Genomic DNA, 72,089 nt, shown 5'->3' on the forward strand with positions numbered 1-72,089 from the left:
TGCAGCCCCTCTGCCAGCATCAGAATGTTAAGGAGGTGCCTTCCCCAGCTGTTATTTCCACCCCACCTTCCAAGACTTCATCAGTTGGGATGTCCTCTAGCACTTCTGCCATCCAATTGTATAAAACGAGGAAGGATAAAGCTCCACTCATTGAATCTCAGGTGAGAAGAAGCTATAGAATTCAACAATTGAATCATGGTTACAGAAAGAAAACCTGCATGGACAGAAACTGTTTGCCTTGCAATATTAATCCTCCATCTTTACCCAGCAAAGTGGTTAAAAATCTGTCAATTGCATTTTGCAAGGTTCCTGAGAAGGACTGCCCAGATGATGCTCTCCACCAAGCTAAGAAGAAAAAAGGAGGCAAGGACAAAGAGAGAAGGAGAAGAGCAAGAAGGGTCCAAAGAAGGGGGGAGCGTCCAGCCCTGCATGAAGATTTATTAGGGGCCCTCTCTAGTTTCCTTTTGAGCTATGATTGTAATGGTTATGTCCTACCAAGTGACTTTATGTAAGCCCAAGTTCTGGGGAGATGTTGATCTGGCACTTTTAGTTCTGTTGCAGACTGAGATCTTTAAGTTATGCAAGATTGTTCAGATCTATCATTCTAAGTTATCAGTGCATTTCTCTCATGAATAAGCAGTAGAAAATTTTGAACTGGAATATTAGAGGCATCAATGATAAAGATACGTGGTTAGCTATCGGAAATAAAATTGATGAGACAGACTGTGACTTGCTTTGCATCCAAGAAACAAAGAGGGAAACGTTTGATAGCAGATATCTTAAGCAGTTTTGCCCAAAACGTCTGAATAAGTTTGATTACCAACCATCTGTAGGTGCTTCAGGAGGGCTGCTAGTGGTCTGGAATGATTCCATTTTCTCAGGAGAAACTATATCCAAAAATTCCTTCTCCATTTCCGTTAGATTCACTTCTAAACTATCCTCAGATACCTGGACCTTATCAAACATCTATGGCCCTTGTTTTTCTACTGACAGGGTTATTTTCATGGACTGGTTTTCTAATATTCAGATACCTGATGACTGTAACTGGTTGATGCTTGGGCACTTCAATAATATTCGATATCCTTCAAACAGAAATAGAAAAGGGGGTAATATCAATGATATGCTCTTATTTAATGAATCAATCAGCAATTTGGGCCTTCTAGAAATTCCCTTGAAGGGTAGAGCTTTTACTTGGAGCAACATGCAGGCAGCCCCTTTACTTGAAAAACTTGATTGGGTTTTCTCTTCAGAAGCTTGGACTTCCAATTTCCCAAACACTATGGTGTTGCCTTTATCAAAGCCTATTTCTGACCATGTCCCATGCATCATTAAGATTGGCACCATGATTCCAAAATCAAAAAAATTCAGGTTTGAAAACTACTGGATGCAGATTGATAGTTTCAAGGATACTGTGAAAAACATTTGGCAACAAGAAGTCAAAGAAACTGATAGTGCAAAGAGAATCACTGCAAAGCTAAAAAGATTGAGGAAGGGATTGAAGATTTGGGCCAAAGAACTGTCTCAACTGTCAAAACTTATTCAAGCCTATAATGAGCTCATTCTGCTTTATGATACTATTGAAGATTTTAGATCTTTATCCACTATTGGATGGAATGTCAGAGAAATTATTAAGCAACATCTTCTAAACTTGTTGGAAATGCAAAGAGCTTAAAGGAAACAAAGAGCAACAATTAGATGGATTTTGCAAGGGGAAGAAGTAAATACAAAATATCTGAAAGTAAAGGCTACCATCAACTACAGGAGAAACTATATTGCTAGTTTACAGGATGAAGCTGGCAACATGCAAGATGATCATCAGGTTAAAGCTACAATTCTATCGAGAGCTTTGAAATAGAGACTCAATACCTCTGTGCCTACTTTTAACCTTCTCAGCTTGGACTCTCTTATTATAAAGGCGGCTGAGCTAATTGAGCTTGACAAGCCTTTTACCAAAGAGGAAATGGATGCAGTAGTCAAAGATCTCCCTTCTGACAAGGCACCAGGGCCAGATGGCTTCAACACTGATTTCATTAAGCATTGTTGGGATATCATTGCTCCAGATTTCTACAAGCTGATTGAAGATTTTTATAATGGCAAATTAAACTTGCAAAGTATCAACTCCTCTTTTATTATTCTGTTGCCAAAAAAGGAAGCTCATGTGCATGCTAATGATTTCAGACCAATCTCTTTGCTCAACTGCTTCATCAAAATCATCACAAAACTTCTGGCTAACAGATTGCAGGCTGTCATCCTAAAGTTGGTTCATCAAAATCAATATGGGTTTCTTAAGAAGAGATCAATTCAGGATTGTTTGGCCTAGTCATATGAATTCATTCACCAATGCCATCAGTCAGGACAGGAATTAATTATTCTCAAATTAGGCTTTGAGAAAGCTTTTGATATGATGAGCATGAAGCCATCAGGAACCTTCTCATTGCTAGAGGTTTTGGACCTAGGTGGATTATGTGGATGGATATAATTCTCTCTTCTGGATTATCTTCAGTGCTGCTAAATGGTGTACCTGGTAAACAGTTTCTCTGTAAAAGAGGGGTCAGGCAAGGTGATCCCCTTTCACCTTTACTGTTTGTCATAGTTGATGATCTGCTCCAATCAATTCTAAATGAAGCAATGAAGAATGGGCCGATCTATGCTCCCCTGCATGCTAATATTGATCAGGATTTCCCTATAATTCAGTATGTAGATGATACAGTCCTTGTCATGCAAGCTAATGCTGCTCAATTGCACCAACTCAAAAACTTGCTCATGTACTTCAGTACCTTCACTGGCCTGAGGGTCAATTATGAAAAATCAGTGATTGTTCCCATAAACACCGCAAATGATAAAATGCTGGAATTGGCTAACATTATGGGCTGCAAAGTTGGATCTTTACCCTTCACATATTTGGGTTTACCTCTCTGTCTCTCCAAGCCTAAGATTGAGGATTTTATGCCCATTATGCAAAGAATTGAAAGAAGGCTTGATGGTTGTTACAGCCTGCCAATTTTCTTCATGTGTACACTAGCACTACCTTCTGGTGTCATGGAGCAGATTAAAAAATATCTCAAGCATTTCTTTTGGAGGAAATATGGAATGGAAGATAGAGGTACTGCCTTGATTGCTTGGGACAAAGTTTGCCACCCTAAAGAAAAAGGAGGTCTTGGAGTTTTGGATATTGCCAGTCACAACAAATGTTTACTTATGAAGCATGTCCACAAATTCTTAAATCAACAGGACATTCTTTGGGTCAAATTGATTTGGGAAGCTTATTATCCAGACATAATGCTTACCACAAATCCACAAGGATCTTTTTGGTGGAAAAGTATTCTAAAGTTAGTGCCTGAGTTTAGACAGGCAGTTGTCCCCAAACTAGGCTCTGGTAACACTGCTAGATTTTGGATTGACAACTGGAATCAGGGCATATTGAAAGACAGATTTCCACAACTGTTCTCTTTCAGCAGGCAAGAACAAATTTCAGTCCAGAAAATCAAAGACTTGGAGGATGTATCTAAACATTTCTTTACTCCACTATCCATTCAAGCACACCAGCAATTCCAAGAACTCTCTGCTCTCATGTAAGCTACCCACCTGAATAATTCACTAGACAAATGGTGTTTCCCATGGAACAAACATAATGATGGATTTTCTGCTAGCCAAATGTATGGCCATCTGCAAGGAAAAGAGGTAGCCTCTCCACTGTTTAAGAGTATTTGGAAAAGTGCTGCTATGTTAAGATATAAGATTTTTCTGTGGCTGCTACTGCATGACAGAGTAAATGTCAGAAATCTTCTCTCTAGAAAACACTTTCATTTTCCCAAGTACAATTGTGAGCTTTGTAACTGTTCTTGTGAGGAAACCAGCCTTCATCTTCTCTGAGACTGCCCATTTACTCTGCAATGCTGGGATTCAATTGTTCCTTTCAAAGTCAGAGGCATCAATGCTTTTGATGAGATAAATTTGTTGCTAATCCATTTACCCAAACAGTTTGCAATGAGCATCATCACCATGGGTTGCTGGCACATTTGGATGCAGAGAAACTCCAAAATTTTCAAAGCTCAAAACCCATCAGTTCAAGCATGGAGAAATTTTCTCAGAGATGACCTAAAATTGATTCTTTTGAGAATCAAAGAGAAGCACAGAGAGGCTTTCAGAGGATGGATTACAGATAATCTAACTTAATCTTTCATGGATTTTCCTAGAGCTGGTATTGGTTAGAGGGCATGACTCTGTATTTTCTTTTCTTTGTTGTACATAACGTTGTTTAAATTTTGAATGAAAATTACCGTAGAACGATTGTTCTACGGTCTTTGGTTCAAAAAAGGGAACAAAATAGAGATAAAGAACTTAACATAATTTGGACTCATCAGATGACCGGTACCCTCACATCTGGGGAGGATATGGGGTCGCCCGAATGCGTTCGCCACATCAAACCGGGCCACGCTGCTCCCACATATACCCCACTCCGGACGAATCCTAGACCCTGGTAAAAGGATGCCCGAATCGGAGGTGCGAACCACACGCTGCAAGAGATGAGTTCCTTCCGCAGGCCGTGCGTGCCCACGCTCGCATCGATAATTCCGTGAGGCGCCTTCGCCGCAAAACACGAAGGTGCCCGGGCTCGGCATTGAGGAGTCTAAGCGTGTGTCGGCGGAGAGGGTGGCGGATGACACGAAAGCGGCCAGGCTTGCGAAGGATGAGACCCATGCCGCTCGTCGTCTCGTGGGCTTCATCTCGACCTTCTCTGACAGCGGCCTAGCGAGCACCAACGACGAGATGCCTGGCCAGCCGCCAACACCTATGTGGAGGATTACTATCGCCGATCCAGTGACTGCAAGGGGAAGGAACCAGCGAGAAAATGGTGAAGTCCGGCGCATCCCCCATCCGCATAGTTAATGTTTATATAGTTTCGTTTGTTCGAAGTCCGGTTGATAAACATTTTGTGTCCGGTGTTTTGATGTGTCCGGGTGTAGAAGATGCAAAGAATGGTGGACAGTGGCAGTCGAAATGGTGAATAGTGAGGATTGGAGGAGAGCGGCGTTTCGGTGCCCGGGTGCATCTGCACCCGGTTAAAAAAAATTCATAAATTTTTTAGAAAAATTCAAAAAATTCCAAAAAAAATTAGGGTGGTAGACAATTTGATGCGTGAGGTACGCTCCAATTTTCAAAACATTTGGACTTCTATGTAGCTCTCAGCAAAAAAGACAAATCAGACCAGAACAGTATATGAACAGTACACATTTTTACAGACCTTCGATTTGTCTTTTTTGCTGAGAGCTACACAGAAGTCCAAATGTTTTGAAAATTGGAGCGTATCTCACGCATCAAATTGTCTACCACCCTATTTTTTTGAATTTTTTTAAATTTTTATAATATTTATTTGGATTTTTTTTCGTGAGCGCAGGTGCAGATGAGCTCGGGCTCAGATTCGAATTTTTGGGATTGGAGTCGGAACTCCCTGCGGCCTCCCTTGTGTTATTATACTGTAGATAGAAGATGAAAATAGGCTGTCTCATTTTTGTGAGTATGCACGGAAATGGGAGGGGTGCGCGGAGCCGACTAACCGGCGGACAAGGACGCGACCAAGCTGGGGACCCATCCATCCATCCATCACCTTCCCCTTCATCCGCCAGCGCTGCCACTGCCACTGCCATGCATGTCAGCGTAACGAACCTCATCACTCATCATGGCACTGCACTGCACTGCGCGCCGCTCCTGCCATCACATCGCATCGCATCACATCGCCTCGCGTCGCGTCGCGTCGTGTCGTGTCGCGTCGCGTCGCATTGTATTGTGTGCCAGCCATTGGTGGCTGACTCTCTCTGCCTCTGCCGCTGCCTCTGCGTATGTATGCATGTATGGGCTTCCGTCGCTCTGTTGCTGCTGCTGCTGATGGTGATGTCGTTCCTGGTGGAGCTCTGCCTGATGAAACATAAAGCGATGGAGATGGAGATAAATGAGCTGCTGCTGCTGCCGCCGCTGGTGGCTGCCTACGTACGTACGTACAGTACGTACCCTGCCTACGCCCACATGAATCTTCTGCTCGTCTCCACCGCTACTGCGCCGCAGGGGCATATCACACATGCTTTGCAGTTTGCGCAGGCCTAGCTTTTTTTTTTCTCATCATCTGCCCCAATGTGATCGCATGCAGTGGACGCGAATGGCCTTCGCTTCACCCTCTATGTATGTGTATGAGTGTATCTGTCCTTGTGCCATGGCGATGGAGAAAAGCTGGCTGGCTGGCTGGCTGGCTGCGCCACCATGTATGCATGCACCTACGTACTACGTACCTTGCTCTGGCCTGGCCGTCCATCGCATTCATGGCCACTCTTGATGCATGTGGTTGCTGCACTAGTGCATCGTGGGTATTAGCAACATTCGACTTTCATCCACTGCATCTGCATGCAATGGGCATAGCAGGATGCAAGAGAGGCCCTCATGCATGCCACCTAGATTCGTAACTCACTGATGGCCTGTTTGAAATGCGGCAGCTTCCTTCCCAAGAGGAGAGGCCACCACAAACTCGGATGCTTCTTCCTTCTCATCATCATCTTCTTCTTTCTCATGTGTGTATCCTTAGGCCTTAGCACAAGACGGGGAATACTTGTGGTGACGGATATGATTGTCGTGTAGAGGATCTCAATCTGCTGCTGCATACGGTTATGCATGCCACAGACGTTGCATCCCGGCCGGCCGGTGCTGGTGCAGCGTCTCATGTGCTGGGCATGTGATAGATGATGCCTGCCTCGTACATTCATCATAGCCTGTGCCCTCTGGCCTGCTACTGCTAGCTAGCCATCCTACTATCGAGGCCGCTAAGCTTGTCATCCTACCATGAGGCTAGCTGCTAAGGGCGATCATTCCATTAACGATTTGCCTCACTTCAATTCATTATTCACTATTCCCTTCCTAAAGAAATATAAAAGCATTTAGATCTTTTATATTATCTTGTCATCCTACCATGAGGCTAGCTGCTAAGGGTGAAAAGTTTAATACCACCTTGCTAGTTGAGAAGTGTTAAGACCTCTTTATAAGGGTTGCTCTACCATTTGCAATTGGGAGCTTGGGAAGAGGAGTGATACATGCACGCTCCTCCTCCCCCTCCTCCGCCTAGCCATGACGCACGCGCGTGTGCCGCTGCTTGCGGGAATGAGCCAAAGCTTATTTTTACCGGTCAGGAACGAATTAATTAATTTGGGAGAACTGCAATAAGGTTTTTGAAGAGCGTCTTGACGCGACTGCTCCCAATCCGTCCCCATCTCCGTCTGCCTCTGCTTTCATTACTCCCCTGCATCGACACCATGGTCGACGCCGCCGCCGCCAAGAAGAAGGCCACGGACGACGCCGAGGCTGCCGCCGCCGCCGCCGCGTTGGCCTGGCCAACCGAAGGGTATGATCTGTTCATCTCTCGTTTACTCGTACTTGTGCTAGTCGTATATGTGCTGCTCATAGATGGTTTGCTTCTATGTTCCATGCGTACTAGTATGCTTAGGTATCGCTATGAGATGCTATGCTTACCGTTTATTCGTGGATTAGTTTAATCAGAAAAGTGCTAATATTTCCAACAGTGAGTAATGGCAGTAGCAGGGCTTATAGCAGCTTAACCGCCAGTATGAAGCACCAGCTTAGTCATGTGTAGTGTAGTGTAGTAGTGTAAAGCAGCGGTGTGGCTGCTGCTCAAGATGAAGAGGGAGGCAGGCAAACACACTGGCCTACCTGCCTCTCCTTTATTGTTCTTGGGATCTTACTCTCTGCCACCTTGCCACCACCATACACAGGCTTGGTGTTTCGGCAGCTGCAACCTTGCCTTTTTCGTAGTGCCCACCAGATTTCCACCAGATGTGCTGTCCTTTCTCCTTTCCCCTCACTCACTCTCTCTCTCTCTCTCTCTCTCTCTGACTGGTGTGCAGCCAGTACGTACAACACTCACTCACTCTCGTAGCTAGCTGATGAACCTGCATGCAGCCAGTGCTGCTGCTAGGTGCTTCAGGTAAGATTCTCATGTCATCACTGAGCCAATATGGATTCAAGGGCAGCTAGCTTGCTACTCATCAGCGAGTGTGCATAAGCTACAAGTAATTAAGAGTCACCAACTATAGTAGGAGTGCACCACCACCGGTGTTACAGCACTGACCTCTAATTAGTTCTTTAACTGATTAACCCAGTGTAGGTAGACATGTATAGATATCACCCTCTGCCGGCCTCCGGTGGCAACAATTCCGTTCATTGGAAACCTGAAACACAGAAACCTAGTCAAGCAAGATATGTTTGCTTTCCATGTTACTTTCTCATACCCTCTCTCACAAGCTGCGCGCGGATCGACCTGGATATATACAAATATATATGAAAAATATCTCCTCGCGCCGCGCTTTTGGGGCTAACCCGGTGATTGTATTTGCTGTCAATCCGCTCTCCGATGAACCTCTGGCCAAGTAAACAACAGGCTCTTCCTCTAAAGGAGAGCAAGTGTGCTGGATGTCGTGACACAAAACCAGATGCTATCTATCTCAAATATATGTATATAGTATGGTATGGATGCTTCTCATTCCATAGGATTGCAGCTGAGGTTTCTGTTAAAATCATGGGGGAACAGACCATTTGCCGCGCTTTTCGGGGCAGATCGGCACGAATCGAGGGTGGCTCAATGCAGCAGCAGGGGGCATTTCAAAGAGAAACGTAAAGTAAGTTATAGCAGCACAGATGGCCGAGGGAGCCATGCCTGAAATCCAGTAAACAAAGCAGCAAAAAGAAAAAAAAAAACGGAGCTAGCTAAGCTAGCCCTGTGATGGATGAGAGGTAGCTTGAGCTGCAAACGTGGAATTATAGGATTCACTTGGGAGATTGCGCCATCAGTACACTAGTGGGGGGATCATAATCAAGTGGTTAGTTGCTCATGTGGCCTATTAATTGGATCTTGGATGTCTCTCACGTCGAGCTGGAAACCATGAGGGCGGGGTGCAAGTTTGTGTCATGCTCGCTTGGCGCCATGTGCCAAGGGCCACTTTCTTAATCATTCCGTTCCGCGCGCAACGGAACGGGGACGCCGTAATGGAGGCAGCTTGAATCATTGAAAGAACTTGAATTTAGAAGGAAAGATTTCATGGTCGCATTGCATGCATGATCATGTGCTTCGAATCTTACTGGTTGCTAATAGGGGGCATGGCCTATGTGTTTGGCTAGCTCAGTCCTGGCAAAAATAAGTGTATCATACTGCCGATTGTACAATTATTAGCTCGCCGAGATCGCGAGGGCCGATCTGGGAGAAGCTAGCCACGGATGTATGTTGTTCTGGGGATGTATGCGAGCTTCTTTTCGGGATCTTGATTTCCTCAAGCGCGGTAGTGCAAATTGTAGATGTTGATGGAACGCGATATGGTCGTGCTGCTCGCTCAATACTTTTTTCGATTATATATCGCACAGTGGCACTTGCAGTTCCTTCCAGGAAGCAATGGAAAAGGGCAGTGGATCTCGTTCCTGATGCTGCACCAGGAAGCTTCTTAGCTGCCATCTCGTGGCGTTCTCTCATGAACAAGCAAAGAACGTCTGAGACAGCTGTTTGATCTCGAGATTTGATCAGGATGGAGAGAAAGATATAGCGGCAACTTGGATGCTCGATTCTCGAGGCATGGGTAATTCTAAATCATTCCGAAAGTACGGTGCAGGCTGACACAGAGATTATACTTGATCAAGAACACGCAGAGCTAATGTAATGGAGATAGTAAAACAAGCTGTCAGAACATGTCGTGGTAAGTACAGCTGCGGTACTCATCTCTAAGACTCTGATGTTGGTTACCAGCTTGGTGATCTCAGATTTTTAAATAATGGTTGACTTCTCTGTTCTTCAGTTGAGCTTGAGAACATAATCTGCATTTCCTTTCTTCATGTTTTACAGATGAGCACTGGATTAAGTTTTATGCTAATGCGAGGCTCCAAACCAGTAAGTCAATGTGCAGAGAGAGGTTTACATTCATTTTATAAAGCTGACCTCTCTTGGTGTTTATCTCGTGCGAGCACAGCATTGAGATTTAAGGTGATCGGCGTCAGGAGGTACCGCAGGATTGAGGTGATTCGTGTCTACCTTGAGTTTTATGGAAAGTGGGTTCAGCCCGGCTTTTGCCCACCATAGCTAGCACGGCCGAAAAATATCTGTCATTCTCTGCTGCATTTCCAGCTCCACGTAGCAATAATCTTATTCTTAAGCAGTGAATTAATTATAGGAGCTTCATAAGTGCAGAATCAAAGTTGAAGCTGTGGGCTCAACCTCCGATATCTGTCGGTTAAGCGCCCATTTAATACGGCGATCGCTGTTAGAGTGCTAATCATTCCCAGAGTTGACCTTGGGAAGATCCCGGTTCCCGATGATGCCATGGGCTGGTTTTTGAGTGATCCAGAATCCTTCTCCCGCGGCCTGATCATGCATTTGCCAGTTCATTGTCTGGCCCTGGTGTGCTGACTAAGCATGCATATCAATCCTCTCTGCAGCATTCTGGTGCCTCTATCTCATGTTGCTTGCAAGTGAATCATTTTCTTCTTCTTCAGGCGCCACCTGGTTGGTGTGCTGTGCTATGTGTCTGCATCCTTGGTTCTGCATCTGCAACAGCGGGACCTTTCTTCTCTCTGCAGATGATTGCAGTGCAAGTTAGGGCTGAAATATACTATATAACTAAGACATCAATCTCCTTAATTGCACATGTTGCCATCCCATCCCCCCTATTGTCAGTACTAAAATCTTGTCGAGTCAAACTCTGCCTCCTTCCCTCCAGCGCCATGCCATGATCTGAGACTGAGACTGCAGAAGGAAACTGAGACCGCAAAAAAGAAGAAACTGAGACCGCAGAAATGCGGCTCCTCTCCTCTTTTTAATCTGCGCATAAATTCAGTTCATCCTGGATATATCATAGTAGTAAACTCTGCCGATTATAGATAGGTATCATCCCGTTTTCTGAATTCTGCACAGGCCTAGTCAGTCGATGCAGCGTGACTCGTTCACTCGCCAGAGTTTGTCTGACGATGTTATTTTACTTGTGGCATCATTCATTCATTGATTAATGCCTGTTTGTACATGTCATGTCTTTGGCCGACGCAGCACAATGCACTGCATGGCAGCTGTGTGTGTGAGCATCAGCAAGCAATTTATAACTGGGATACCGGTGAGCTGCCTCATGGACGGAATATCAGCACCATCTTCTTCCGTGTCTGTGTTGTGCGCCCTGATCTGCCGTGGTTGAACTAGGGGAAGGCCATGATGCTCATGGAATATAGAATTGCAGGGGGGTTGCGATGGTGTTGGGTCTTCAAGGAGCATCAGGATCAGAGGGGTGGATAAAACTAATGGCCCTCTGGAGTAGGACAAAATGGTGGTGCCTGCCTGCTCGCGAGGCGCCAAGGCGAGCCCCTGCCTCCTACCAGCCATCCCTTGCCTGCCATCAAGGGGCTAGCCGATCAGATGAGCTGCTGCCATCTCCTTGCATCTGAAAGCACCATTCCATCCATCCATCCGTCTCCTCTGCTTGCTTACTGTGAACAATAATGCAGGCCGTGCCTTTGCCTTGTTGTTTCATCTCGCAGCCTCATCTTCCCTTAGCCCTTGTTCGGTTGCGTGCGAATCCGAGTGGATTGAAGGGGTTTGAGGGGGATTTAAACCTCTTGTAAGTCAAAATACAAATCAATCCTTGCCAATCCCCTTCAATCCTCTTGGGGAGAGGATTAACCGAACAAGCCCTTAGAAAAATCTCACTGGGACGCGAGCAATGATGCGGCTTATCATGCCTCTGTCATTGGTAGGAGGGGGCTGTCCCCTAAAGCAAGGGACTAGGGCTATGCATGCATGCTAGAGAACGAATTGTACCCTTTCAGATTACTGTTGCCCAGTAGTAGAACAGAAAGTTGATACATCCGAAATCCGCACAGGCCTAAACTGCTCTTTTTCTCGCATCTTTTAAGGCCATGGTTGCGAGCAAAGCGCGTGATTAGGCGGCCGATAATGGTCGTCGGCCGTACCACGCAGCATGTGTTGTTTATCCGGTCGAGGGCGTGGTCATTGTGCATTGGCTCGTGAAACCATTTGTAGTATTTTGTTGCATGGGAGGGAGGGAGAATATACACCCAGGGAGAAGCGGCTGCAGTAACTTTTGCATCAAGGTAACAACACGAGAAAGAATCTCTCTCCGTCTCCCACATGCCCTTCCAGGGGACCAGAATTTACACACATGACAAACAGGGAGCGCACCCCATGATCCATCGTCTCACAGCGCAGGATGCGAATTATTGGAGACGCCCCAAAAAGCAAAGATGCGGCACCACTCCCTTCCCTTCCCTCGCAAGGATTTGCGCAGCGAGCATTAACTGAACGAGTCGGCTTTTGCGTTGCACAATTCTGCGTCTGGATCCACAGGCCCAGGATCATCGCCTGCTTGCTGAAGCCGGTGAGAAGCGAGCGGCCAATGCCATCATCGCCATTGCGGCGGGCTTGTGGTGCTGGGGTGGTGGCAATGTGCGCAGCGAGGCCTCTGCGCCCTGCTTATTATCTTCAATGATTGATGGATGGGTGCTTCCATTGGACCAGTGGTTTGGAATGCCAGGGAAGAAGACGGCGTTTCCTTTGGCGCACCATGTGTAAGATGATGATGATGATGATGGACTTGGGCCTGGGGCTGCTGGCAAATATGGGCAGGCACCCCTCCTACCCTTGGGACCGTCCGTCCGTCTTTCTGGCAGCCTATCCCGAATCCAGACTAGTCTACGCATGTCGCCACCCCTGTACAGCTTATGGCATGTACAATGGTTCTATCTTAAGACTGCCACGTAGGATAAATAATGAGGTGAAGGAGAGAGAAATCATAAGAGAAGGTTTGTCTTATCTTATTTAAGAGAAGACAAGAGATGATCTCTTAACATAATTTGTCTTATCATGTTTTTAGGAACAACTAATTATTGAAGATAAGGCTAAGAGATGACCCATTGTAGACATGTTTTTTTGTCATCTCTAATTACATGCAAAACTTAAGATAAGATTATCTTATCAACCATTGTACATGCCCTTAGTTTGCTCATCATCATGCAATGGCATATATCACATTTTCCTTCACATTTGGATTTACTTACTGACCATTCCAACGGTAATTTGAAAGAGAACATTACCGCGTTGATTTACTTCTGATTTTTTTTGCGTGGCAATTTACTACTGATTTTACGCGCACGGATAGACCATAGTAGTACTCCAAAAAGTAGCTCAAAAGACTATTTACATGCAATGTGAAGGGACATCTAACATTTTCATTATGAACTTAAAATGGATATTAGTTAGGAGGTGTTTGATTACCGAGATTGTAACGTAATCTGATTACAGCGGGATCAGTTAACGCCAAATCGTGTTTGTTTCACCATGGCTGTAATTAGATACAGTGTAATCAGGTCTCATCGCTATACAAAACTGATCACACCCCAAATCGGGTGTATCGGGACCCGTCTTCTGTTCCCGCAGCCGCACAAGCCGCTCAAAGGGTGCTAGAGAAAAACAGCAGCGGCATGCTTCGCCGGCGTCCGTCGTTGACCGAGATCCAAGCAGCTAGCGGCACGCATGCTTTGGGTCAGACGGCGATCGGCGGCGCGCGAGATCCGGCGGTCGGCTGCGCGCGAGATCCAGCGGGTGGCGGCCGGCTGCGTGCGAGATCCGGCGGCCGGCGGCGTGCTAGATTAACTGAGCAGACGGCGAGGTCGCAGCAGCTAGCGGCACGGGAGGAGCAAGCGGCTGAAACAGAGGAGGATAGCTGGCGAGCAACAGCGGCAGTCTTGAGTCGGGGAGAGAGACACGCTGGGGAAGAACCGAAGAAGAGGATGAGCGACGTTATCCAATTACGTTACCTAGGCAAATCAAACAAATTGAGAAATAAATCGTTATACCTCCTAAAACGCTGCGGTTTGATTACGTTGCCATTTACGTTACCATTTTTGTTGTCAAACACCTCCTTAGTTCCACCTTCGCCCCATCCTACCGACAATATTGTACTACTGTAATGTGACGACCCAAACCCTAGGAAAGGGGATCTGCCGCACAGGAGGAAGGAATGGGATGAGGAGAGGAGCAAGAGGGGAGAGGTAGACGAAGCAGGTGAGAATGAATTCAGAGATATCTCATTTTTTTCTCCTCTCTGTTCAGCCCGACAGGGTTAAGTACACCACGCTAGTTCCAGGCCACATGCGGTCCAACACAACCCAGGCCTACGGCCCACTTGCTCTCTCCTACTACTTGTCCACCGATACCTTTGTATCAGGTGTGACAATTTTTCCCCCTTGAGCGGCAGCGTCTTCTTCCTCCCAGCATGGCACCATGGGGTAGCGATGGCGAAGAACGTTGTAATCTTCTCAGGTGGCAGACTCTGGAGATAGCGAGGACCATTGGACGCGGACTTGGACGACGGTGTTGTTGCCTTTCTTGACCATGCGGCGGTCGAGGGTGACGATCGGCTGGAGCAGAGCGCCGGTGAGGTCTGGCACGTGAGGAAGGTCGGAGAACACCGGCGAGTAGTCAGGTGTATAAGGCTTGAGCTGGGAGACGTGGAAGACCGGATGAATGCGATTGTCCTCTGGCAGCTTGAGCTTGTATGCCGTGGCACCAATCCGCTGCACAGTGTCGAACGGGCCGAAGAACTTGTACGCGAGCTTGGGGCAGGGGCGGTTGGCCACCGCCGACTGCACATATGGCTGAAGCTTCAGTAAGACCTGCTCGCCCACCATAAATGTGCGCTCTGTTCTGTTCTTATCAGCCTTTTGCTTGAACCTGTTTTGTGCACGAGCGAGTTGAGCGCGCAGTGTTGTTGTGGGTTGCCCAATCCAGATCATCACCCCCTTCTGCTGGTAGCTTGGCTGTAATAGAGGGCAGTCCTCCTAGATTTGGTTCGTGGCCATAGAGGGCGTGGAACGGAGATGTGCCCAACGAAGAGTGATGAGTGGTGTTATACCAGAATTCCGCCGTCGGTAGCCACTTGCGCCTTTCATTGGGTGTGTCGTGGACTGCACATCTCAAGTACATCTCCAAGCATTGGTTGACACGCTCGCTTTGACCATTCGTTTGTGGGTGGTACGCCGTTGAGTAGCTGAGCTTGGTGCCGGCTGCATCCAAAAGTGCACGCCACATGCTGCTGGTGAAGATGGGATCACGATCAGAAACGATCGAGTGAGGCACGCCGTGCAGCTTGATCACGTTGTCCCAGAAGGCGCGGGCGACGGTGGCCGCCGTGAAGGGGTGGCGAAGCGACACGAAGTGCGCATACTTGGTGAAGCGGTCGACGACAACCATGAAGACTTGGTAGCTCTCCGACGCCGGCAGGCCTTCCACGAAATCCATCGTGAGATCGTGCCAGGGCTCCTTGGGCACAGGTAGCGGCTGCAGCAAGCCATGGGTCTTCAGGTGCTCGTGCTTCGCATGCTGACACACGTCGCACTGGTGGACGAAGTCGTCCACGACTTGTTTGAGGCCGCGCCAGGCAAAGTGCTTCTTCACTCTTTGGTAGGTGGCGGTGACTCCAGAATGGCCACCCACAACACTAGCGTGGAGTGCACTGATCAGCTTGGTTTGGAGGGCGGTGTTTGCTCCAATCCATAGCTTGTCGTGGAAGCGAATGACTCCTTGACGAAGCTCATAGCCCTGCTCGTCAGGACTGCAGATGGCGAGCCGTTGAAGTAGGTCTTGAGCATCGGCGTCGGTCTCGTAGGAATTGGCTACCTCCTATAGCCATTGTGGTTGGTAGGTCGACAAAGCATCGAGGGAGAGCAAGTGCCCAACGCGAGAGAGGGCGTCCGCTGCACCATTGTCGATGCCGCGGCGGTACTTGAATGAGAATTGCAGTCCCACCAACTTGGACATGGCCTTGCGCTGAAGCTCGATGTCCAGTGGCTGTTCGCCGAGACTGCACAAGCTCTCGTGGCCTGTGACGATGACGAAGGGAACACGTTGGAGGTAGGCGCGCCACTTGTCGATTGCCATGATCACGATGAGGAACTCCTTCTCGTATATGGAGAGCCGCTGATTGTGAACCCTCGACGCCTTGCTAAGGTACGCGACCGGATGTCCATCTTGAACCAGTACTGCGCCAACTCCTGTGTCGCACGCATCCGTCTCGATGGTGAAGGTGCGTGAGCAATCTGGCAGGGCCAGCACCGGCGTGTTCGCCATGGCTTCCTTGAGCAGGTTGAAGGCTGCTTGAACTTGCACGGACCAAACGAAACCCTTCTTGGTGAGGAGCTGGGTGATGGGCTTGGCGATGATGCTGTAGCGAGGGACGAATTTCCGGTAATACCCGGTGAGTCTGAGAAAGCCACGCAGCTCGGTGGCGTTGGTAGGAGTTGGCCAGTCGCGCATTGCACTGGTTTTGCTGTCATCCATCGCCACACCTTCCTTGGAAATAACATGGCCCAAATACTCGATGCGAGGTTGGGCGAAGGAACACTTGGACTCCTTGGCGTACAGTTGATTCTTGCGCAGAATGCCGAACACCGTGCGGAGATGGTCGACGTGTTCCTGCAACGACTCACTGAAGACCAAGATGTCATCCATAAACGAAATGACGAACTTACTATTTTCATCCTTGAAGATATAGTTCATCACACATTGGAACGTTGGTGGTCCGTTGGTGACTCCAAAAGACATGACACGGAACTGGAAATGCCCATGGTGGGTTTTGAAAACCGTTTTCTCCTCGTCACCTTCACGCATACGAATCTGATGGTAACCGGCACGAAGATCGATCTTGGAGAAGAATGCTGCTCCGGCAAGTTCATCGAGTAGTTCGTCAATGACTGGAAGGGGAAATTTGTTCTTGATGGTGACTGTGTTCAAACGTCTGTAATTGACGCAGAATCGCCATGTTCCGTCCTTCTTCTTCACGAGAAGGACAGGGGCTGCAAACGGGCTCATGCTGTGGGTGATCAACCCAGTGTGCAACATCTCCACAACTTGGCGCTCAATTTCGTCTTTCTGTAACGGAGAGTAGCGGTAAGGGTGACAATTGACCGGTGCTGTTCCTGGCTCGAGTGTGATTGTGTGATCATACTGCCGGTGTGGGGGTAGCTCTGTAGGCTGAGCAAATACATCACGAAAATCTGTCAGCATGCATTGAATGACAGGAGGAATTGGTTCTTCTGTCAGGTGTGGCGATTGAGTCTGAATTTCCAGCAGTGCAGCGCCCCAAATCTCATTTGCTTCTTCCATCTGCCAGAGGGATGCGGCGTCCAGTGCAGCGATTCTTGGATGTTCGTCCGAACGGACACCTGTCAAGTGTACCGCGACGCCCTCCCGGTTGAATTGCATCGTCTTCTTCTGCCAATCACACTGCATTGGGTTGTGTTGGGCGAGCCAATCCACTCCCAGTACAGCGTCATACACCCCAAGTCGAGTACACGCATGTCTGTGCGGAATTCCTGTTCTTGTGTCTTCCATTGCACTTCCGGCACAAGTTTGGTGCAGTGTAGTCGCTGTCCATTAGCGACATGAACTGTCAATGGTTGAATATCAGTGGTGATAGCCCCCATGCGAGCCGCGAACGAAGAGTTGACGAAGCTACTGGTGCTTCCCGAGTCCACCAAGAGTAACATGGTCAGATTGCCTACTGTAGCGCGCACGCGGATTGTCTCGGCTGCTTCTGTTCCTTCCACGGCATGGGCTGACAGAATACAGCATGCTGGATCTTCAGTCATAGGTGAATCCAATAGCTCTAGTGCTCGGACTGCATCGTCCGAGAGCACTTCCCCATAATCCCCAACCTCGATGGTGAGGAGCTGGGCAGAGCGCTTGCACTGATGCTCGCGGGAGTACTTCTCCCCACAACGGAAACAGAGCCCGTGCTGACGCCTGTAATCGCGTAACTGACGCTCTCTGCCGAAATCATCGGTGGTCGGCTTGGGTGCAGCATTTGGGCGCGGTGCGGGCGCTGCAGGCAGTGGAGGTGGAGGCGGTGGTGGTCGACCGGGCTGTGGTGCTGTATAAGGCAGAGGAGCTGGCCTGCTTGGGGGTACATGCCGCGGGCGTGCACGTTGATGTTCCAGTTCATCTTCTTGAATTCGGGCAAAAAACTGTTGCTCTGGTGATACTTGTCGGTGCTTGGATGCACACGGCTGCACGCAGTTCATCCTTGAGGCCCAACAAAAATTGTGTGATAAAGAACTTGGGACTGAGTGTTGCATCCAAGGCGAGTAAATTGTACATATAAACCTCAAATTGCTGTCGGTACTCCACCACACTGCCCGTCTGTCGCAACTGCAGAAGGTTGTGCATCATGGACTCAAATTCCTCTGGTCCGAACTCCTCCTCAAGTGCTCTTCTGAACATCTCCCAATTGAGAACCGGATTTTGTTGGCGGAACGCGCGGAGCCACAGCGCGGCGTGTCCTTCCACATAGAGTGCTGCCGTGGCTACCCAACTGTTTTGTGGCACTCAGTACAGCTTGAAATACGCCAGACAATGATCGAGCCAGACACGCGGGCACTCACTGTCGAAGCGTTGGAAATTGTGTTTCGGCGGCTTGGTGAAGGAATCCTCTTGAGGTTGTTGCTGGTGATAGCGGCCAGTTTGCCACTGGTGCTGGTCGGGGCAGTTGAGGAGCGGTGGCCCGTCGTTCGCCAGCCGCGCGAATTGTTGATTGCCAGCAAACGGTTGTGGAATAGGCAGTGCGCTTAGGGAAGGTGCGGTATGCGGGGCTGGTGGAGGGAGCACGTGCTCCTGGGGCCCTTCCTTGGTCGCCGGCGCGTGGAGCACTGTAGCAGACGGGTTGTGGTCGGCCGAACTTGGGGAAGGAGATGTCGAGGCCGAGGGAGAGGTAACCTTGTGGATGTCGTCCACATCGGCCTGGGTGAGGCCGATCTGCTTCGAGAGACTCTTTGATTCCTGAGAGACTTGGCTGTTGAAGGCGGCCTGCACCTCGGTGCGCTTCCCCGCCTCCGCCTTCTCCTCGTCAAAGCGCTTGAGCAGCTTCTCCGTGAGGGCCGTGAGGTTGGACGTCTGGTTCTCCATGGCGGCCATGAGGTGCCGCGTCCGCGCAGAAGCCTTGGACGGCACTGTTGCTCCTACTCCGAGCAAATCAAAGCCTGCACAGAATTTTGTGCGAATTCACTGAAGCGAATCTGCACCTGATGCAGTGGATGTTACCGATTTACCAAGAGGATATGGGGCGGCGGCGCGGGTCGGCAGTGCAGGAAAAAAATTAGTGGCCTCTGATACCAATTGTGACGACCCAAACCCTAGGAAAGGGGATCAGCCGCATAGGAGGAAGGAACGGGATGAGGAGAGGAGCAAGAGGGGAGAAGTAGACGAAGCAGGTGAGAATGAATTCAGAGATATCTCATTTTTCTCCTATCTGTTCAGCCCGACAGGGTTAAGTACACCACGCTAGTTCCAGGTCACATGCGGCCCAACACAACCCAGGCCTACAGCCCACTTGCTCTCTCCTACTACTTGTCCACCGATACCTCTGTATCAGGTGTGACATGTAAACTAAATAAAATCATCTATTTTTGTTACCTTCTCTCGTGGACCACGTTAGTAAATAACGATGCACATTTCACTTTCATCAGGGTGCCTTTTGGCTCATATCAAGTGCAATATCTGTAAAAAAGACATCAGTATATGTTTTCAAGATGGAAGGAAAGATTTGATTCCATATAGTATCACCACTATGTTGGAAAATTGATAAATAGGACAAAAAAGTTATGGAAAATGACACTACAACCATTAGATGTATTAGCAGATGTCAGTCATTATGGGAAAATGACACTACAATTTTTTTTCCGTCATTATGGTTATCTCAACTCAAGCACGACAAAATAATAAGGGAAATGTATTTCGTAAGGACCCAATTTCCCCTTCTATCTATATTAAATAAAAGGGCAAGACACAACTCTTGATTACCTAGGACATCGACCTTGACCATGCAACCAGTCAACAACATCCCGACGTTTCCCCGCAAAAAAACATCAATGGAACGTTGGACTACAACGACTCGACACCATGTCTCCACCTCTTGTTTAGCACAGTGAAGCCTTAAACATGCTCTATTTAGCAAAGCCGATGGAGGCACTACAATTGATTGAGGATGGGAACAAAATAAGGAAGGGTGTAAGTGCGCGGTGGAGGAGGGAGTATTGCTGAAATCCTAATGTTGATGGGGCCAACTATAGGAAAAATTGAAAATAAATCTACTATACGGGCGGGCCCTGGCCCTAGCTAACCACCCCTACCGCCGCCCTATAAGTGTGTTTGCTGCCCCTTTGTGTTTTGGAGTACTAACAACAAAAGTGGTTAAGGTGCTAATGTATTTGCGAGTATACACAAGTGAAAGTCTTTGAAGTTTTGGTTTAACCAATTATAGTGACGCCTAAAGATGATTTTTACCTGAACCCTCCCTAAAGATGTTAAGGAAACATGAATACATTGGTGCAAGGCGAATAATTGGAGCGTGAAGACTTAGTTCTTTACTAGTTCTTTTTATGTTTTTTCGTTCTTAGGGCGTCCAGGTGGTACAAAGGCAGTATTTTTTTGAAGTGTGCTCCATACTGTTAAGGGGTGTTGATGACCCATAAGTATATGAGGTCAACCGTAGTCCTTTCGGTAAGTAAGAGTGTCGAACCCAACGAGGAGCAGAAGAAAATGACAATCGGTTTTCAGCAAGGCATTCTCTGCAAGCACTGAAATTATCGGTAACAGATAGTTTGGTAACAAAGTAATTCGTAACAAGTGTAACAAAGGTGCTGCAAGGTGGAGAAGTGCATGAATGAACCCGGGTACATATGAACCCACTTTGGAAAACACATTTTGCAATGTCAAAAAATTCTGAAAAAAGGAGCACGCGGACATCTCCATATTCTATGTGTGTGCAGAAAGTTTCACGGGAAAACAACTTTTTTTGTAGCCTGTGCAAAAAAGACAAAATCTTGTGCCGTGAAATGCTATTTAGAAGCAGTAAAATTTGTCCTTTTTACTGAGACAAAACAAAAATACTTTTTTACACAAAACTTTGTGCCGTGGACATACCTTTTCCAACATGGATGCATATTTTTTTAAGAATTTTTGAACATTACAAAATGCATAAAAAGTACATTTTTAAAAAGCGGGTGCAGATGCCCTCGTGTGCATATCGCCCACTCTCCTGCAAGGTGGCCCTATCTTTTTTATAGAAAAGGACAAGCCTGGATGAACTCTTATATATAGCAAAACGCTTTCGAGGACACATGAGAATTATCATCAAGTTAGTTTTCATCATGCTCATATGATTCGCGTTTGCTACTTTGATAATTTGGTATGTGGGTGGACCGGTGCTTGGGTGTTGTCCTTACTTGGACAAGCCTCCCACTTATGATTAACCCCTCTTGCAAGCATCCACAACTACAAAAGAAGAATTAAGATAAATCTAACCATATCATTAAACATGTGGATCCAAATGAGCCCCTTACGAAGCAACACATAAACTAGAGTTTAACCTTCTGTCACTCTAGCAACCCATCATCTACTTGCTACTTCCCAATGCCTTCCACTAGGCCCAAATCATGGTGAAGTGTCATCTAATTGACGTTCACATAACACCACTAGAGGAAATACAACATACATCTCATCAAAATATCGAATGAATACCAAATTCACACGATTACTTATAACAAGACTTCTCCCATGTCCTCAGGAACAAAAGTACCTACTCACAAAGCATGTTCACGTTCATGATCAGAGGGGTATTGAATATCATTCTGAACATATGATTTTCCACCGAATAAACCAACTAGCATCAACTACAAGGTTTAATCAACACTACTAGCAACCCATAGGTATCAATTAGAGGTTTTGAGGCAAAGATTGAATACAATAGATGAACTAGGGTTTGAGATGAGATGGTGCTGGTGAAGATGTTGATGAAGATTGTTTCTCCCGTGATGAGAGGATCATTGCTGCTGATGATGGATCCGATTTCCCCCTCCCGGAGGAAGTTTCCCCAGCGGAGTCGCTCCGCCCGAGACCTAGATTGCTTTTGCTCAGGTTCCACCTCGAGAAGGCGGCGCTTTGCCCCGAAAGCCTTCTTATTATTTTTTATAGGTCAAAACCTTTCATATAGCAGAAGATGAGCACCGAAGGCTGGCCAGGGGGCCCACAAGCTCCGGTGGTGCGCCCTGGGGGTAGGACGCATCCCCCAGGCTTGTGGCAACCTGGTGGGTCCCCTCCTGGTATTTCTTTCCCAATATTTTTATATATTCCAAAACAATTCTCCGTAAAGTTTTAGGACATTTAAAGTTGTGCAGAATAGGGATCTTAGATTTGCTCATTTTCGGTCCAGAATTCTAGCTGCCGGCATTCTCCCTCTTCATGTGAATCTTGCAAAATAAGAGATAAAAGACATAAGAATTGTATCATAAAGTGTAATAACAGTCCATAATGCAATAAATATCAACATAAAAACATGATGCAAATGGACGTGTCAACTCCCCCAAGTTTAGACCTCGCTTGTCCTCAAGCAAAAGACGAAATCAATAATCATGACCACATGTTTAAAGATAGAGGTGTTGATAAAACAAAATACAGACATGAGGGCATCATGATCATCTTTAGAACAACAATATATTGTCATATAACTTCTCATGCTAAAGTGATAATTCGTTCACAAGGTAAAGTATGAACCGTAAACTTCATTGAAAACTAACAAACTATGATCTCATTCATTGATGCAATTGCAATTTATCATAATATCAGAAAGATTCCATGTAAGAGCTTTTATTTAGCAAATTTGCAAACTCAACCATCATTTAGTTTTTCACAATTGCTAACAATCACACGATACTTATGAGATCAAAGCTTCAGTCAGACACACAGAAATATGGGGGCTTATAATTTTGCCTCCCAACATCAGAAGCCCTCTTGGATGGTGCACCATCGATGGTTGAGGGACTTCCACTCACGTTTGCGGATCAACGCGTCAGAGTAGGATGCGAAATGATTGTGCTCATGGAACCATATGTGAATGTTCCTCCAAAAGGTTATGCCCTTTGCCTTGGACATATCGAGGCTAGTGGCCAATCATGCATCACACAACAGCTCATCCTCCCGCATGTTGAAGCTTTCTCCTCTACCCTTCTTGTTGGGGATATAGCTACTGAGTTAGCCCGCCCAGGAGGGGCCGGGTTAACTCATGGCGACTCACAAGACAAAGCCAGTGAAGGAGTCGAAGATGGCGGTTCATGAGGATGGCTTATGGAGAGCCCAAGCCCAAGGGCAACTTAAGGCCAGTAGGTGTAAACCGCCATATGAGCATAACTTATGTTGTAAGGCATATATAGTTAGTCACCGAGCCGGACACGTTCTTGATGAGTCGGCAGGGACTCTGTAAGCCACCGGGTGTCAACGTGTGTATATAAAGGGACGACCCGGCGGCGACTTAGGGCAAGAAATAAGAGATCGAAAGGTAGGTCAAGTGTATTCGCTCCCTGGTAATCGAGACATAAACAATACCACCCCAAACTAGATTAGACTTTGACCTTCACCGCAAGGGGCCGAACCAGTATAAACTCCCTATGTCCTTTGTCCCGCTTAACCCCTTTAAGTTAACCTACTTGTGATGGCTCCATGACTAAGTCCTCACACCAGGACATCTACCGTGACAATCCCACGACAGTTGGGGCCCGCCGTGGGGCCAGCGCACGGTGGTTTCGAGTTCTTAAAGGGAAACTTTGAAGGGATCAAGGGATACGCTATGAGCCGGATGACGAAGAGTCGTCGCGGCAAGCTCTACATCGACGACGCAGGCTGGGGCCCCGAGGCCGGCTCAATCGAGTACGGGTACCGGGTCCCCTTCGGCGGAATCCACGTCTTCATTGGCAAGATCGGCGAGCCGGGACCTGAGCCGGACATCTGCACCGACATCATCGAGACGGCTCAGCGTGCGAGACCCGCCCGAGTTCAGCCCCTGTGAAGCGTGCCTTCGTGGGATTCATCCATGGAGCAGAACCTGAGGATAGATCTGTGTCTGGTGGTGAGATGGTCGTTTACTCGAATGGTGAGTCATCTAGGGAAACCGAATCACTGCACCAACTGCAAGATGGCCGGCTTGGGGGCTATTCCGATGGCGACAGTATTCCGGCCCCCTATGAGCCACCGAACAGAGCTGCAATCTTTATGGCCGGTACACAACCAGTGTCGAACTCCTCGACCGCGGCAGCAATAATCTCCGGGTCAGTAGCGGCAACGGCTGCCGGGGCAGTAGGCCCTGAGCGCCTGCCGGCTCAAATCATAACCGACCTGCTGGATAAACTAACAACATTGTTAATAGCGGTGGTTAACCCAGCAGATCAGGATCAGCATAATGCGGAAATTGTGTGACGAGATAGCGCAGGCCAAGGAGGAGCTGAATGCAGAGAATGCTAGGATGGCTACGGAGCGGGCCGCTTTAGATGCTCGGGCGCAGCGGATTCAGTCGAAGTCTTTCCGGCTCACGATGGATCAGAACGGTTCAAATGAAGTCATGAGGAGGAGGCATCAGACTCGTTTACCTTCGGTTTACGAGACGAGAAATCTTTTTAACATGCCTGGAGCAAGACCCAGCAACCCGCCAGAGGTAAACCGGTGTGAAGCACCTGTGACAGGAGCACCGGTTCGGACATGTACCACAGTGCCACCACATCTGAATACAACTCCACCTCAGCACGTGCCAACGCCACCAGGTCATTATTCTAACCATTTGGATAATATGATTGCTGCGGCGACACGACTAGCCGCTGTACCAGTTGAGGGTGAGTCGGCGGCGGCAATGGAGATACAACGGGCCGGAGAATTGCTTCAGATAGCTTTGACTCAGCAGGCAACTTATTTAGTCGTGAGAGGATCCATTCAACCCCTCGCCCAAGTCAGAGTTATAGCAGGCATATCGAGGAGCCAACTGTATCAAGTAGTGGATGCTATCGCAACCCGCCCCATGGACATAACCCGGCAGGCGGCGGGGCTAATGCCCAGAACGTAGTGGATCAAGGAAGAGCGCGTCGTGAGGTTGAGCTGGCGGCTCAGTATGCGGCTCATCAGCATTCCTCGGCTCGTCCGACAACTTCGGTGGAGACAGGTGTGACTTTCAGGACTTTGGGTGTGCCATGTTCGGTGCCGGCTCTACGTAACAAGCGTTTGCCCAAGGACTTCAAAGGCCCTCGCAAAGTACCAAATTATACGGCCGACTTACCCCCTGAGGCATGGGTCGAGAGCTATGAGATGGCCATGGAACTGCTGGATGTTAGCGATGCTGCGTGTGCTAAATATTTCACCATGGTGTTGGACGGAACGGCTCGCATCTGGTTGAAGGGGCTACCGGCTAACTCCATCGGGTCATGGGCCGAGTTAAAGGCTCGTTTTATTCAGAATTTTAAGGATACATGCAAGAAGCCTATGTCAATTATGGATCTGGACGCCTGCGTCCAGGAAGAGGGCGAGTAAACAACCCGTTGGGTACGATGAGTCTCAACTATTTTGCATTCTTAGGATCAAATCAATGCCGGCTCAGCAATCTTGATGTTGGAGAAGAATTGTCATTTTTTGCCCCTCAAACAGAAGTTGGGGCGGCTCAAGCGCCACTGCGGTAATATGGGGGAGCTGATGGCGGCTCTGGTTAAGTATGCTGACTCAGATGGTACCAAGGACTCCGAGTCTGACGATGAAAAACCAGGAAAGGGAAAGAAGAGCAGCAACACCAGAGGGCAGCAACATGATACGTCTCCAACGTATCTATAATTTTTGATTGCTCCATGCTATATTATCTATTGTTTTGGGCTATATTGGGCTTTATTTTCCACTTTTATATTATTTTTGGGACTAACCTATTAGCCGGAGGCCCAGCCCAGAATTGCTGTTTTTTGCCTATTTCAGTGTTTCGGAGAAACAGAATATCAAACAGAGTCCAAACAGAATAAAATCTTCGGGAACGTGATTTTCTCACCGAACGTGATCCAGGAGACTTGGACCCTACTCCAAGGAGTCAAAGAGGAGGTCACGAGGGTGGGGGGTGCCCCCCTAGGGCACGCCCCCTGCCTCATGGGCCCCTCGGTGCTCCACCGACGTACTCCTTCCTCCTATATATACCTACGTACCCCCAAACGATCAGAACAGGAGCCAAAAACCTAATTCCACCACTGCAACTTTCTGTATCCACGAGATCCCATCTTGGGGCCTGTTCCGGAGCTCCACCGGAAGAGGGTCGTCATCACGGAGGGCTTCTACATCATCCTAGCCCCTCCGATGAAGTGTGAGTAGTTTACCTCAGACCTTCGGGTCCATAGTTAGTAGCTAGATGGCTTCTTCTCTCTTTTTGGATCTCAATACAAAGTTCTCCCCCTCTCTTGTGGAGATCTATTCGATGTAATCTTCTTTTTGCGGTGTGTTTGTTGAGACCGATGAATTGTGGGTTTATGATCAAGTCTATCTATGAATAATATTTGAATCTTCTCTGAATTCTTTTATGTATGATTGGTTATCTTTGCAAGTCTCTTCGAATTATCCGTTTGGTTTGGCCAACTAGATTGGTAGTTCTTGCCATGGGAGAAGTGCTTAGCTTTGGGTTCGATCTTGCGGTGTCCTTTCCCAGTGACAAAAGGGGCAGCAAGGCACGTATTGCATCGTTGCCATCGAGGATAACAAGATGGGGTTTATTTCATATTGCATGAATTTATCTCTCTACATCATGTCATCTTGCTTAAGGCGTTACTCTGTTTTTAACTTAATACTCTAGATGCATGCTGGATAGCGGTCGATGAGTGGAGTAATAGTAGTAGATGCAGAATCGTTTCGGTCTACTTGTCACGGACGTGATGCCTATATACATGATCATGCCTAGATATTCTCATAACTATGCTCAATTCTGTCAATTGCTCAACAGTAATTTGTTCACCCACCGTAGAATACTTATGCTCTTGAGAGAAGCCACTAGTGAAACCTATGGCCCCCGGGTCTATTCTCATCATATCAATCTCCATCACTTTAATCTTGCTTTGCTTTTTACTTTGCCTTTACTTTTTACTTTGCATCTTTATACCAAAAATACCAAAAATATTATATCTATCAGATCTCACTCTCGTAAGTGACCGTGAAGGGATTGACAACCCCTAATCGCGTTGGTTGCGAGTAGCTATCGTTTTGTGCAGGTACGAGGGACTTGAGCGTGGCCTCCTACTGGATTGATACCTTGGTTCTCAAAAACTGAGGGAAATACTTACGCTACTCTGCTGCATCATCCCTTCCTCTTCGGGGAAAACCAACGCAAGCTCAAGACGTAGCAAGAAGGATTTCTGGCGCCGTTGCCGGGGAGTCTACGCAAAAAGTCAACATACCAAGTACCCATCACAATCCCTATCTCTCGCATTACATTATTTTCCATTTGCCTCTCGTTTTCCTCTCCCCCACTTCACCCTTGCCGTTTTATTCGCCCTCTCTCTCTCTATCCTCCCTCTCTATTTGCCTCTTTTGCCCGCTTGCCTTTTTGTTTGCTCGTGTGTTAGATTGCTTGTTTGTCGCGATGGCTCAAGATACTACCAAATTGTGTGACTTCACCAATACCAATAATAATGATTTCCTTAGCACTCCGATTGCTCCTCTTGCTAATACTGAATCTTGTGAAATCAATGCTGCTTTGTTGAATCTTGTTATGAAAGATCAATTCGCCGGCCTTCCTAGTGAAGATGCCGCTACTCATCTGAATAGCTTCGTTGATTTATGTGATATGCAAAAGAAAAAAGATGTCGATAATGATGTCGTTAAATTGAAGCTATTTCCTTTTTCGCTTAGAGATCGTGCTAAAGCTTGGTTTTCGTCTTTGCCTAAGAATAGTATTGATTCTTGGAACAAGTGCAAAGATGCTTTTATCTCTAAGTATTTCCCTCCCGCTAAGATCATCTCTCTTAGAAACGATATTATGAACTTTAAGCAACTTGATCATGAACATGTTGCACAAGCTTGGGAGAGAATGAAATTAATGATACGTAATTGCCCTACTCATGGTTTGAATTTGTGGATGATCATACAAAATTTTATGCCGGATTGAATTTTGCTTCTAGAAATCTTTTAGATTCGGCCGCGGGAGGCACTTTTATGGAAATCACTTTAGGAGATGCTACTAAACTCCTAGATAATATTATGGTTAATTATTCTCAATGGCATACTGAAAGATCTTCTAATAAAAAAGTGCATGCGATAGAAGAAATCAATGTTTTGAGTGGAAAGATGGATGAACTTATGAAATTATTTGCTACTAAGAGTGTTTCTTCTGATCCTAATGATATGCCTTTGTCTACTTTGATTGAGAATAACAATGAATCTATGGATGTGAATTTTGTTGGTAGGAATAATTTTGGTAACAACGCTTATAGAGGGAATTTTAATCCTAGGCCATATCCTAGTAATCCTTCTAATAATTATGGGAATTCCTACAACAACTCTTATGGAAATTATAATAAGATGCCCTCTGAATTTGAGAATAGTGTTAAAGAGTTTATGAATTAACAAAAGAATTTTAATGCTTTGCTTGAAGAGAAATTGCTTAAAGTTGATGATTTGGCTAGGAACGTTGATAGAATTTCCCTTGAGGTTGATTCTTTAAAGCTTAGATCTATTCCTCCTAAGCATGATATCAATGAGTCTCTCAAAGCCATGAGAATTTCCATTGATGAGTGCAAGGAAAGAACCGCTAGGATGCGTGCTTCCAAAGATGCCTTTATTAAAGCGTGTTCTTCCAATTCCTATGAAAATCAAGATGAAGATCTAAAAGTTATTGATGTGTCCCCTATTAAATCTTTATTTTGCAATATGAATCTTGATGAAACTGAATATGATCTTCCTTTACCTAGAAGGCATTCTAAAAATTCGGAGTATTTAGATCTTAATGATGAAATTGATGAAAGTGGGATTGAAAGAAATAAAAATCTAGATGTTGCTAAACCCACTATATTGGATTTCAAGGAATTTAATTATGAAAGTTGCTCTTTAATTGATTGTATTTCCTTGTTGCAATCCGTGCTAAATTCTCCACATGCTTATAGTCAAAATAAAGCCTTCACCGAACATGTTGTTGATGCCTTGATGCAATCTTATGAAGAAAAACTTGAGTTGAAAGTTTCTATCCCTAGAAAACTCTATGATGAGTGGGAACCAACTATTAAAATTAAAATTAAAGATCATGAGTTTTATGCTTTGTGTGATTTGGGTGCTAGTGTCTCTACTATTCCCAAGACTTTGTGTGATTTACTAGATTTCCGTAATTTTGATGATTGCTCTCTAAACTTGCATCTTGCGGATTCCACTATTAAGAAACCTATGGGAAGGATTAATGATGTTCTTATTGTTGCAAATAGGAATTATGTGCCCGTAGATTTCATTATTCTTGATATAGATTGCAATCCTTCTTGCCCTATTATTCTTGGTAGACCTTTCCTTAGAACGGTTGGTGCGATTATTGATATGAAGGAAGGGAATATTAGATTTCAATTTCCATTAAAAAAGGGCATGGAACACTTTCCAAGAAAGAAAATAAAATTACCATATGAAACTATCATGAGAGCCACTTATGGATTGCCTACCAAAGATGGCAATACCTAGATCTATCCTCGCTTTTATGCCTAGCTAGGGGCGTTAAACGATAGCGCTTGTTGGGAGGCTACCCAATTTTATTTTTATTCCTTGCTTTTTGCACCTGCTTAGTAATAAATAAATTATTTAGCCTCTGTTTTGGTTGTGTTTTTTGTGTTTAATTAGTGTTTGTGCCAAGTAGAACCGTTGGGAAGACTTGGGGAAAGTCTTGTTGAACTTGCTGTAAAAAACAGAAACTTTAGCGCTCACGAGAACTGCTGTCATTTTTATTTGAAGAGTGATATTTAGTTAATTCTTTTTAAAGATGATTAATAGATAAATTCCTCACGTCCAGAAATTTATTTTAGAATTTTTGGGGTTCCAGATCTTGCGCTAGCTACAGATCACTACAGACTGTTCTGTTTTTGACAGATTCTGTTTTTCGTGTGTTGTTTGCTTATTTTGATGAATCTATGGTTAGTAAAATAGTTTATAATCCATAGAGAAATTGGAATACAGTAGGTTTAACACCAATATAAATAAATAATGAGTTCATTACAGTACCTTGAAGTGGTCTTTTGTTTTCTTTCGCTAACGGAGCTCACGAGTTTTCTATTTTGAGTTTTGTGTTGTGAAGTTTTCAAGTTTTGGGTGAATTCTTTTGATGGATTATGGAACAAGGAGTGGCAAGAGCCGGGGATGCCCATGGCACCCCCAAGATAATCCAAGGACACCAAAAAGTCAAAGCTTGGGGATGCCCCGGAAGGCATCCCCTCTTTCGTCCACTTCCATCGGTAATTTATTTGGAGCTATATTTTTATTCACCACATGATATGTGTTTTGCTTGGAGCGTCTTGTATTATTTGTGTCTTTGTGTCTTAGTATGCCACAATCATCCTTGCTGTATACACATTTTGAGAGAGCCATACATGAATTAAAATTTTATAGAGTACTCTATGTGCTTCACTTATATCTTTTGAGCTAAGTAGTTTTGCTCTATGTGCTTCACTTATATCTTTTGAGCTATGTAGTTTTGCTCTATGTACTTCACTTATATCTTTTGAGTGTTATAATTTTGCTCTATGTGCTTCACTTAGATCTTTTAGAGCATGGTGGTGGATTTGTTTTAAAGAAACTATTGATCTCTCCTGCTTCACTTAAATTATTTTGAGAGTCTCTTAATAGCATGGTAATTTGCTTAATAATAATATGCTTGGTATTCAAGATTTGTGAAACTTTCTTTTGAGTGTGTTGAATACTAAGAAAAGATTGAAGCATGATAATTGTTTTGAGATATGGAGTTGATAATATTAAAGTCATGCTAGTTGAGTAGTTGTGAATTTAAAGAATACTTGTGTTAAAGTTTGTGATTCCCGTAGCATGCACGTATGGTGAACCGTTATGTGATGAAGTCGGAGCATGATTTATTTATTGATTGTCTTCCTTATGAGTGGCGGTCGGGACGAGCGATGGTCTTTTCCTACCAATCTATCCCCCTAGGAGCATGCGCGTAATACTTTGCTTTGATAACTTCTAGATTTTTGCAATAAGTATATGAGTTCTTTATGACTAATGTTGAGTCCATGGATCATGCGCACTCTCACCCTTCCACCTTTGCTAGCCTCTCTAATACCGCGCACCTTTCGCTGGTATCATACACCTACCATATACTTTCCTCAAAACAGCCACCATACCTACCTATTATGGCATTTCCATAGCCATTCCGAGATATATTGCCATGCAACTTTCCACCATCTAGTTCATCATGACACATTCATCATTGTCATATTGCTTAGCATGATCATGTAGTTGACATAGTATTTGTGGCAAAGCCACCGTTCATAATTTCTTCATACTTGTCACTCTTGATTCATTGCATATCCCGGTACACCGCCGGAGGCATCCATATAGAGTCATACTTTGTTTTAGAATCGAGTTGTAATCATTGAGTTGTAAATAAATAAAAGTGTGATGATCATCATTTAATAGAGCATTGTCCCAAAAAAGAGAAAGGCCAAAGAAAAAAAGAAGGCCCAAAAAAGAGAAAATAAATAAAAAGGGGCAATGCTACTATCCTTTTACCACACTTGTGCTTCAAAGTAGCACCATGATCTTCATAGTAGAGAGTCTCTCATGTTATCACTTTCATATACTAGTGGGAATTTTACATTATAGAACTTGGCTTGTATATTCCAATGATGGGCCTCCTCAAGTGCCCTAGGTCTTCGTGAGCAAGCAAGTTGGATGCACACCCACTAGTTTCTTTTGTTGAGCTTTCATACATTTATAGCTCTAGTGCATCCGTTGCATGGCAATCCCTACACACTCACATTGATATCTATTGATGGGCATCTCCATAGCCCGTTGATACGCCTAGTTGATGTGAGACTATCTTCCCCTCCTTTTTGTCTTCTCCACAACCACCATTCTATTCCACCTATAGTGCTATATCCATGGCTCACGCTCATGTATTGCGTGAAGATTGAAAAAGTTTTGAAAAAGTTAGAGTATGAAACAATTGCTTGGCTTGTCATCGGGGTTGTGCATGATTTAAATACTTTGTGTGGTGAAGATGGAGCATAGCCAGACTATATGATTTTGTTGGGATAGATTTCTTTGGCCATGTTATTTTGAGAAGACATAATTGCTTTGTTAGTATGCTTGAAGTATTATTATTATTTTTATGTCAATATAAACTTTTGTCTTGAATCTTTCAAATCTGAATATTCATATCACAATTAAGGAGATTTGCATTAAAATTATGCCAAGTAGCACTCCGCATCAAAAATTCTTTTTTATCATTTACCTACTCGAGGACGAGCAGGAATTAAGCTTGGGGATGCCTGATACGTCTCCAACGTATCTATAATTTTTGATTGCTCCATGCTATATTATCTATTGTTTTGGACTATATTGGGCTTTATTTTCCACTTTTATATTATTTTTGGGACTAACCTATTAACCGGAGGCCCAGCCCATAATTGCTGTTTTTTTGCCTATTTCAGTGTTTCGGAGAAACAGAGTCCAAACAGAATAAAATCTTCGGGAATGTGATTTTCTCACCGAACGTGATCCAGGAGACTTGGACCCTACTCCAAGGAGTCAAAGAGGAGGTCACGAGGGTGGGGGCGCCCCCTAGGGCGCGCCCCCTGCCTCATGGGCCCCTCGGTGCTCCACCGACGTACTCCTTCCTCCTATATATACCTACGTACCCCCAAACGATCAGAACAGGAGCCAAAACCCTAATTCCACCGCTGCAACTTTCTGTATCCATGAGATCCCATCTTGGGGCCTGTTCCGGAGCTCCGCCGGAAGAGGGCCGTCATCACGGAGGGCTTCTACATCATCCTAGCCCCTCCGATGAAGTGTGAGTAGTTTACCTCAGACCTTCGGGTCCATAGTTAGTAGCTAGATGGCTTCTTCTCTCTTTTTGGATCTCAATACAAAGTTCTCCCCCTCTCTTGTGGAGATCTATTCGATGTAATCTTCTTTTTGCGGTGTGTTTGTTGAGACCGATGAATTGTGGGTTTATGATCAAGTCTATCTATGAATAATATTTGAATCTTCTCTGAATTCTTTTATGTATGATTGGTTATCTTTGCAAGTCTCTTCGAATTATCCATTTGGTTTGGCCAACTAGATTGGTAGTTCTTGCCATGGGAGAAGTGCTTAGCTTTGGGTTCGATCTTGCGGTGTCCTTTCCCAGTGACAGAAGGGGCAGCAAGGCACGTATTGCATCGTTGCCATCGAGGATAACAAGATGGGGTTTATTTCATATTGCATGAATTTATCTCTCTACATCATGTCATCTTGCTTAAGGCGTTACTCTGTTTTTAACTTAATACTCTAGATGCATGCTGGATAGCGGTCGATGAGTGGAGTAATAGTAGTAGATGCAGAATCGTTTCGGTCTACTTGTCACGGACGTGATGCCTATATACATGATCATGCCTAGATATTCTCATAACTATGCTCAATTCTGTCAATTGCTCAACAGTAATTTGTTCACCCACCGTAGAATACTTATGCTCTTGAGAGAAGCCACTAGTGAAACCTATGGCCCCCGGGTCTATTCTCATCATATCAATCTCCATCACTTTAATCTTGCTTTGCTTTTTTACTTTGCCTTTACTTTTTACTTTGCATCTTTATACCAAAATACCAAAATATTATATCTATCAGATCTCACTCTCGTAAGTGACCGTGAAGGGATTTACAACCCCTAATCGCATTGGTTGTGAGTAGCTATCGTTTTGTGCAGGTACGAGGGACTTGAGCGTGGCCTCCTACTGGATTGATACCTTGGTTCTCAAAAACTGAGGAAAATACTTATGCTACTCTACTGCATCATCCCTTCCTCTTCGGGGAAAACCAACACAAGCTCAAGACGTAGCGCATCTTAATCCGGCAAACCAGGGAGGCAATGGTAAGCGTAAGGCTGATAGCAATTTGGACTTTGTGGCGAACACCAATGCACAGAATAATGGTCAGCTTTGTAAGGGCAAACCGCCCCCACGGCTTGGGGGATCAGGCTTCAATCTTGAGCAAATGTTGAATCAACCCTACCCGAGGCATGGTACACGCGAAAGGCTGTCCAATCACCTTTGGAAGGATTGCTTCATCATGAAGGAGTACAAAAATTCCAATCTCTTTCAAGACAATCATGGGCCAGGTGGCGGCTCAAGATCCGGCTCTCATGGTCCGGGTTATGGTGGCAGCGGCTCTAACTATGGATTCCAAGGTAATCAAGGCAATCAAGGCGGTTTTCATCAACAGTCTGGCGAGGACAACCAGCAGCAACATCAGCCTGGTTATCAGAATAATCCGAAGAAGCTGAATATTGGGCAATACCACGTCTTCACCATGAGTTTATGCAAGCGGGATCAGAAGCTCTATAAAAGGGATGTGAATGTCGTTGAGCATGCGATTCCCCGTTACTTGCGATGGTCTGAGCAACCCATTGTGTGGAGTCGAGAGGATCACCTGCCCCGGGTTGATAATCCGGGTCATCTGGCTTTGGTTGTGGTGCCTCAGGTTGGAGGGTACAAGTTCACTAAGGTACTCATGGATGGGGGTAGCAGCATCAATATCCTTTATTATGATACTTTCTGTCGTATGGGGTTGACTGATAAAAATCTTAAGCCGTCCAATACTATTTTCCATGGAGTGGTGCCTGGTAAGTCGGCATATCTGGTAGGCAAGATTGCTTTGGAGGTGGCCTTTGGGGATGAATATGATTCCCGGGCTGAGACATTAACCTTTGAGATGGTCAATATTCAAAGCCCTTATCATGCTCTATTTGGGCGGCCGGCTTATGTCAAGTTCATGGCACGGCCTTGTTATGTTTATCTGCAGCTCAAGATGCCGGGTTACAAGGGAACTATCATAGTGCATGGAAGCCGAAAGATAGCTTTGGAATGTGAAGAAGGGGACGCGGCTTATGCGGAGTCAGTTTGTGCCACAGAGAAATTGAAGTTCTATAAGGACAATGTTGACCCGGCTGACATGACATCTCTGAAAAAGCCAACTACAGAGCATGACCCGGCGTTGAAGTTTAAATCGGCAGATGACACCAAGCTAGTTGACTTCGTTCCTGGTGATTCATCTAAGAAGTTCAGCATCAGTGCTAATCTGGATCCGAAATAGGAAAGCGCGCTCATCGAGTTCATCCGTGAGAACCGGGATATTTTTGCATGGAAGCCTTTTGACATGCCGGGTGTACCGAGGGAGCTCGCTAAGCACAGTCTTAATATTGATCCAAAGTTTAAGCCGGTGAAGCAGTTTCTCCGTCATTTTAATGAAGAAAGGCGAAAGACCATTGGTGAAGAAGTGGCCCGGCTCTTGGCGGTCGGGTTCATTGTTGAAGTTTTTCATCCTGAGTGGTTGGCTAACCCGGTGCTGGTACTTAAGAAGAACGACACTTGGCGTATGTGTGTGGATTACATGGATTTAAACAAGGCTTGTTCGGCTGATCCTTTTGCTCTCCTTCGTATTGATCAAATTATTGATGCTACGACGGGTTGTGAGCGTTTGAGTTTTTTGGATGCTTATTCTGGTTATCATCACATCAAGATAGCAGTTAAGGACCAGGAGAAGATAACTTTTATCACTCCATTTGGAGCCTTCTGTTATGTGTCTATGCCTTTTGGTCTCAAAAGTGCCCATGCGACTTACCAACGATGTGTGCAGAATTGTCTTCATAATCAGAATGGGCGCAATTTTCATGCTTATGTGGATGATATAGTGGTGAAATCCAGAAAGAAGGAAACATTGATAGACGATTTGAAGGAGACCTTTGATAACCTCCGGGTTTATAAGATGATGCTTAACACGACCAAATGTGTTTTTGATGTGCCGGCAGGCAAGCTCTTGGGTTTTCTGGTTTCTAACAGAGGCATTGAAGCTAATCCGGAGAAGATCAAAGCCATTACTTCTTTGGCTAAGCCGGCGTGTATCAATGATGTTCAAGTCTGGCGGGTCGTATAGCGGCTTTAAGCCGGTTTATAAGCCGGTTGGGAGAGAAGGTTATCCCTCTGTATCAGATGATGAAAAAGACAGATAACTTTGTCTGGAGTGATGCCGCTAATGCAACATTTGAGGACTTGAAGAAGCGGCTGACTAAGCCGCCCGTTCTTGTTGCCCCTGTTGATAAGGAGCCGTTGTTATTGTATGTGGCTGCTAATGCCCGAGCTGTCAGCATAGCTGTTGTGGTGGAATGGAAGGAGGCAGGCAAGGAATACCCGGTTCAAAGGCCGGTTTACTACATCAGTGAAGTACTTATTGAGTCCAAGCAGAGGTATCCGCACTGGCAAAAGCTTGTATATGGGGTGTTCATGGCCATCCAGAAGCTTAAGTAATATTTTTGGGTCATCCCATCACTGTGGTTAGTTATGCTCCTTTAGGGGTATTATTCAAAACAGAGAAGCCGCAGGTTGAATAGCCAAATGGGCCATTGAGCTTGGACCTCATGGTTTGAAGTATATGCCTCGCACGACCATCAAGTCTCAAGCACTGGTGGATTTCATCAATGACTGGACAGAGCTGCAGATGCCTGAAGAAAAGCCAGATAACACATATTGGACTATTCACTTTGACGAGTCCAGGAAATTGGAGGGCTCGGGGGCTGGAGTTGTGCTGGCTTCCCCTCGAGGTGATAAATTGTGTTATGTTCTCCGGTTGATGTTCCCTTGCACTAACAATGCAGCTTAATATGAGGCCTTGCTCCACGATCTTCGGATGGCTAAGGAGATGAACTTAAGCCGGGTGAGGTGCTTTGGCGATTCAGATTTGGTAGCTCAACAAGTTTCTGGTACTTGGGATTCTAAGGATCCTCTCATGGCGGCTTATCGTCGAGAGGTTGATGCTATTGTGGGTCATTTCAAGGGGTTATCAGGTTGAGCATATTGATCGAAGGAAGAACGAGGCGACTGATGCTTTAAGCCGGCTAGGCTCTCAACGTAAGCCGGTGCCACCTAATACTTTCTTAGATATTCTGCATAACCCTTCAGTCAAGTTTCCTACAAAGGAAGATCTTGCTATTCTTGACCCGAAAGCGCAATTGGTGGCAACTCTTCATGTAATTCTTGATTGGACGGTTTCATATTTGGCATATATGAGCCGAGGCGAGTTACCCGAGGATGAAACCTTGGCCAGGCAGATAGCCTAGCGGTCCAAATCAATGACCATTTTCAATGGAGAGCTACATCATTGCAGCGTCACATGGGCGTTTCAATGTTGTGTTTCACCTAAAGAAGGTCGTGAGATTCTGCGAGAGATTCATGAACGAGATTGTGGTCATCATGCCGGCTCTAAATCTCTTGTGGCTAAGGCTTTTCATCATGGATTTTATTGGCTGACGGCTCATGCTGATGCCGAAGACCTGGTCAGTAGGTGTGATGGATGTCCAAAATTTTCACGACGAGCACATGTGTCGGCTCAAGAATTGAGGATGATTCCAATTACTTGTCCATTTGCAGACTTGGGGCTCGATATGGTTGGACCTTTCAAAAGGTCCAAGGATAAATAAACGCACCTTCTTGTAGCAGTTGAGAAATTTACAAAGTGGGTTGAGGCAGAGCCGGTCAGTAAATGTGACGCGGCAACGACGGTTCAATTCATTAAAAGGGTTATTTTCCATTTTGGTTTTCCCCACAGTATCATAACTGATAATGGCACTAATCTATCCAAGGGTGCTATGAAAGAATTTTGTCAACGTGAGCATATCCGGCTTGACGTGTCATCAGTGGCTCACCCCCAATCTAATGGTCAAGTTGAGAGAGCCAATCAAGAAATTTTGAGAGGCATCAAGCGTCGGCTTATGGTTCCTTTGCAGAGAACACCGGGTTGTTGGGTGAAAGAGTTACCATAAGTCATATGGAGTATCAATACTACCCCCAACATATCTACGGGTTATACGCCTTTTGTCATGGCTTATGGAGCAGAAGCAGTTCTCCCCAGTGACATCCGTCACGACTCACCTCGCGTCGCGACTTATGTTGAAGCTGATAATGAAAAAGCACGTCATGATGCACTTGACCTGTTGGATGAGGTGTGTGACCTTGCGATCGCTCGTTCAGGGATTTACCAGCAAGATCTGCGCCGCTATCACAGCCGCCGGGTTAAAACCAGAACCTTTCAGGAAGGTGATTTTGTGCTCCGGCTTATCCAGGATCAAATTGATATGCACAAGCTATCCCCGCCTTGGGAAGGACCTTTTGTGGTCAGCAAGAATCTGAACAATGAGTCATACTACCTTATCGATGTTCGAGACAACAAAGACTCACGCACGTCTGAGGAGGAGACCCATCGACCGTGGAATATTGCTCATCTTCGGCCTTACTATACCTAAGCCATGGGCTCTTCTGATATACATATTTTGACAATGTATATATTTTGATAAAAAAATAAAGTCGACATCCCTGATAAAGCAGGGCCTCTGTCGTTTTATCTCTAATAATAATGAGTCTTATGGAAATTTCATATGGTCACATGGGGGCTTCCGGCTTATTGAGCGAAGCTATGATTACCCTTTGATCCGGCTTATATGCCATGTTTATAAAACACTTGGGAGCTTGCCACCTAGGGTAAAAGGCCCAAAGAGAGTCTGTTGCAAAGCACAACTCAAACATATGTGCCCATTGAGCACAGCTCAAAAATATTACTTGGGGGCTTTTTGTTCAGCGGACAAGAGTTTTTGCTACCATTTTAATAGGCTTAAAAGCCAGGCTTGGAAGCCAGATGTATTCACCTAAAAATCCGGGTTAACCTGCCTTTTTAAGTCCGCCACTCCGCCCAGGTAATCCTGGAATGACCCATTGTACTTTTGACAGATCAATCTTATATAGACCCTGAACTTGTCAGAGTTAAAACGACGATTGGTTATGTGAGGTCCAACTTATAAGGTTTGTATGAAGGTATAACTCAGTGGCTATGCGGCCCTTGAAAGAACTTGATCTTTAGGCCTGGCAGCCTATGAACTGCCTTGTTTTCTTTTGTCTTCTATTGGAAGTTTTGTATTTGAGGATTATCTTTTAAGACATGTTAAAAACCAATGAAGTTTCTACTGTTACAAATATCCGGTGTTTATTAACTCGGCCTGGCTTTGTACTATAAGTTGCCAGTATACAATAAGAAAAATATCCGGTGTTTATTAACCCGGCCTGGCTTTGGACTATAAGTCGCCAATATACGATGATATTAAATTACTTGGAAGCTTTATGCTCTAAGGTTTGGGATATTACCCCTTCCGGCTTATGACATGATAAGCCGACAGTTTATGACAATTGAGAAAGACCATTGTGTGTTCAATTTTTTGGGTTATCACCCTTACTGCATTGCTATGATAAGCCGACAGTATAATCAAATATCAAAGGGATGATATATTTGTTATGATTACATATGGTTATGGTTAAATTGGCCCTGGTTATGAACTGTTTTGGTCACTAGTGGTTTTATATTGGGCATTATATATGACCCGTCCAGTGGTAAACCGCCAGGATACTTGCAATCTGTTTGTATGCAGGAACATATTCAAATTGCTAATATCATAAGCACAAAGTGGCTGATTTTAATTTGGCAGATCCATAGTATCATGCAAAGCAAAATATGCATGATGGCATAGCAGATCAAGAGTTTAAGCTAGCCTATTACAAGGCATCTGATGGCCCAAAGCGTTCATCAAAGTTATCAGTACAGTAAAATATTCTGATAAGTACACCGGCTTATGATTGTTGGCGGGTTGAAGCTTCAGGATCTTCTTGCACCTCTTCTTCATCCTCAACTCCTTGCTTATCCATTGGCTGGAAGTCAGGTGTAGCCTAGTTGATACCGGTCAACGCTCTAAACACAGCATCATCATCAATAAGATTGGATGGATCAATGTCAGGGAATAAGATCTATTGGCTCATGAACCGGTGCGCCAATCTTCTTGTTGTCGGCATCATAAGCCACCTGATACGTGGATAAGCTGGTTTCATCAGCTAGTTTGCTTGCTAATGGACACATAGCTCTCACGATTTCTGTGAAGTCATCAACACTGAAGTCTGATCCATCCTCTTTCACACTGGGGCAGCCACTGGACAAATCCTCCGGGTCAAGATCGTCCTACCATGCTTTGGCCTGACTTAAAGCAGTTAACGCACCAGCTCTAGCAGCTCCCTGTTTTAAGTCCTCAATTCTTCTGGGTAGCACTAGCAATTGATTCAGAGTGTCTTGGATAAGTGTTGAAGGAGTCTTCTTATGCATTGTTGCAGCAATGATTCGTTAGGCACCAGTATATAGTTGTTCTACAAGAGTGTAGACAGCCTTAAGCCGGATGCGCATATCTGAGCCCAACTTAGCGCTCTGAGAACCTGTATCAATAAAGTTATGGGTAAGCCAGAAGACGTTTCTAATATGATTCAGACAACACAAGAGGGATATGTTCTTACCAAAGATGGTTGATGACATAATATTGATCTGCTACTTTAAACCGGATAACTCACCAGTCACCGGTTTAAGCGCGGTTTCAGCTTCTTCTGCTCTCTTCAATAGAGTTGCCTTATCAGTTTCCTAGATATTTTTCTCTGAGTTGAAGTTCTGGTTTAGCTGCTCAATAGTCTCCAAAGCAAATTTCGGTTCTGACTTGGCCTTGGATGTTTCTGATTGCTGAGTTTTGATGTTGGCTTTAAGATCATTAAGCTGTGAGTCTTTTTCAGCCAATTCAGCCTGTGACATCAGCACCCACAGACAAAGTTATGATCATGATTACTCTTTAAAGTCCCAAGCACAATACAAGTATTACTCTTGGCACTTGGAGGCTAATGCATGTTGCTCTTTTTAAGACAAAATTTTGAAAGTCCCAAGCACAATGCAAGTATTATCCTTGGCACTTGGGGGCTAATGCATATTGCTTTGTTCTCATACATATTTATGACCTGGACAAGTAATGTCAGCCGGCTTATAAAGCCTACGGATTGGGTTCTTGCTTTTCAACAAGCGATAAGTATCGACTTAACATAATTGTTAAGCCGACCCTTGGAGGCTACGGATGCAATGTTTATCTCTACTATTCAGAAGTCCCGGCTTAACATAATTGTTAAGCCGACCCTTGGGGGCTACATATGCAGAGTTGAAGTATTATTATCATCAATCTAGCTATTGAGTTTTATCTATACAACTATTGAAGTTTACCACACATTCTATTCCGTCATGTCCAATAAACTTGGCGGCTAAGGGAAATATACTTATATGAAAGGAATTGTAATATTTACCTCATAGCGTTCCTTCATCAAGTTCACTAAGCCGGCTTCGAAGTCACAACTGGTATATAGGCGATTCAAATAGCCATAATGGAGTTCTTGGGCACTGAAATGAGTATAGCTCTCCAGGTTTACTTTCCACTTGCCCTTATCTTTAGCAGAAAGTTCTTCTTTGGCGTCGTGCCTGGATAAGGTAGTAGGACGACCCGGAGTTGTGAAACCATGGCCAGTAATGGTGACATCAGCATCTTTTTCCTCCACCGGCTTAACAGGACTGGCTGTCCTGATAGGACTTGGCGGATTAGCATCAGACGGGTTATCATTCATTGGGTCAATATCAGCATTATGATCCCGTGGTGGCAAACCGTCAACAATGTTGTCAGTAATTGGTTGAGAAAGCTCTAGTTGTTGATTTTCCGGCTCAGGCGGATTGGAGACATTAACCGACTTATTTAACTTGGCCCTCTTGCTGGGTTTAGCTTGGGCCCTGAAAAGTAAACAATAAATGAAAGTCAAGAGGATGATCAAGTAGGCAAGTCGGAATATTTGGAAATAAACTTACCCAGGTACAATCTTGAAAGCAGGAATCTGTGTTCCTATTGACTCACCAGAAGAGGAATGGGAAGTCCCTTGATAGTTTGAATCAGACGGGTTAAGAGGTTGTTGAAAATAACCCGCCTTGGGGTAAAGTATGTCATAAATATATGAGACCTCTGGCCGGTGTTTGCGAGGCGGGGCGTCTGGTAAGCCGAAAGAAGTAATCACATTGCCACTATGCCGGGTCGTGCAGAGAGCTTCATGTTGCTGTTTTTTCAAAAGAAAGTTTGGATCCAAGTAAGCTAGAGGGTGAGAAAATCTTACTTTCCGGCTTGCTTGACGGGTTTTCTGTGTTGGCAGAGATTCTGAGCCGGAGGAAAGAATAATTACCTCAGTGTCACCTGCCCGGCTAGCCTTTGCGTCGTCCTGATAACAATTACTATCAATAAGATGCATGAAAAAGGAGCCAAGTGAATCAAGTTCTACCTCTGACTCATGATTGTCATCATCATCATCAATGTTTAACTCGGCAGATTCGGCGGTTTTCTTTTTGGTGGGCTTCTTGCTGACCTTGTGCTTGACACGAGGTGCTTTGGCCGGCTTATCTTGCAGTTTCCTCTTCCAAAATGGATCATCAGCCTATTCAAAATTGGAAAGATTATAAAAGGATATTAAAGAATATGTATTAAGTAAGAGTTTGGGCAATTCTTACGGCTGGTGGCTGGTTGACCGTGCAGAAGGGACAAAGTCCGGTTTTGTTGCACTCTTTTACAGGCTCATTCAATAACTTTTTTGTGGCTTCAGTAACTTCTGCCTCGGATAGCTGAATATCACAATGGCGCTGAGGATCTTTGACATCACCGGTAAATTCGCACATTAAGCCGGAGCGGCGGCTTAATGGCAAGATACTCCAAGACAGCCAACACTGGAAAAAATCGATGCCTATTAAGCCGTTGGCCATAAAGGCTCTGAGTTTTGAGAAAGCAGGTGCATACTTAGCCCGTTCCTTGGCATCAAGACGTTGGGGCAGTGGATGGTTGTTGTTAAGCCGGTGCTCGCGGTAACCCGACAGAGGATTCTCACCAACTGGGTTTGTGTCTTTAACATAGAACCACGTCTGGTTCCAATCTTTGGGGTGACTATGAAGCTTGGCATGAGGAAAACTGACATCTTTCCTCTTTTGAATAATGACTCCGCCAAGTTCTTGGCATGGTCCGTCAACAAATTCAGTCTGGTGATTTAAATAATAGAATCCCTGAATAGATCGACCGTGGGTTCTTCTTGAAGATAGGCTTCATAGAATACTTGAACATTGCAAAGGCTAGACACAGAGTTGGGTCCGATGTCTTGAGGGTGCAGTTGGAGGAAATGAAGCACATCACGAAAAAACTTTGAGCCGGGAGGGTTGAACCCTCGATCCAAGTGATCAGTAAAAACAATTACTTCTCCATTTTTGGGTTGAGGAAGGACTTCATCACCAGGAGCTCTCCAGGGGATATCTTCCTTTTTGGCTAAGGCACCAGTGGCGACATGATTGTTCAGATCTTGCTCGGTAACTCGGGATTTGACCCAATTGCAAGAAGTATATGTCTTAGCCATTTTTGAAAAAAGGTTATGCCGGTTTAAGTTCACATGGTTGAGCGGGCTTATGGTTAAAGGACAAATAATAATGAAGAAAACAGAGGTTTTAAGACGGAGATTGACGGCTTAAGAGGGGACTAATGGTACCCGGTGGATTACGGTTTAATAAGTTAAGCCGTCCATACAGTCATTGGTTTACAGATCTAAGAAAGGAAAAATTGCTAAGTGATGGAAAACAAGTTTCACAGATTGATGTTATAATTTTGGATCTACGGCGTGTTAGATAAATGGAAAATATCTAGACTTAAACTATGGTGCTTGCGCAGTTCATATGATCCAGATCGAGTCTTCTGTTTAACAGGAGACGCCTTGATAGTAAAAATAAGTACTATAAACATTACCGCCTAGGAAAGATACCAAGTTCATCTCAAAAAGGAGTGCTGCAACAAAGAATGAGGACGAACTTGATGAACTCCATTCAAAACCCTAATGGGTCTATGTGGAGAGGAAGAAGAAGGACTAACCGGGCTTGTTGAGCAGCGGAGGTGCGCAGAGGAGATCTGATCCGAACAGGTTGATGCAGCGGCCAATGTTGGAGCAGAGGTGAAGGTCGATGACGGCGACAGATCTCGCGTACTAGGGCGTCACGAGGAAGAAGGAAAGACGAAGAGGCACGGGAGGGGGAGAGTGAAAGAGACCCCCCGACTCTATTTATAAAGCAAATGGATAAGTGACACGCGCGGGAATCGAGGAGACCAAAGACAGATATGTGGCAGTATAGATGCCTCGATTTTCGGAGATTCATTAAAAAGGAGGAGATACATTAAATATTTTGGCTTTGTGTAAAATTAATAACAGGTGACGTCACGGAGGGTCATCAAGATTCCAGAGGATGATGTCATGGCGAGTTGTCAGTTCTCGTGAAGGTAATGAAGAAGGAATTTTTCTAAGTGTTGAATATTGATGTGAGCAAGTTCAAATCAACCTGGGGCCTAATGTTGAGGATATAGCTACTGAGTTAACCCGCCCAGGAGGGGCCGGGTTAACTCATGGCGACTCACAAGACAAAGCCCGTGAAGGAGTCGAATATGGCAGTTCATGAGGATGACTTATGGAGAACCCAAGGCCCAAGGGCGACTTAAGGCCCGTAGGTGTAAACCACCATATGAGCATAACTTATGTTGTAAGGCATATATAGTTAGTCACCGAGCCGGACACGTTGTTGATGAGCCGGCAGGGACTCTGTAAGCCACCGGGTGTCAACATGTATATAAAGGGATGACCCAGCGGCGACTTAGGACAAGAAACAAGAGATCGAAAGCTAGGTCAAGCGTATTCGCTCCCTGGTAATCAAGACATAAACAATACCACCCCAAATTGGATTAGGCTTTTACCTTCACCGTAAGGGGCCGAACCAGTATAAACTCCCTGTGTCCTTTGTCCTGCTTAACCCCTTTAAGTTAACCTAGTTGTGATGGCTCCACAACTAAGTCCTCACACCATGACATCTCCCGTGACAATCCCACGACACTTCTTCTTCAGACCGCCGACTATATCATCCGGATCATCATCGTCGCCGTCCTCCTCCTCCCCCCTCCTGATGCTACTCTCCGGCGGCCCAATGCTGCTGTTGCTGTGCGCCACCGCCGGTATGGGTGTAGGTCTGTTGCGTGGTTGTCTGGGAGTAGGACTGCTACTGCTGGTAGTTGCCGAACTGGGTGGGATCCGAGTCTTCCACCTGCCCGTCCTCATAGCCCCCTCCCCTCTCCCTCGCCTCTGTCATGGATGATATTGAGCATCTCCTTGTGTGCGTCGTACGCCGGCTCCCCCACTCTTGGCATTGCAGCAAACAGCGTGCGGGCACCCATCTGCTCTCCATCCGTCGTCCTCGCCCGGACGAGCGGCGGCGAAGAATACTCGGAAAAGAGCGGCACCGCGTTAACATTGACAATATGAGGAACCGTACCAGCAGGGGCTGCGAGCTGCTTGGCGACATAGTAGTACGGAGGCTTGTAAGGCTCCGGCCGCGTCACCGCCTGTACTGTGGGCGCGCCTCTTTGGCGGCGTCCGCCACGGCCTCGCCGACGCCTCGTCCGCCACGCCAACCACACCCATCGCCACCACCAGGCCCACCGGTGGCCATATGCTTCTTCAGCTTCTCCTTCTTTGTGACATTCTCTTTGACGCGTCGATTTTGCCACGTCTCCGAGCTGATCTTCTGGGCGAGCGTGATGCTCGGATCCTCCGGCACCTCCGCCGGCTCCATCTCCCACAGGTTCTCCGATGGTTCCATGCATCGGCAGCTGAGTGAAGGAAAGCGTGGGAGAAAAGAGTGGGAATTGGATGGAGAGCGGCGGGAGTGGAGAGTGAGGGATTTTGGCGTGGAAAAAGTGTGGGATGCTACAAAAGCGCGGCCTCGGTCTTCCTTTTGGGTGGGCCAGAGCGGCGGAGAGCGACGTTTCGCATGTCCGGACTCCCGCAAACCTCCCACGTTTGTCTCCGGTTTACGGGAGCAATCGTGTCCGAACCGTCTAGCGGACTGATACAGGACCGCATTGGATGACTTTCACAGTCCGAACAGCGTGGTTCAAACAGTTGCAGAAAATTTACGGGTCTTTGTTGGAGATGCCAACGTGATATATGCATGAAGATAGTGTTGGGTAGTATAAAATGTGGTGGCCGAGTGACACGAGTAGGATCCATGCTACAACGACATTAAGGCCCAGTTTTTTTTGCTAGAATCTGGAGATTTCCCCAGAATCCGATCCCTACCCAGCTTCTCCCAGAATCTTTCAGATTTATTTGTTTTACAATCCTGTCTAATTAGACCTTAACTAGATAGGATTGTAAAATAAATGGGGCTCAAAGATTCCGGAAGAAGCTGGGTAAGGGTCGGATTGTGAGAGAATCCTCAGATTCTGGCAAAAGAACTGGACCTAAACCGGTGGCCGACGGCGGGAGCTGGGCCACATTTCCATTTATTTTCTACGGAACCCAGCGGTCATCTGAGAGCAACTTGATAAAAACTGGACCAAGCATGCATAGTCCCAGATTCCGCGTTTAGACATAGTAGTAGGCTTCCCGCTTCTTCACTCAATGACTCGTTGGGCAATCCACATACGTATAAATAACGTTATGAAATCCCAGCATTCTAAGTAATAAGACAAATGAAGCATCGTAATGACGTCTTGTCAGATGATTTTATGACTCTTGTTCTAGTGACCATTTGTTGGACGTGCTGGTTGGAAAACTGAATTATCATAATCCACCCTGACACCGAACGCAGTCTAAATCGCGTGTATACGCTTGGAATCCACAACAAGGACGTCGATGGCGACAAATGCACCTATAAAAGGTCTATCATACGCGTTCCAGGTAGTAAAATCTCAACGCAGTAGCTCGCCTAACTCAGCGCACACACCCTCTCTCTCGAAAAAAAAAAAACTCAGCGCACACGTTCCCACTGCGGGGCGCAGAACGGCTCGACCCGCGAATCGGGTGGAGAAACGGGGGTTTGGCACGGCCGCATGGGTCGGGCCGGTAAAAACCCACAGACGACGCCCACCGGTTTTTTTTCTGGCGAGCAGCACGAGAGAGAGCCCAGCCACGTAGCGGGTGCTTCCTCCGTTGTCCGTTTGCGTAACCGTTGGGAATGCTCCTTGCGGCAGTGACAGCTAGCCCCCAACCACAGGCAGAGGCAGAGGCAGAGGCAGCCCCTGGCTGTGCAGTGCCCACCGGGATTTGGCTGCCGGCCCCACCCCAAATGTCCACTCTCGATTCTTTCAGCCTCTCTTCCTTCACAAATACAATCCTAGTATATCTGGTTTTCGTATGAATGTTCTGTGGGCCGCACAAGCACACAATTAGACTCCTCTGGTTGGCTTTGAATTTGCTTGGATTTCCTACTTTCTATAGACCATTTTTAAACAAAAGCGAGTCATTAGACAGGACCAGGATTGTTAAATAGGCTAGTTCTTTCTTCTTTGTATAATGGAGGCAGGATCTTTCTTTTTTTTTTGCGAAAATAATGGAGGCAGGATCACCGACCACACACTGAAGAGGCCGGCAAAAAGGAGGAGAATGCCGCGCGCAAGGTAGACACGGGGTTCCCAGGAAATTATTATAAACATGACACCATTTTCACTTCTTTCCTTCCCGACGGGCGATGATGATGATGATGATGGAATAAACATCTGTACAAATACACACACCAGAAGCCATGGGCAACACAACAAGAAGAGAGGAGCAGAGGTGGGGTGGGGGCCTTCCTCCTCCTGTGTGCCATCAAATCTTAGAAAAGGCTGGCCTGATCCGGTCTGTTAAGGAGGGCATTTTTGGCAACCTGCCGGGCCCCAGCCCACACACAGGCCAGGACAAAAAGTTAGTCATTCTTTGGCTCTTTCTATCACCTGGACTCACATATATACACACTACACAGGGCGAGGGGCTGGCTGGAGGGGCGTTTCGGTCATCTTGGCCTTGTCCTATGATGATTTTCGTCCATGTCCATCCATGGTGACCCACGCCGCCCCTTCCTGCCCTACCCTTCTTCTTTTCTACTCTAGTGGAAACATTCTCATGTTCTGTCAGTCTTGACACAAGAATTCCGGTCTGGGACAGGAGGAGGAGGTCGTGGAGTCCGCCGCCGACGGCTGCGATGCGAGCGGGCGGAAGATCAGCGGCGCGCCGTACTGCGGGTAGAGGAGCATGAGCACCGTGGGCGCGTGCACGTAGTTGGGGGACGTCCGGATCTGGAACCGCCGCAGGAGGACGGCCATGGTGAGCTTGGCCTCCAGGCGCGCCAGGTTCTGCCCCACGCACATCCGGGCCCCGAGCCCGAAGGGTATGAAGGCCAGCGGGTGCTTCGCCGCCCTCGCCGCCCCGCCGGCGAACCGCGCCGGGTTGAACTGCGCCGCGTCCTGGCCCCAGTGCCGCGCGTCGTGGTGGATGGCCATGATCGGGATGAGCAGCTCCATGTCGCGCGGGATCATGCACCCGTCCGACAGCCGCACGTCCGCCTTGGCGCGCCGGATCGTCGCCACCGCCGGCGGGTACAGCCGGAGCGTCTCGTTGATGATCATGCCCAGCTGTCGTGACAAAACACATGGAACATGCAGAGAGTGTGTGTCAGCGCTTGGAGAAAATGACCGAAACGCCCTTCTGCCTGCGGCGGGTTTGAAATTTCTCCTGCAGACGGGAACGAATCGGATGAGAGGACGTACCGTTTTCAGCCTGGGGAGGTGCTCCTTGGAGGGGTCATCGGAGCCGCACACGTCGAGGACCTCGCGCCGGGCGCGCTCTTGCCACTCCGGGTGCATGGCGAGCAGCACGGTGGCCCACGTCAGGAGGTTGGTCGTCGTCTGCTTCCCGGCGAAGAAGAGCGTCTTGCACTCCTCCACCATGTCATGTACCGGGATCGCCTTCGCCGCCGGCGCCCGCGTCGTCCTCTGGCTGGCATTGATCATCAGCCCGAGCAAGTCGCGGAAGCTCCCGGTGTCGGCCTTCTCGCCCTCGGCGGCTTTCATGGCGGCGGCGGCCTCCTCGCTGCGCCGGCCGATGAGCCTGGTCAGGTTCCGCCGGATACCCCTGTCCAGCTTCCACGACAGCCAGTTCTTCTTGGTCGGCATGAACCGGTAGCCTGGGACGAGCACCTTGCGGAACGCCTCGGAGGCGAAGGCCATCAGCTGGCTCTGCATGCCGAACACCACGCGGCCGTCGTTGTAGCTGCCGCCGAAGGTGGCGCGCGTGATGGCCTCCTCCGTCACCTCCTGGAACCACTCCGCCACGTCCACCTCCACCTCGCCGCTGCCGTCGGCCGCCGCCATCTCCCGCCACTTCTCCGCCAGCGCGGCCACCGACCTGCCGACATGCGGCACCAGGCGCTGCAAAAATGGAACCACGTCGCCGTCAGTCCATCCGTTCATCCAACCGTCGCACGCGCCGCCAGCGCGGCCACGAACAAAAAGAAAAACAGGGGAGCAGCACGGCGGCCGTACGTTGAGGTTGTCGGGGTAGAAGGCGTCGCCGAGGACGCGGCGGTGGAGCGCCCACTTGTCCCCGTGGAGGCTGACGAGGCCGTCCCCCTCGAGCTGGCGCACGACGGGGTGCGCCTCGTAGCGGTCGAAGGCGTCGGCGCGGGTCAGGAAGATCTCCCGGATCAGCTCCGGCTCCGCCACCGTCAGCCGCGGCGTCGGCCCGAACCATATCAAGAACGTCGGACCTGCATCGTCGCCAAAACCATTAGCGATGACCCAAAAGGACGGAAATTGCCATTCGACGCAAGAACCAGAGGGAAACAGAGGTGTCTGTGTGAGGAGGAAGAAGCGAAGTAAGTGCCATAAACCCCATATGCTCAAACGGAAGAGAGATAAGCTAGGTGAGCTGAGCTGACAACAAGAGACAAAAGCTGAGCCCTGGTCACAAACAGACGGGCAGGGAGACAGAGGGAGGAGCCAAACAGAAAATCGGACAGGGAGGCGAGGGAGCAGATCAACAAGCAGATGCAACCAAAACCGCCCAAAAAGATGAGCAATTAGGCCACTGAGAGACGCAGGCAGATGATGCTGGCTGGCTGGCTGAGATACTATTCTTGCACAACACATGCGTATACGTGTGTGCGCGCGCGCGTATGTATGCATGAGCGGCGGCGAGGAGGGAGGGAGGGAGGGACGCACCGTAGATCTTCCGCCAGTAGTGGTAGAAGGCGAGGACGCGGGGGAGCGCGTTGTGGGAGGTGGGCGGCGACATGGGCTTGGAGGAGGCCTCCACCATGAGCCCCACCATCTCCTTCACCGACCCCAGCAGGAAGCGGTACGGCGGCCCGCGGACGCCCTGCGCCGCGAAGTGCGCCTCCAGCCGACGCGGCCGCCACCAGAGCGCGTCCGCCACCCGCGCCGCCACGTGCAGCGCCAGCCACGCTGACAGCAGCACGGCCGCCGCGCGCCACGACACCCAGCCGCGCCACGCCCACGCCGCCGCCTCCATCTCGTCCCCCATTGCCGCCGTGGTCGGCTCGGCTCGGCTCCCCTGTTTCTTGTTTCTTGAAGCAGAGTAGGCAGGGCGGGGAAGACGATGATGCGTCGTTCTTCTCTCACGTGAGCCGGCGTTAATGGCGTGGGGTTTTGGGTGACAGGGGAAGGCAAGGGCGGGGTTATATAGTGCGGAGGGAGGAGGAGAAGGGGGGGGGAGGAGGAGAAGCGAAGGCCGGCGGCAATGGGGCCGGGGAAGAGCCGAAGAGGGGGTAGCGTTGCTTGCTTTTGTTTTGGGGGTAGGTTGGTTAGTAAAGAGTCAACGAAGTAGGGATTTCGCACTCTTGTTTAATTGACCGTGTTAGATGATGGAAGGCGTATTGCTTTGATGTGCAAAAAACGAACAAGTCCGTTCCGACATTTCTCGCATTTTTCCCAGCACAAAATGCATATTGATAGACACACTTTTTTTTTTGGCAGAGATCAAAGGTAAAATTTGGTCATATGATCGGCAGTTCCAGTTCATTATATCTTAAGCTATATCTAATCATATTACTGTAGATGTTTAGATACTCCTATATAACAGTTTCAGTTCATTACATCTTCAGTTAAATCTAATGGTTTTTTAAGGAAGCTATATCTAACGATAGGAGTGTAGTAGATGGTTAGAGATAATAGTTCCGGTACAATATATCTTACCGTTTTATTTAAAACAAGAGCAATGCTATACTTGCGATGAAACTCCATCAGAGACAATCGGTGCGTGAGCCATATCATGCAGCATACATATTCTGCGTATGGTCGTACGAGCTTCGCACAAAAAACTGTCGTACGCAAACCATTTCCGTTAAAGCGGCCCTTATTTAATGTATTTTGTAGTTCTAAAAAAATTATTTTGTGAGAAAAAAATTATGAGTTGTCTTGCTAAGATCTACTGTCTCATTTCCGATTTATTGACACTACCTCATTGTTTTTAGTTATTTCATTTTGTTAGTCCTGTTGTCATTCCTCTTCATCATTCTTTTAATTCCGACTTTCCGAGGCACCTTAACAGGAAGCCTACTTGTGCATGTAGCCATTTTTGCTAATTTAGTGGTCCCAAATGCATACACTTGCAGAATAAGCACGCTTATTTAAACGAGTATGCTAATTTTGCAACCTACAAAATTTGCCTCATCACTCGCCGTCTATCTTGGTTAAAACGATTTTTTAGCTTAGCCCTTCAAACCGAAAAGGAGGGGGTATATCTAAAGGGATTTCTATTTTCGTGCCCTTTGGTTGCTTAGTTATCGTCAGTTTTAGCCACTATTTAAGAATTCATCTGATTAATCAGTTAATGGCCCAGTTAATCGCTACTTGTAGGGTGACTGATTCGAATAGCACATATTCATCGTGTTAACTTGTCAGGACGATTAATTGACCAGTTAGACCGATTAGTCAATTGTTAGGCCGATTAATCGTTGCTGACCCATTAGCTTGTGGGCAAACAAAGCCCAAATTTTTTCCCCTGTAACCCCTCCCATCCCCCTCTTGCTCCTCAATAACTAGGGTTCGACCGACCAGTAGCATATTTTGGTATATTACATAGTTGAGAGCATGAGAGTATGGTATAATACATAAAAAACTAGATATATGTTGGCATTCCTATTTAATCTATCGATTAATGGTCGACCAATTAATCCAGTAAATAGGTTGATTCAACGATTAATCACTAGTCCTAGTCCCAAGCCGACCGAGCAGCTACCAGTTATCGATTTCCTGAACAATTGTTTTAGCCCAGACAACTAACGTTGCTCACATTTCCCCTCCTCCTCCACCTGCTCACAAAAACTCAAACGGAGCACTGCCGTCTAGTTAAAGCCTTTGATCTTTATCTCCTGACAGGCGGGGTCGAGCCACTCTCTCCCCCAGAGTGGTGTCGCTTTAATATCATGACAAGTGGGGCCAAGGAAACTTATGACATGTGAGGCCGCGTGTTATCCTGACAGGTGGGGTCGGGCCACTCTCTCTCCCCACAACGGCGACGCGTTAAAATCCGGACATTTGGTGTTAAGGCAACTTATGACAGGTGAGGCCCAGGCAACTTACACTACTATAGGATGCTGCTAACACGACGCTACAATTAAGAACCTTTGACGAAACTGTGTGCGATGCATTAATCCCAAATGATGATGTAATAAAACTGTCAAAAAGATACAAAATTTTTGCGATGGCGGAGACATCAAACACAATTCAGATTATAGTTGCGTGCGCGATGTGTGGCATACAATTCACTTGAATAAACTGTTTGCGATGAGCATAACAGTAGACACGGTTAGGCAGATGAAGATGTGTGCGGTATACAACATACAGTTCACTCGGATAAACTGTTTGTGATTAGGCAACACAACAGAAACGGGCAGCCAGATCAATGTGTGTGTGACATAAGGCATATAGTTCACTCAGATAAACTGTTCTCGATTAGGCAACACGACAAAAACGGTCAGCCAGATCAAGGTGTGTGCGATAGATGGCATACACTTCACACAGATAAATTGTTTGTGATTAGCCACAACAAACAAAAACGGTCAGACAGATCAAGGTGTGTGTGCTAGACGGGCACACATTTTAAATAAAAAGCATGCGCGATGGTAATAACGCGCGCGCATGGTTGATGGAACAAGTCGTGTGCTGACCGCCGATCGCGGTGCATCTTATGGTGCAAATGCCACATACGCATCCGAGAACGCGTGTGATATGTCCATTTTGCATCATGTTTTCTTACTGTTATTTAATATGTTTTTATCCATAATAATGCTTTTTGGGGTAATTCTAATGCCTTTTCTCTCATAATATGCAAGGTATACACAAAGAGGGAGAATTCCGGCAGCTGGAAATTTGGACATGGAAAAGTTATGTCAGGCTACCTATTTTGCACAACTCCAAATAAGCTGAAGCTTCACGGAGAGTTTTTATGAAATATTTGAGGAATATTGGAGCAAATAACTACCAGAGAGGGCCCACCAGGTGGGCACAACCCACCCGGGCGCGCCCTGGTGGGTTGTGCTCACCTAGGCCCACCTCCGATGCCCATCTTCTGGTATATAGGTCGATTGACCTAGAAAAAATAAGGAGAGGACTTTCAGGACTGAGCGCTGCCGTCTCGAGGCGAAATTTGGGCAGGAGCACTTTTGCCCTCTGGCGGAGCGATTCCACCGGAGGAACTTTCTTTCCGGAGGGGGAAATCATTGTCATCATCATCACCAACAACTCTCCCATCTTGGGGAGGGCAATCTCCATCAACATCTTCAACAGCACCATCTCATATCAAACCCTACTTCATCTCTTGTGTTCAATCTTGTTACCGGAACTATAGATTGGTGCTTGTGGGTGACTACTAGTGTTGATTACATCTTGTAGTTGATTACTTTATGCTTTATTTGGTGGAAGATTATATGTTCAGATCCAATATGCTATTTAATACCCCTCTGATCATGAGCATGTTTATTATTTGTGAATAGTTACTTTTGTTCTTGAGGTAACGGGAGATATCATGTTGCAAGTAATCATGTGAACTTGATATGTGTTCGATATTTTGATAGTATGTATGTTGTGATTCCCTTAGTGGTGTCATGTGAACGTCGACTACATGACACTTCACCATATTTGGGCCTAAGGGAATGCATTGTGGAGTAGCAATTAGATGATGGGTTGCGAGAGTGATTGAAGCTTAAACCCCAGTTTATGCGCAATTCCGTAAGGGGCCAATTGGATCCAAAAGTTTAATGCTATGATTAGAATTTATTCTTAATACTTTTTCGTAGTTGCGGATGCTTGCGGGAGGGTTAATCATAAGTAGGAGGTTTGTTCAAGTAAGAATAACATCTAAGCACCGGTCCACCCACATATCAAATTATCAAAGTACCGAACACGAATTAAGCCAACATGATGAAAGTGACTAGATGAAATTCCCGTGTACCCTCAAGAACGCTTTGCTTATCATAAGAGACCGTTTTGGCATGTCCTTTGTCTCAAAAGGATTGGGCTACCTTGCTGCACTTTTACTACTATTATCGTTACTTGCTTGTTACAAATTACCTTGCTATCAAACTACTCTGCTACTTACAATTTCAGCACTTGCAGACATTACCTTACTGAAAACCACTTGTCATTTCCTTCTGCTCCTCGTTGGGTTCGACACTCTTACTTATCGAAAAGAGTTACAATTGATCCCCTATACTTGTGGGTCATCAAGGCTATTTTCTGGCGCCGTTGCCGGGGAGTGAAGCGCCTTTGGTAAGTGGAATTTGGTAAGGAAACATTTATATAGTGTGCTGAAATTTATTGTCACTTGTTACTATGGAAAACAATCCTTTGAGGGGTTTGTTCGGGGTATCTTCACCTCGAACGGAACCAAAATTAGCCACCCCTCAACCTACTGCACATACTGAAAGTATTGAATATGAAATCCTTCGGGTATGATAGAACAACTGCTAGCTAATCCTTATGCAGGAGATGGAACCGAACATCCTGATGCACTTGATATATGTAGAACAAATTTATGGATTGTTCAAGCTTGCAGGTTTACCCGGAGATGAAGTTATGAAGATGTTTTTTTCTTTATCTTTGAAGGGAAAGGCATTGGCATGGTATAGGGTATGCGATGATATTGGATCTTGGAATTGGAATCGATTGAAATTGGAGTTCCATCAAAAAAATTTATCCTATGCATCTAGTTCATCGTGATTAAAATTATATATATAATTTTTGGCCTCGTGAAGGAGAAAGTATCACTCTAGCTTGGGGGAGGCTTAAGTCAATGCTATATTCATGCCCCAATCATGAGCTCTCAAGAGAAATTATTATCCAGAACTTTTATGCTCGGCTTTCTTGTAATGATCAAACCATGCTTGATACTTCTTGTGCTGGTTCTTTTATGAAGAAGACTATTGAATTCTGGTGAGATCTTTTAGAAAGAATTAAACACAACTCTGAAGATTGTGAACTCGACAAAGGTAAAGAGTTAGGTATTAAACTTAAGTATGATTGTGTTAAATCTTTTATGGATACCAATGCTTTTCAAAAGTTTAGCACTAAATATGGACTTGACTCTGAGATAGTAGCATCCTTTAGTGAATCATTTGCTACTCATGTTGATCTCCCTAAAGAGAAGTGGTTTAAATATCACCCACATATTAAAGAAGAAATCAAATAACCGGTACCAGTTAAAGAAGAAACTATACTTTACAATGTTGATCCAGTTGTTCCTACTTATATTGAGAAACCACCTTTTCCTGTTAGGATGAAGGAACATGCTAAAGTTTCAACTATGGTCAACAAAAGCTATATTAGAACACATAAACCTAATGAACAAAGCAAAGTAGAACCTAGTATTGCTATGGTTAAAGATCTCTTGGAAGAAGATATGGATGGGCATGTTATTTACTTTTGGGAAGAAGCTGCTAGAATTGCCAAACTGATAAAAAGGATAAACATAGACCTGTTGTTGGCATGCCCGTTATCTCAGTTAAAATAGGAGATCATTGTTATCATGGTTTATGTGACATAGGTGCTAGTGTGAGTGATATTCCTTACACCTTATATCAACAAATTATGAATGGCATAGCACCCGCAGAGATAGAAGACATAGATGTTACTATTAAACTTGCTAATAGAGACACTATATCACCAATTGGGATTGTTAGAGATGTTGAAGTCTTGTGTGGGAAAATAAAATACCCTACTGATTTTCTTGTTCTTGGTTCCCCACAAGATGACTTTTGTCCCATTATCTTTGGTAGACCTTTCTTGAAAACCGTTAACGCTAAGATAGATTGTGAGAAACAAACTATCGGTGTTAGTTTTGGTGATGAGTCTCACGAGTTTAATTTTTCCAAGTTTAGTAGAAAGCTTCATGAAAAAGGATGAATTAATTGGTCTTGCTTCTATTGCAGTACCACCAACTGATCCTTTAGAACAATATTTGCTAGACCATGAAAATGATTTTCATATGCATGAAAGAAATGAAATAGATAAGATTTTTTTTGAACAACGTCCTCCACATAAACACAATTTGCCTATTGAAACTCTAGAAGGTCCTCCTCCACCTAAAGGTGATCCTGTGTTTGAATTAAAACAATTGCCAGACACTTTGAAATATGCTTATCTTAATGAAAAGAAGATATATCCTATTATTATCAGTGCTAACCTTTTGGAACATGAAGAAGAAAGATTATTTGAAGTTCTAAGGAAGCACCGAGCTGCTATTGGATATACTCTTGATGATTTAAAGGGCATTAGTCCCACTTTATGTCAGCACAAAATTAATACGGAACCTGATGCTAAACCCGTTGTTGATCACCAACGTCGGTTAAATCTGAAGATGAAAGAAGTGGTAAGAAAGGAAATATTAAAACTTCTGGAAGCAGGTATAATCTATCCTATAGCTTATAGTAGATGGGTGAGCCCTGTTCATTGTGTCCCTAAGAAAGGAGGTATAACTGTTGTTCCTAATATTGTTCCTAATGATAATAATGAACTTATTCCACAAAGAATTGTTACGGGTTATGGAATGGTAATTGATTTTAAAAAATTAAACAAAGCAACTAGAAAAGATCATTACACTCTGCCTTTTATTAATTAAATGCTTGAAAGATTATCTAAGCACACACATTTTTGCTTCCTTGATGGATATTCCGATTTTTCACAAATACCTGTTTCTCAACCTAATCAAGAAAAGACCACTTTTACTTGTCCCTTTAGAACCTATTGAAGGAAATATGCCCTAGAGGCAATAATAAAGTTGTTATTTATATTTCTTTATATCATGATAAATGTTTATTATTCATGCTAGAATTGTATTAACCAGAAACTTAGTACATGTGTGAATACATAGAAAAACAGAGTGTCACTAGTGTGCCTCTACTTGTCTAGCTCGTTAATCAAAGATGGTTAAGTTTCCTGGCCATGGAAAAAAGTTGTCAATTGATGAACGGGATCACATCATTAGAGAATGATGTGATTGACTTGACCCATCCTTAGCTTAGCACTATGATCGTTTAGTTTATTGCTATTGCTTTCTCCATAACTTATACATGTTCTTATGACTATGAGATTATGCAATTCCCAAATATCGAAGGAACACTTAGTGTGCTATCAAACATCACAATGTAACTGGGTAATTATAAAGATGCTCTACAGGTGTCTCTGATGGTGTTTGCTGAGTTGGCATATATCGAGATTAGGATTTGTCACTCCGATTGTCGGAGAGGTATCTCTGGGCACTCTCGGTAATGCACATCACCATAAGCCTTGCAAGCAATGTGACTAATGAGTTAGTTACAGGATGTTGCATTACGGAACAAGTAAAGAGACTTGTCGGTAACGAGATTGAACTAGGTATTGAGATACCGACGATCGAATCTCGGGCAAGTAACATACTGATGACAAAGGGAACAACATATGTTGTTATGCGGTTTGACCGATAAAGTCTTTGTAGAATATGTAGGAACCAATATGAGCATCCAGGTTCCACTATTGGTTATGGAACGGAAGTGAGTCTCGGTCATGTCTACATAGTTCTTGAACCCGTAGGGTCCGCACGTTTAACGTTCAATGATGATCGGTATTATGAGTTTATGTGTTTTGATGTACCGAAGGTAGTTCGCAGTCCTGGATGTGATCACAGACATGACGAGGAGTCTCGAAATGGTCGAGACGTAAAGATCGATATATTGGACGACTATGTTTGGACATCGGAATGGTTCCAGATGAGTTCGGGCATTTACCGGAGTACCGGGGGGTTACCGGACCCCCCGGGGAGTCAATGGGCCTTAATGGGCCCTAGTGGAGAAAGAGGGCAGCAGGCAAGTGGTGGGGCGCCCCCCTAGGCCCAATCCGAATTGGTCTAGGGTTTGGGGGCGGCCCCCCGTTCCTTCTCCTCTCCTCCTCCTTCCTCCTTCTCCTAGTAGGAATAGGAAAGGGGGGGACCTACTTGGAGTAGGATTGCCCCCCTTGGGCGCGCCTCCTCCTAGGCCGGCCCTCTCCTCCTCCCCCCTTTATATACGGGGAGGGGGCACCCCATAGACACATAAGTTGATTGTTTAGCCGTGTGCGGCGCCCCCCTCCACAGATTTCCACCTCGATCATATTGTTGTAGTGCTGACGAAACTCTCCCTCGACCTCAGCTAGATCTAGAGTTCGTGGGACGTCACCGAGCTGAATGTGTGCAGATCGCAGAGGTGCCGTACCTTCGGTGCTAGGATCGGTCTGATCGTGAAGACGTACGACTACATCAACCACGTTGTCATAACGCTTCTACTTTCGGTCTACGACGGTACATGGACAACACTCTCCCCTCTCGTTGCTATACATCACCTAGATAGATCTTGCATGTGCGTAGGAATTTTTTTGAAATTACTGCATTCCCCAACAGTGGCATCCGAGCTAGGTTTATGCATAGATGTTATATGCATGAGTAGAACACAAGGGAGTTGTGGGCGTGAGTATATACATATTGCTTGCCATCACTAGTTGATTCTTGATTCAGCAGTATTGTTGGATGAAGCGGCTCAGACCGACATTATGCGTACGCTTACGCGAGACTGGTTCTACCGATGTGCTTCGCACACAGGTGGCTAGTGGGTGTCTGTTTCTCCAACTTTAGTTGAATCGGTTTCAATGAACAGGGTTCTTTCTGAAGATCAAAAAGCAATCACTATACTACATTGTGGTTTTGATGCGTAGGTAAGAACGGTTCTTGCTAGAAGCCCGTAGCAGCCACGTAAAACTTTCAACAACAAAGTAGAGGATGTCTAACTTGTTTTTGCGGGGCATGTTGTGATGTGATATGGTCAAGACGTGATTATATGAATTGTTGTATGAGATGATCATGTTTTGTAACACAGTTATCGGCAACTGGCCGGAGCCATATGGTTGTCGCTTTATTGTATGAAATGCAATCGCCATGTGATTGCTTTACTTTATCACTAAGCGGTAGCAATAGTCGTAGCAGCAATAGTTGGTGAGACGACAACGATGCTTCGATGGAGATCAAGGTGTCAAGCCGGTGATGATGGTGATCATGACGGTGCTTTGGAGATGGAGATCAAAGGCACAAGACGATGATGGCCATATCATATCACTTATATTTGATTGCATGTGATGTTTATCCTTTATGCATCTTATTTTGCTTAGTCCGACGGTAGCATTATAAGATGATCTCTCACTAAATTTCAAGGTACAAGTGTTCTCCCTGAGTATGCACCATTGCTACAATTCGTCGTGCCAAGACACCACGTGATGATCGGGTGTGATAAGCTCTACGTTCACATACAATAGGTGCAAGCCAGTTTTGCACACGCAGAATACTCGGGTTAAACTTGACGAGCCTAGCATATGTAGATATGGCCTCGGAACACTAAGACCGAAAGGTCGAGCGTGAATCATATAGTAGATATGATCAACATAGTGATGTTCACCATTGAAACTACTCCATCTCACGTGATGATCGAACATGGTTTAGTGGATATGGATCACGTGATCACTTAGAGGATTAGAGGGATGTCTATCTAAGTGGGAGTTCATAAGTAATATGATTAATTGAACTTTAATTTATCATGAACTTAGTACCTGATAGTATTTTGCATGTCTATGTTGTTGTAGATAGATGGCCCGTGATGTTGTTCCGTTGAGTTTTAATGCGTTTCTAGAGAAAGCTACGTTGAAAGGTGATGGTAGCAACTACACGGATTGGGTCCGTAACTTGAGGATTATCCTCGTTGCTGCACCGAAGAATTATGTCCTGGAAGCACCACTGGGTGACAAGCCTGCTACAGATGCTGCTGACGACGTTAAGAACGTTTAGCAAAGCAAAGCTGATGACTACTTGATAGTTCAGTGTGTCATGCTTTACGGCTTAGAATCGGGACTTCAACGACATTTTGAACGTCATGGATCATATGAGATGTTCCAGGAGTTGAAGTTAATATTTCAAGCAAATGCCCAGATTGAGAGATATGAAGTCTCCAATAAGTTCTACAGCTGCAAAATGGAGGAGAATAGTTCTGTCAGTGAACATATACTCAGAATGTTTGGGTACCACAACCACTTGACTCAGCTGGGAGTTAATCTTCCCGGTGATAGTGTCATTGACAGAGTTCTTCAATCACTGCCAGCAAGCTACAAGAGCTTCGTGATGAACTATAATATGCAAGGGATGGATAAGACAATTCCCGAGCTCTTCGCAATGCTAAAGTATGCGGAGGTAGAAATCAAGAAGGAGCATCAAGTGTTGATGGTCAACAAGACCACCAGTTTCAAGAAGAAGGGCAAAGGGAAGAAGGGGAACTTCAAGAAGAATAGCAAACAAGTTGCTGCTCAAGTGAAGAAGCCCAAGTCTGGACCTAAGCCTGAGACTGAGTGCTTCTACTGCAAAGGGGCTGGTCACTGGAAGCGGAACTGCCCCAAGTATTTGGCGGATAAGAAGGATGGCAAAGTGAAAGGTATATTTGATATACATGTTATTGATGTGTACCTTACTAATGCTCGCAATAGCGCCTGGGTATTTGATACTGGTTCTGTTGCTAATATTTTCAACTCAAAACAGGGGCTACAAATTAAGCGAAGATTGGCTAAGGACGAGGTGACGATGTGCGTGGGAAATGGTTCCAAAGTCGATGTGATCGCCATCGGCACGCTACCTCTACATCTACCTTCGGCATTAGTATTAGACCTGAATAATTGTTATTTGGTGCCAGCGTTAAGCATGAACATTATATCTGGATCCTGTTTGATGCGAGACGGTTATTCATAATGGTTGTTCTATTTATATGAGTAATATCTTTTATGGTCATGCACCCTTCATGAGTGGCTAAATCTCGATAATAGTGATACACATCTTCTATATCTAAATAGGGGCACCCCACTAGGTGATTTTCCTGCCTTCTCATGAAGCCACGTCACCCCAATTGTTCTAGCCATTGATGCAACCTAGATCGGTGCTCTACATCCCTCAGATCAAGTGTTGGTCAAATTTACTGGGAGCTACCACCGCTAAGTTATATACCGTTTCGTCCTCGAGCGACACCGCTCGCTGCTGGCCTCCGATTCCGTTTCCTGGGCTGGGCATAGACTTTAACAATTTGGACAGTAAAAGGCACATTCCAAGCCCATAGGCATGTATCGTTCAGGATACGTACGACCCACACCCTTCCGTCAAGAATCGCTCCAAAAAATAATCCCTTCCGGTGGCAGCCAGATTTGCGTGCATTGGCTCCACCTTTCTCTCCACCTTCCCCTGCTCCACACCTCCCAGAAGCGCTAGCACCCGCCAGATCCGTTCCCCTTCCACTTCTCCTCTACCCAGCAAACTCGGCATCCCCCACTCCGTTTTCTTTATTCGCCCAATATAGATCCTCCACTGGTGTGAGATGCCCCCTCCTGTGCTCCAGTACAAGCCAAATCGGTGGCCGCTCGGCTCCTTTCATGTCGCGGCTCGGCCGATCGAGAAGCAGAATTGAGAAGGATAGATCAATGAGGGACAGAGAAGGCCTAACAACATGGCGGCAGCTGGGTCAACGGGAGAGAGAAGGGGCATGTTGTCGGCCTATGGCCATCTCTAGGTTAAAATCGATACAAAATCCTTCTGGTATCATCTCTAATTCCTCCCTTAGTTTCAAGCACCACTTCGTATCCTAACAAAAATTGCCCCCACATGTGCCTGAATCTCCCTTATCCGCTCCTCCAGGTCACCGCGTCTTACTCGGACAGGTGAGTTCACCATCGATGATGCCTCCTCCAACCACATGTGGTACCCGTGGTCCTGGTCAAGGTAATCATCAATTCTATTGCCCTCATTGTTAGCCTCAGGTTCGTTGCAACTTGCAACAGATCATGGCGACGAGACACAATTCCCTAGCAGCAATTTTCTTTTAGATGTACTCCGTATGTATTAATTATGTATGATATTTTTTAATAAATGAATGGGAACGCCTTCAACAAAGTAGCATAAAATCTTGTAGGTTTTGCCAGTCCAAGTGCTATCCATGCAGTTCACAATCCTTATGTAGATGACAGTAGACATAAAATTATTATGTTCCGGCTGATGCTTTCTGCAATTCAACAAGCTTAATTAGATGATGGTGCAGTTGATTAGTTATTAATTGATCCAACTACCAACTGCTACTATATGAAATTAGTTGTGTTTTAGCACCATTGTAATAAAAAACATAGTCTGCTATGTAATATGAAGACTCCATCGACTCTCTGTCCTTTCTTTGATTCTCTTGCGCCCAGACCTGCTGATGATCGAGTTGCGTACGTGGGGATGTTGTTGGCCATGTGTGTTAGGGTCACAGCTCATGGGAGAGATGTCAGAGCTCAGTCAGTTATATAGGGGACTACGTCCATGTCGAGGTACGCATGTACACAACATACATCCTCTCAGTTGTCGTAGCATGACCAGGTATAGTAGGGAAGTACCTAAGTAGCATTTGTAATGGGTGCAAGCATATATTGCTTTACTACAGAAGCAGCAAAAACTTAGCGTATGTTGCCAGCGACCACAACATGTCAAGTGATAGCATGAGCAAATCGGAGAACGAGTAGTTGTGGACTGGGAGGATAATCTCTTTCTCTCTCTTCCCCTCCATCTGCGCAAGTCTTCTTTTTGTACATTTTCTGTTAATTAGTATTTGATTACGTGATAGTAGTTCATTGGTACAAAAATTTACAACCAAATTAAATTACTATTTTTGAGATACCATCATAAGCACCACATAATCCCGCAGCAACGCACGGGGTATCATCTAGTATTCATAGTGTTGAAGCCAAAAGATATAAGTTTAATAATGATAGTGCAACTTATTTGTGGCACTGCCGTTTAGGTCATATTGGTGTAAAGCACATGAACTAACTCCATGCTGATGGACTTTTAGAATCACTTGATGCTTGCGAACCATGCCTCATGGGCAAGATGACTAAGACTCCATTCTCTGGAACAATGGAACGAGCAACAGACTTATTGGAAATAATACATACTAATGTATGCGGTCCGATGAGTATTCATGCTCGTGGCGGGTATCGTTATTTTCCGACCTTCACTGATGATTTAAGCAGATATGGGTATATCTACTTGATGAAACATAAGTCTGAAACATTTGAAAAGTTCAAAGAATTTCAGAGTGAAGTGGAAAATCATCATAACAAGAAAATTAAGTTTCTACGATCTGATCGCGGAGGTGAATATTTGAGTTATGAGTTTGGTCTTCATTTGAAACAGTGCGGAATAGTTTCGCAACTCATGCCACCTGGAATACCACAGCGTAATGGTGTATCCGAATGTCGTAACCACACTTTATTAGATATGGTGCGATCTATGATGTATCTTACTGATTTACCGCTATCGTTTTGGGGTTATGCTTTAGAGACGACTGCATTCACGTTAAATAGGGCACCATCAAAATCCGTTGAGACGACACCTTATGAACTATGGTTTGGTAAGAAACCCAAGTTGTCATTTCTTAAAGTTTGGGGCTGCGATGCTTATGTAAAAAAGCTTCAACCTGATAAGATCGAACCCAAATCGGAGCAATGTGTCTTCATAGGATACCCAAAGGAGACTGTTGGGTACACCTTCTATCGTAGATCCGAAGGCAAGTTATTCGTTGCTAAGAATGGATCCTTTCTAGAGAAGGAGTTTCTCTCGAAAGAAGTGAGTGGGAGGAAAGTAGAACTTGATGAGGTAACTGTACCTACTCCCTTATTGGAAAGTAGTTCATCACAGAAATCAGTTCCAGTGATTCCTAGACCAGTAAGTGAGGAAGCTAATGATGATGATCATGAAACTTCTGATCAAGTTACTACCGAACCTCGTAGGTTAACTAGAGTAAGATCCGCACGAGAGTGGTACAGTAATCCTGTCCTGATGGTCATGTTACTTAACCATGATGAACCTACAAACTATGAGGAAGCGATGATGAGCCAAGATTCCACAAAATAGCTTGAGGCCGTGAAATCTGAGATGGGATCCATGTATGAGAACAAAGTGTGGACTTTGATTGACTTGCCCGATGATCGGCAAGCCATAGAAAATAAATGGATCTTCAAGAAGAAGATTGACGCTGACGGTAATGTTACTGTCTACAAAGCTCGACTTGTTGCAAAAGGTTTTCGACAAGTTCAAGGAGTTGACTACAATGAGACCTTCTCACCCGTAGCGGTGCTTAAGTCCGTCCGAATCATGTTAGCAATTGCCGCATTTTATGATTATGAAATTTGGCAAATGGATGTCAAAACTGCATTCCTTAATGGATATCTTAAATAAGAGTTGTATATGATGCAACCAGAAGGTTTTGTCGATCCAAAAGGTGCTAACAAAGTGTGCAAGCTCCAGAGATCCATTTATGGACTGGTGCAAGCCTCTCGGAGTTGGAATATACGCTTTGATAGTGTGAGCAAAGCATATGGTTTTATACAGACTTTTGGAGAAGCCTATATTTACAAGAAAGTGAGTGGGAGCTCTGTAGCATTTCTGATATTATATGTGGATGACATATTGCTGATCAGAAATGACACTGAATTTCTGAATGGCATAAAAGGATACTTGAATAAGAATTTTTCAATGAAAGACCTCGGTGAAGCTTCTTATATATTAGGCATCAAGATCTATAGAGATAGATCAAGACACTTAATTGGACTTTCACAAAGCACATACCTTGATAAAGTTCTGAAGAAGTTCAAAATGGATCAAGCAAAGAAGGGGTTCTTGCCTGTATTGCAAGGTGTGAAGTTGAGTCAAACTCAATGCCCGACCACTGCAGAAGATAGAGAGAAAATGAAAGTCATTCCCTATGCTTCAGCCATAGGTTCTATCATGTATGCAATGCTGTGTACCAGACCTGATGCATGCCTTTCTATTATTTTAGCGGGGAGGTACCAAAGTAATCCAGGAGTGGATCACTGGACAACGGTCAAGAACATCCTGAAATACCTGAAATGGACTAAGGATATGTTTCTCGTTTATGGAGGTGACAAAGAGCTCGTCGTAAACGGTTACTTTGATGCAAGCTTTGACACAGATCCGTATGACTCTAAGTCACAAACCGGATACGTATTTTTATTGAATGGTGGAGCTGTTAGTTGATGCAGTTCCAAGCAGAGCATCGTGGCGGGATCTACATGTGAAGCGGAGTACATAGCTGCTTCGGAAGCAGCAAATGAAGGAGTCTGGATGAAGGAATTCATACCCGATCTAGGTGTCATACCTAGTGCATCGGGTCCAATGAAAAGCTTTTGTGATAATACTGGTGCAATTGCCTTGACAAAGGAATCCAGATTTCACAAGAGAACCAAGCACATCAAGAGACGCTTCAATTCCATCCGCGATCAAGTCAATGAGGGAGACATAGAGACTTGCAAGATACATACTGATCTGAATGTTGCAGACCCATTGACTAAGCCTCTCTCACGAGCAAAACATGATCAACACCAAGACTCCATGGGTGTTAGAATCATTATTGTGTAATCTAGATTATTGACTCTAGTGCAAGTGGGAGGCTGAAGGAAATATGCCCTAGAGGCAATAATAAAGTTGTTATTTATATTTCTTTATATCATGATAAATGTTTATTATTCATGCTAGAATTGTATTAACCGGAAACTTAGTACATGTGTGAATACGTAGACAAACAGAGTGTCACTAGTATGCCTCTACTTGACTAGCTCGTTAATGAAAGATGGTTAAGTTTCCTAGCCATGGACAAAAGTTGTCTTTTGATGAACGGGATCACATCATTAGAGAATGATGTGATTGACTTTACCCATATGTTAGCTTAGCACTATGATCGTTTAGTTTATTGCTATTGCTTTCTCCATAAGTTATACATGTTCCTATGACTATGAGATTATGCAATTCCCGAATACCGGATGAACACTTAGTGTGCTGTCAAACGTCACAACGTAACTGGGTGATTATAAATATGCTCTACAGGTGTCTCCGATGGTGTTCATTGAGTTGGCATAGATCGAGATTAGGATTTGTCACTCTGATTGTCGGAGAGGTATCTCTGGGCCCTCTCGGTAATACACATCACTATAAGCCCCTGTTCAAGAATTCATCCGATTAACCAGTTAACTTGCCGATTAATCCCTACTCATAGGGTCCCCGAGTAGCCGATTACCCGATAAATCATCTGATTAATTGATTAAATGGCCGATTAACTTGTCGATTAGCCTATTAATCCCCTACTCACCAGCCGACCGAGCAGCTACCAGTTAACGATTTCCTCAACAATATAAGCCTTCCAAGCAATGTGACTAATGAGTTAGTTACAGGATGTTGCATTACGGAACGAGTAAAGAGACTTGCCGGTAACGAGATTGAACTAGGTAATGAGATACCAACGATCAAATCTCGGGCAAGTAACATACCGATGACAAAGGGAACAACGTATGTTGTTATGCGGTTTGACCGATAAAGATCTTTGTAGAATATGTAGGAACCAATATGAGAATCCAGGTTCCGCTGTTGATTATTGACAAAAAGTGAGTCTCGGTCATGTCTACATAGTTCTCGAACCCGTAGGGTCCGCACGCTTAACGTTCGATGACGATCGGTATTATGAGTTTATGTGATTTGATGTACCGAAGGTAGTTCTGAGTCCCGAATGTGATCACGGACATGACGAGGAGTCTCTAAATGGTCGAGACATAAAGATCAATATATTGGAACACTATGTTTGGACATCGAAATGGTTCCGGATGAGTCCGGGCATTTACCGGAGTACCGTGGGGTTATCGGAACCCCCCGGGAGTCAATGGGCCTTAATGGGCCCTAGTGGAGAAAGAGGCAGCACGCAAGTGGTGGCGCGCGCCCCCCTAGGCCCAAACCAAATTGGTTTAGGGTTTGGGGGGCCGCCCCCCTTTCCTTCTCCTCTCCTCCTCCTTCCTCCTTCTCCTAGTAGTAATAGGAAGGGGGGGGGGCAAACCTACTTGGAGTAGGATTGCCCCCCATTGGGCGCTCCTCCTCCTAGGCCGGCCCTCTCCTCCTCCCGCCTTTATATACGGGGGAGGGGGGCACCCCATAGACACACAAGTTGATTGTTTAGCCGTGTGCGGTGCCCCCCTCCACAGATTTCCACCTCAGTCATATCGTTGTAGTGCTTAGGCGAAGCCCTGCGTCGGTAACTTCATCATCACCGTCGTCACGCCGTCGTGCTGACGAAACTCTCCCTCGACCTCAGCTGGATCTAGAGTTCGTGCGACATCACCGAGCTGAACGTGTGCAGATCGCTGAGGTGCCGTACCTTCGGTGCTAGGATCGGTCGGATCGTGAAGACGTATGACTACATCAACCACATTGTCATAACGCTTCCGCTTTCGTTCTTCGAGGGTACGTGGACAACACTCTCCCCTCTCGTTGCTATACATCACCTAGATAGATCTTGTGTGTGCGTAGGATTTTTTTTCAAATTACTGCGTTCCCCAACACCTATGCTTATAGACATATGCCTTTCGGTTTATGTAATGCACCTGCTACCTTTCATAGATGTATGACTGCTATATTCTCTGACTTTTGTGAAAAGATTGTTGAGGTTTTCATGGATGACTTCTCTGTTTATGGGAAGTCTTTTGATGATTGTTTAAGCAATCTTGATCGAGTTTTGCAGAGATATGAACAAACAAATCTTGTCTTGTATTGGGAGAAGTAACACTTTATGGTTAATGAAGGCATTGTCTTGGGTCATAACATTTCTGAAAGAGGTATTGAAGTGGACAAAGCTAAGGTTGATGCAATCAAGATAATGCCGTGTCACTACTGCAGGATGCTGCTAACGCGACACTACGATCAGAGACCCTTTGACGAAACTGTGTGCGATGCAATATCGCAAACAATGGTGTAAAAGAACCGTCAAAAAGGGTGCAAAACGTTTGCGATGCCGGAGCCGTCAAACACGGTTCAGATTTTAGTTGCGTGTGCGATGCAGGGCATATGGTTCAGTTCAATGAACTGTTTGCGATGAGGAGGAACAAAAGAAACGGGCAGCCAGATGAAGGCGTGTGAGATATACAACATACGGTTCACTCGGATGAACTGTTTTTGATGAGGAGGAACAACAGAAATAGGCAGCTAGATAAAGGTGTGTGCGATTGAGGGCATACTCTTCAGAAGGATTAACTCTTTGCGATTAGGCAACATAACAGAAATGGGTCAGCTAGATCAAAGTGTCTCTGATTATTAGCAAAAAAAGGTGTTTGCGATTGATGGCATAGACTTCGCATGGATGAACTATTTGCGATTAGCCACAACAAACTGAAACAGTTGATAGATCAATGTGTGTGTGCTAGATGGACACACACACATTCTAATTAAAAGAAGCGTGCACGATGGTAATAACGAGTGCGCACGATTGTTGGAACAAGACGTGTGCGGACGTTTCCTATTGCGGTGCACCTATGGTGCAAACGCCACGTACGCGGCCGAGAAGGCATACGTGCCCACGTTACGCCTTCCGGGAATAGTGCCACACTTATATCCGTCAGTAAATTTTGAGCCTGCATCCCGTCACGTTCTAAATTGCAAACCTGTTCACATCGATCAAAACCTAAACGGTTTGCCACTTAGGAGTGTATTAGTACTCGGTTATAAATACTACTACTCCAAGATGACTGCACATTCCTCTTCAACTCATCCACAAAAACAAACAAGTCATTCATCATCGTTCCCTTGCGTCTGCCATGGCCAGCGTGAGTTCTGGGTCGAGAGATTGCCACCAGGGAGATGCGAGCATGGAAGCGGAAGCATGTGAGATGTCCCGCCTCACGGCGAACGCAGCCGGCATGTCCCGCCATGCAGCTGCAGCAGCACGGAGGTCCCGCCACGCTACTGAAGCAGCATGGATGTCCCACCGCCCCGTCGATGGAACAGACTGGTCCGGCCACGCCGCGGAAGTAGAAGAGATGTGCCGCTGCGCCGCGAATGCAGTACAGATGTGCTCTCGCGCCGCGACGGCCTGGGAAAATGTCTCGCGGGCAGGCGAGGACTCTTACAGGTGCATGAATGCAATCTTCCATAGCCAGATGGATCAGATCTCCGGCTGGGCGAGGTTGTAGGACGACATGAAAGCCTCTTTTGAACAGGCTACTGGCGTCATCCGACAACTAAATGAGAGCAATGCGAAGCTCCAGGCCGAGTGCGACCTGCTGAGGGTGAAGATTGTCGGAAGTGCGGAGCAGCAGGAGGAGACCACTGCCTTGTTGAAGAGGACCGACGTCATCATCGAGATACTTATGGACGAGAATGCCATGCCACGCTTCGAGCGCAGAAGGCTGGTGGAGGAATCCGTGGATGCTCTCAAGCAGCATCTTGAGGACAAGAAAGATCTCATCGCCCCTCGCCGCGGAGACTAGTTCCCACAGCTTGCAGCAGCGCATCAAGAAAGTAGAGATCAACGAGCCAGATCGTTGTCTTCCTTCTTCTTTTGCCCTTGTGTATTTTGGGCATTGCTGTATGTGGCTTTTTTTAATTATGTCCCTAAATATGTAAGACAATTATTATCCACGGTTGTCGTCCTTATATTCATCATGCTTGCTATAAGTTGTAGTCGATGCTATCTAGGTCCGTCGGATCTTACATCAAGATCTGTGCAAAACTTTCTTTTCAGATTTTCATTTCTCTCTCTTAAACCTCAGTCCAGTGAGACATATAGCCACGCCATAGAACAGGGGCTCGAGCACCATTAATGGAGACATTGGGAGGGTGGTGTGCGGCGGGTAGCGGTCAAAGGGCTCTCCTCCTGATGAGCACGCGTAGGGGTCTGATCGCACGCCTCCCGTACTCAAATAGATACCCCACACGGAACCTCCTACCCAATAAAAAAGGGGACGCATGGCGGCACGTAATTGGTAAGTAGAACGCCCACGGTTTCAATAATACTTGTGTTTCCGATTTGTAACGTGACAGCACTTGTTCCAAAATGACTTTGTTGATTGTTAATGTGTGCACCTTCGCAAATTGGACAGAAAAATTACCACAACATGCTGGTGCCATGTCATGACACCTTGCCAAGTTTCATGATTTTCAGGCATGTTTTTGATTTACAGGAATTAAAAAACCAAGTTTCTCAATCTTTCCGGCCGAGCCACGACGCCCAGATGTTTTTATTTCATTCCCATCTCTTGCATGGGACCTAGAAATTCACCCAAGGACACACATGTGATTTTTCGACCAACTTTGGTGCACCGGAGCATGTGCTTTTAGTTCAAATTTGAATTATGCACATTAAATGCCCCAAAACCCAATTAATGTATAAAAAAGGCCAAACAAACCCCGAAAAATTCCAAAATTAAACACAACACTCCTGTTGTTCTATGTTGACACTAGAAATTTTTTGAAAGCAATAAGAAGCAACATATATCATTTCGTCCCCAAGGTGGTACGTTCCCTACGAAACCATCATGCTTGTTGTGAGAAGCTATGGTTTGTGAGAAGCTTATAACCAAACCTTCCCCAAATGGGACAAACATTTTACCACAACATGTTGATGCTGCTCCATGATAGCATACCAAGTTTCATGAATTTTAGATGAGTTTTGGATTTACTAGAATTTAAAAATCAGGTATCTTAACGTTTTGACGACAATGAACAGTGCCCTGGTGTTTGAAATTCATTCCCTTTTCTTACATGGGACCTAAGCATGCACCCAAGGACACATATTTGATTTTTCAACCAATTTGTATGCACTGGAGCATGTGCATGTATTTCAAATTTGAATTATGCACATAAAATGCCTAGAAAACCCAATTAATGTATAAAAATGTTCAAACGAACCCCAAAAAATTCCAAAACCTAAGACAACACTCCTGTTGTTCTATGTTGGCACTAGAAATGTTTTGAAAGTAATAAGAGGCAATGGCTATCGTTTCGTCCCCAAAGGTGGCACGTTCCGTACTGAAACCATCACGCTTGTTGTGAGAAGCTCTGGTTTGTGAGAAGCTTATACCCAAACCTGTCCCCAAATGGGACAATTTTTTGACCACGACATGTTAATGACGCTCCATGATACCATGCGAAGTTTCATGAATTTTAGATGAGTTTTGGATTTACTAGAATTTAAAAACCAGGTATCTCAATGTTTTGCCGGCAATCAACAGTGCCTTGGTGTTTGAAATTCATTCCCATTTCTTGCATGGGACCTAAGCATGCACCTAAGGAAGCAGATTTGATTTTTCAACCAATTTATGTGCACCGGAGCATGTGCATGTAGTTTAATTTTGAATTGTGCACCTGAAATGGCTAGAAAAATAGTTTAATGTATAAAATGCCCAAACGAACCCTGAATAATTCCAATTCTTCTACGACACACATATAGTTGCATGTTCACTTCAGATAAAAGGTCTAGCAACTCAAATACCATCCATTGCCGTTGTGACTCATTATGTAATTCAAATCAAGATGAAAAATCAAGTAGATCCCACATAGCTTATTATCACCAACCGTGTGAGATGTAGTACAAAATATCCTGGAGCACCTTCGATGTATAGCACACCTATGACTTACATGAGAAGGTGCGTCAGCTACAGTCCACAGTCAGTGTGTCAAGTACACTAGCTCACTCCCCAAATACTGCCGCGTCTGCATCCCTCGCAATCTCGAAAATATTACTGCCTCGTAATCTCGAAAATATCTACCGCCTGGAAGGTTTTAATGTTTGATAGCACATGATTGGTATGTGC

At 45.5% G+C, this 72,089-nt stretch overlaps 1 protein-coding gene across 1 annotated transcript; it reads right to left on the bottom strand.

The window, feature by feature from the left end:
* Positions 1–47,685: 47,685 nt before the first annotated feature.
* On the bottom strand, positions 47,686–50,523 carry LOC123127262 (cytochrome P450 734A2). Its single transcript, XM_044546887.1, has 4 exons — positions 50,085–50,523; positions 49,407–49,630; positions 48,633–49,292; positions 47,686–48,497 (listed from the first exon to the last, which is right to left on the bottom strand). Exons 1-4 carry the CDS (start codon positions 50,404–50,406, stop codon positions 47,997–47,999), a joined length of 1,707 nt encoding a protein of 568 aa, XP_044402822.1. The 5' UTR covers positions 50,407–50,523; the 3' UTR covers positions 47,686–47,996.
* Between the last annotated feature and the right edge of the window lie 21,566 nt (positions 50,524–72,089).

Source organism: Triticum aestivum, chromosome 6A, assembly GCF_018294505.1.
Source record: "Triticum aestivum cultivar Chinese Spring chromosome 6A, IWGSC CS RefSeq v2.1, whole genome shotgun sequence".
Classification (NCBI taxonomy): Eukaryota; Viridiplantae; Streptophyta; class Magnoliopsida; order Poales; family Poaceae; genus Triticum; species Triticum aestivum.

What these genes read in the sequence shown, in the direction of transcription:
- LOC123127262 (XM_044546887.1), bottom strand. Translation starts at nt 50,406, where the DNA reads ATGGGGGACGAGATGGAGGCGGCGGCGTGGGCGTGGCGCGGCTGGGTG. An exon ending in CTACTGGCGGAAGATCTACG is followed by an intron (nt 49,631 to 50,084) that starts GTGCGTCCCTCC and finishes GCGACGATGCAG; the next exon opens with GTCCGACGTTCTTGATATGG. An exon ending in TCTACCCCGACAACCTCAAC is followed by an intron (nt 49,293 to 49,406) that starts GTACGGCCGCCG and finishes CCATTTTTGCAG; the next exon opens with CGCCTGGTGCCGCATGTCGG.